Source organism: Patiria miniata, unplaced genomic scaffold (assembly GCF_015706575.1).
Source record: "Patiria miniata isolate m_02_andy unplaced genomic scaffold, ASM1570657v1 HiC_scaffold_24, whole genome shotgun sequence".
Taxonomy (NCBI): domain Eukaryota; kingdom Metazoa; phylum Echinodermata; class Asteroidea; order Valvatida; family Asterinidae; genus Patiria; species Patiria miniata.
Window position 1 is genome coordinate 9,310,170 of NW_024037063.1, and position 72,089 is coordinate 9,382,258.

The following is a 72,089-nucleotide window of genomic DNA, read 5'->3' on the forward strand; positions in this document are numbered from 1 at the left end:
ATGAATACATTGATGAATTACATTTTAAAGTGAATCACAGTTTATATGCAGTAACTTAAATTTATCTCACAAAATAATAATAATAGGCCAGCCCGACAACACTCACCCAAAACAGGAGAGTTTCAGCCCCTACAAGAATTGTGTCCAACGGTGTAGGCTAGCAGCCACAGCCTGTATTATGTACCCTGTCATGCCTGTATTATGAACCCTGTCATGGCGATATTTAAAGAAATATCGCCCTAACCATGCCGGTAAGTCTTCCCCAAATTCCTTCTAAAAAATATCCTCCTAGCCATGCCGGTTAATCTTCTCCAAATTTCCTTTAAAATAATATCCTCCTAACCGTGCCGGCTAGTCTTCCCCGATTTCCTTCTCAAAAAAAATCCTCTTAGCCATGCGCCATAGCACAGCTATACACCCTATGTTTGTAGCAATACAAAAGTTATGATGGTTAATCCAGATAATAATCTCGTTTTATACGGATACATGCTTGTGTAAGTCTTAACTACTTTTTTTTATAATACCTTTACAATCCATATAATTATTTTTTTAATCTTTGAAGTAACGTTCGTTACTTATTCAAACTTAATCTTCTAATGGAAGTTATACATAATGACTCTGACAATAATATAATACGTTCAACTATATTTCAACTAAAATAAATTATTCAATTCGTCAGCGTTTTCACGGAGAAAAGTGGCCAGTTTCGAAATTCTGTTTTTGGTTTAAATTGAATAAGTGAACAACAACGAACGTCCTGGCAAGCTTCTGTTTTGTCAAAATCAGTTTAAATCAATGAAATCACGCTTTTCTCTATTCGTGAAAACGCTAAAATGTGTTTTGCCCTCCCTGCAGTCACTTTTCTCTCTTCGTGAAAACGGTACGCGCTGTACGCGCAGAGGCGTATGGGTAAAGTGCACTTTCGCTCTTTGTGAAAACGGTACGCGCAGTACGCGCAGTACGCGCAGCGGCGTAGTGCGGTAAAATCATATAGCGCTAAGGTAAAATGCACTTTCGCTCTTCGTGAAAACGGTCAAGTCGATCCAGGGCAGTGTTTTTTTCCTACATTCGTGCATTATCCGTGTACACAACTAATGAACAAACGCCCGTTATTTTGCCTCTTAGAAGATTTCTGTTTCCGCAATTATGGTCTCTTTTTTGACAAATCGTGGGCTCTCATTCGTATTCCTGGGCATTTTTTTAATAACAGATGCAGGTCAGTCACAAAGATGATATGCATTATTTATTGTGTGTTACTGTAGTAGCTAAAGGGAGCTTTCGGTTTACTTTGTGTTAAAAGTATCAGGTCGCTTAGACTGAAACTAACTTTTTTTGTTTACATTCGTAGAGTTTTTTTTTTTCAAATGTTTTCAACCAAAGTATTACTAGAGGACCCTTCAGCTTACTGATGGAATATTCATTTTGTCTGATACCATTAACGCAAATATAACAAAAGGAAGTTTTTATGACAATGACCGTAATGCATTGCCATTTACCATTTTTTAATGAACCTTTTTGGGGGGAGGCGTGCGTGAAACGATGGAAAATGTGGCTTTCAATGAAGATGTTTTGAGTAATGAGTTGACCTGCTACACCGTTAAACATGCTATTTTTATGATTTTTATGTCTCATAAGTGCACTCTGAATGAAAACATGCACATTATTACAAAGTGTTTCTATTCATCATTAAACTGCTTGTAACAATGTATACAGAAAACGATGAAGAGAAGTACTCAGAAGATAAAATTTGTCAATAAGCAGCATGCTTATGTGCAGATTTCAATTGCCACTGCAGGAGGACGTTTGGGAAGCTTGCACAAGTGCTTAGATCATTATAATAACTTTTATTAGCGGAATGCCTATCAAACGGGGAAGGGACATCAATAAAAGACGGCTATTCCTTAGAGAAAAAGGCACATTCCGTCGGTGTGAAAGAAGAGAAAATTGTGAAACTATGTTCGTTCACATTGCAAAACAATGTTACCAGGAACAAAATTACTAACAACGAGATTACATTTATAAAATGTTTGCTTCAACTTTTTTTTAAATTTTAATTCCCTTTTTTTTCACTTGAGAGAGACATTCGGCCTCCAGCACACCCCGGCAGTAACCTCTTTGGGTTCGCCCTTAAATTTGACTAGCTGAGCCTATGCAAAGTGACAATTTTTTTTCGCGTGAGGAGCACTATTATATTTTTACAGGCAAGTTTTCCATTTTGAGAGGGGCACAGTTTAATAATGTTGCGAGCAGGGCTTTCGGCGGGCAGTTTTCCATCTGGATGAGTTTTAGGGAGAGGAGCAGTTATGTTTTTGATAGCCAATTTCAAATCTCGAGGTGGGCACATTTTTTTATTATTGCGAGAGGGGTATTTGTGCTTTCGAGGGATAGTTTTCCATTACGAGAAGGTTCACAAAATCTTAAGAAGGTTCACGCGAGGGGTATTGTGAGGGGCAATTTTTCATTACTTAGAGGAGACAATATTTAAGCGCGATAATGATTATGCTTTCATGACTTCGTAGAGGCAGTTTTGTTTTCATATCGAAGGGGCACATCTACGACCGCGAGAAAGGCACTTTTGTTTGCCAGGTTCTGCTGCACCTTGGTGCTAAATTTTACTTCACCCCAATCTTGTAATATTTTAACACGGAAGAGAAAAGTACACTTAAGACATGGATTTTAAATCTCTTCTCCTTTGCCGATTGCCTGCTCATGACGAGAGGTGTTCCATTCGTATGAAAAATTCCGTTAAAAAACCTCTAAGCATCCCTTCCCTTCCCTTCCTCTAATTGGAATAAAACTAAGTCCTTCAGTTCATCATCATACTGATAATATTAGCGGATACAACTACTATTTCATTAGAACTGGCTTGAATTTAAGCAAAATAGGCCTATATCATTATTTATCAAGGTTTCTGGACTAATTTTTAAAACGGTTGCTGTGTTTACAATTCCATATAAACGTGAACATTACATGAATGACTTGATTATTATTCTTGCACTAAAAGAACGCAGATGAATTGTGCTTTCATAATAGATTAAAAAGTGCTACATGCAGAACTTATTTTCCTTTTTTTCACACATGAAAAAAAGCAGTAAAAAAAAAACGGAAAATGGCAATCCAGTGCGGTCACTTTTTTTTAATGAAAACTTCATTTTGATAATTTTGCGTTCATGGCACCAGACAAAATGAAAAGTCTACTATCAGTAAGATTAAAGGTCCTCTTGTAGTTACTTGATCATAAATGTGTGGAAACAAACAAATAAATAGAGCAGTTTGAATGGAAAAAAAAACTGTATAAATGAAAACAAAAAATAACCAGTCCCATTGACCTGAAATTTTCAACACGCAGTACCCGCAAGCACCTTAAAGCTACTGTACTAACGCATAATAAATGGCGTCAGATAATCTTACTGCATCATTTATACGGCCGAATAAGAGACCAATGATTTGTCAAAAACACCATAATTATATTTTACGTGGAAACCAATTTGCTTTGAGTTGCAAAATAATGCGCGTTTTCTCATATACCATAGTTGTGTACACGGATAATGCGCGAATGCAGGGAAAAACAATGCCCTTGATGGACTTGACCGTTTTCACGAAGAGCGAAAGTGCATTTTACCCTAGCGCTAAATGATTTTACTACACTACGCCACTGCGCTTACTGCGCGTACCGTTTTCACAAAGAGCGAAAGTGCGTTTTACCCAATTCTTTTCACGAATATTATCTTTTTTTATGAGAACATCTAATTTCTGACACGTTGATGATAATTTAAAAAATATTAAATATATTCAATACATTTTATGAATGAGATGCCTTTAACTTTTCAAAACAAAATCGTTATTAACCTATAGAAAACTCTGAGCTGCGTTTTACTGATGTCGACCTCGCACTAGACTTGACTCAAGTCGGAATTTCCTTAAGTCGGTATTGCCTTAAGTCGGTATCTTAACAAAAAGTAGCGAAAATCACTTAGTTTACGCCTTTCCAGATGCCCGACAAGGTACAGGTTTCAGCGCGCGTTCCATTTCAGTGCCGTATAACAATGCGCACACACTGTATGTACATCTTACAACACGCGTATTCCACACACGTACATGTACATGTGTGCTGGAATTTACTACCTTACGGAGACATGCACATAATAGAGTTGTTGGCTATTCGTAACAGTGAAACGTTACGTAATCTTCCTTTTAATGATGGCATTCAAATGGCGCGTGATTTCTATCGTGACATTGAGTGGTGATCATTACGGCGGATCGGCCTTCTAAACAGCAACCCCAGCAATCCTGTGGGTCACTCGGCTTGGAAAACCTTGTCAAAAAAGGGAGTATGATTAGATGGAGGATTAAAGTTCTTCAATACTTTAATTAGTTTCATAAGCGGTCATGCCTGTATGAGGCATTCAGCCTTCTTTTTTTTCACCACTAAATTTCCGACGTGAACTGATAGCAATACACTATGTTTTTATTAAAAAAAATATAAATGTGAGTAAAATGATTTCTGTTGTGAAGTGTGAAAAGTGATCAATAAACAGCCCAGAACAATTTTTTTTTTATATGGGTTTTGATACAAATATATAGGCCTACACAATATAGCACGGAAACGCACTCCCTTGTCTCGGTTCATAAAATGTTCCGAACAGAGCACTGGGTGAAATCTGATACAGCCCATGACGTAACAGTGGCACGCTTACCTCAAACATGACAATAGCAAATCACACAGAGCCGATACTGGGCCATTTAACAATTGTTAATCATTGAGCTTAAAGCAAATATATATATATGAATGACGCAGTTATACTGACCTTGCTTTACAAGACAAGCAGACGTATCAAAGTATCTCTCTCGCGGGTGTGAAGATAATTTTGGGGACATTTACAGTGCTCTGTTCATTTTATGAACTGAGATAAGGAAGAGATGTTTTTAATGATTAACTTGAACACCTTCGTCTATTCAAGGGCGGATCCGGGGGGGGAAGGGGTCCATGCCCCCCCCCCAAAAAAGAGACCAATTTCTTTCTTTTTTATGTGACATCGCAATAAAGGCAGGCAATGAGTACACCACCATCTTTTCCTCACAAAAACATTGGTTAAAGTGGTCAGAAATTGCCTCAGATCGCACCACAGAGCATCTAGAATCCAAAAAAATTTCGGGGCCCTTAAGCGGGCCCTGAACACTACGCCGTATTCGTTTTGGCCCACTTTTTGGGGGGTCCAAAATTGTTTGGCCCCCCCTCCCAACTTTGGTTCTGGATCCACCCCTGCGTCTATTGCTTACTTTGACTGGAGTTACCCGTGAAGATTTTCTCACAATATTTGATGATTCAAGGGAAGTTATAATCCCAGGAAGGCGAGGAGAAGCACTTTCCCCAATCAACAATCTGTTGTTATTTCGTCAGTGACACCACGAAGTAACACCCATGTACATGTACATACCAGTACAAACTAGCAATCGGAGAAAACAGCTAAAGTCGAACGCCTTCTAGAATAACACTTTGCGTCAAAACTACATAGTATTTTTAGTTAGGTTTCTCGTTGTGGACAATTGATGTATTGATTTTATTAAATTTGCTGGTTTTCACTCGTTTGTATATTAAATTAACAAGAACTAAGAGAAAAAGGTGAGTGATAGTTTGTAAAACCAAAAAAGTGCGAAACTATATAAGTAGAACACTTCAATGTATCACAAGACTAGGTGAGTGTTACCTCGTGAAAACGGAGGTCAGCGCGCTCAAACTAGGAGAGTGTAACTTCGTGAAAACTTTTTTGCTCGCATTTGAGCCCAGTTCAATGAAGCTCGTGAAGCTTTGAAACTTCGTGCAATGGTATGCCTTGATGAATAATGTTTAAAAATGTATATAAAAAAAATAAAATAAAACCGAAAAAATATGGTTATATTCTTCACATGCTATTCTTTCGTAAATGTTTGGTGAAAATGAAGATTATATGTAATATTATTTCGAGATTGCTACCCTTTTAGCCCCCTTGATTTATCTAAGGCATGTGAGATGGCCGAATGCCCAGGAATGGGCAATGACGAGACCACTACTCCTAGAAGGCAATGCAATGGGGGTAATTGATGGATCGCCTCAGATGACTCAGAGACCTTTTCGTGGCAACTTACAATGACTGTTCTTAAGTGCAATTTGATTGCATTCAACAGTCCGGTCTAACTGTTGTACAACAGTTTCACATAACAGTCGAGGGGTGACTGTATGTCTGTAACTGTCACATGCAAATGAAGTATGGACCTATTGAAGTCAGTCAGCGATGAAGAGGATGATTTCTTTGTAAAAGAAATCGCTCTGTGCGTGCGAGAAGGTCGCCACTTCAATGTCACAATGGAAATCACGCGCCATTTGAATGCCATCATTAAAAGGAGGATTACGTAACGTTTCACCCAACTGTTGGAAGTCGGTAACTGTAACGAATAGCCAACAACTCCACTAGGGAACAAAAGATTGTATACGTCTCCACAAGAACATTTCTATAGATGAATACGTCTCCACAAGAATTTCACGAAATAGATATATGGATTTTACTCAAAAAATAGGAATTTCCAAGGTGGGTTGATCCGTCGCAAATGGAAGAGTTTTAGAAAAGGGATATTTAGTCCAAATTTCAGCCCAGGAAATTAATTTTGGTTAAAATAAGAGCATTTTGAAACTTCAATTTCAAACTCGAAAACTTTACTACACGAGAACAAAGAAATGTGTGTGCATACATGTGGTGCAAAAGTTAGCAATTCCGACTTGATCAATCTGCCATCAGCCCCCCCCCCCCCCGCGTGAACGCGCACGTATTCATCGATGCATATGCAACACCATCTATGCATATGCAGCAACATCGCTTGACCAATCAAAGTAACCAATTTTAAAGACTAGTTTATTATTTTCAAAAGTTATGGAAGGCTGGATAACAATCTGCAAAAGTTTAAAAACGTAATCTTAATTTGTAGATTTAAAACACATTATATTGGGATGCTAATGCTAAGATCAGCTGCTCTTGGATTGAATAAATGAAGAGCACTCCATTCAAATGTTATTCAAAACAAAAGGGAATTTTTTATCGGGGTTAACCTGTAAAAGATGTTGAGATCCATTGATACCGCTTCGTGTTGCGCGTACCCAGAACCGTTTCAAAGCATTCAAACATACGCTGATTGCGTGTTAGTAATAATATCAAAACAATCTGCGCGCGTTCTTAAGAATAAAAACGCTCATTATCTGAAATATTGTAATATGATTGGCTTCTACCGAAATCGGTAGAAGCCAATCACATCGAGAATTAATTTCCATAGACTGTGTGCAAACCATACATATCTTTATCTTTGCTTCCAGCTGCCTTAAGAGCAACACACATTCATCTAATGTTGTAACGCCATATCCTCAACTAAGTGTACCTTTGTACGCGGACGTCTTAACACCATATTATCGACGTATACCGCAAGACTAATTTAAAAGGTAATTTGTACGTTTACACTGGTGCCTTTCCTCTTTCTTTAACATCACGTAAAAGTTCTTAAGGGGTAGGTCGTACAGTCTCGAGAAGAAACCTACCCAAGGTCTAGCGAACTGTACCTGACGAGTCTCACTTTTTCGACAATTATCTGGATTTCTCGGAAAAATTACCAAAATAAGACTGGTAAGAGCTTTTACTTGCCGGTGTCTTTACTACTTATACTTACCTATGAACTCCTCGACTTTTCCGGTGTATATTTTAATGATCTGTTTCTTACAATCTTTGTAAGTTCCTGCGCTGCGTTTTTACGGCCTAACATACACTTCCTTCAAATATTCATGTCTTCGCCAATTGTCCTTCTAAGAATACCCTCCTAGAAATGCCGGTTAGTCTCCCCCTGTTTTCTTTAAAATATCCTCCTAGACATGCCGGTTAGTCTTCCCCAATTTCCTTCTTAAAAAAATATCCTCCTAGCCATGCCCGTTAGTCTTCCCAAGATTCCTTTTAAAGAAATATCGCCCTAACCATGCCGGTAAGTCTTCCCCAACGTCCTTCTAAAAAATATCCTCCTAGCCATGCCGGTTAATCTTCTTCAAATTTCTTTTTTTAAATAATGCCCTCCTAGCCATGCAAGTTAGTCTTCCCCAATTTCCTTCTTAAAAAATCTCCTCCTAGCCATAGCACAGCTATACTCTCTATGTTTGTAGCAATACAAATGCTACGATGATTAATCCAGATTACAATCTCGTTTTATACGGATACATGCTTGTATAAATCTTTACTATATTTTAAAGATTTAATTCATCTTTTCAATTTTAATTTTTATATACACCCTCACAGACTGAGTATTTAACGGTAACTTTATCACGCACATGACTTTTCAAAATGTCCGATAATATGTAAATACCTTTACAATCCATATAATAAATTTATTTGAAGTAACGTTCGTTATTTTATTCAAACTTTATCTTCTAAAGAAAAGTATACTTTATGGCTCTGATATAATATAATACGTTCAACTATATTTCAACTAAAATAAATAATTCAATTCCATGCAAATACAAAGATTTTCGTTCGTCTGTCGTTTCAGTTGTTATCCATCTTTGTCTCTGTAAACATGTGTATCCCCTCATGCCGAGTTTGCAATGATTGGATCTTTATAACTGGTCGTCAAGCTCACTTAAAGGCACTTCCCGCTATAAACCCTATGTTTGTGTTGAAATACAAAAGCATACAAAATAGTAAACTTTGCATAAAAATCCCTTTCACGACACACAGCACATACACCGCAGTGGAGCAGTTCACTAAATGTATTACAAATGTGTGACCGGCCAGACTTAAATTCCTGTATTTATGCTGCCAGGTCCCGTCTGTAAAATATTTCTTTGTCGATGTCTAATATTTTTAGCATAAACAGCGATGCGAAAATTGTCGAAGCATTGCAAGCGCCCTCTTGTGTTTTCCGTCGAATAGAGCATACCGAGTTGCGTAACAATTTGCATATGACATGCAGTGCAAAAAAGCCTTTTATTCCGTGCAGTGTCTCAAAAGCATAGGGCTCCGGACGCACATTCCGTGAATTTTTCGCTAGTTTTCTTGGAGAGTAAGCAAGCATGGGTAGGTCACTTGACTGCTTGTCGTTGCTGCTGCCAGCCACACCTTATTGCTAGCCAGCTTGTCTATATTTTGCTGTGTTTCTCACGTGGTTTTGCCATGGTTAGCACGCCGCATGTGCATACACATATCGTGTACATGCATATCGTGTAGTTTGCCCAAACATCCTGAGGCATAGGTACACAGGCCGCAACTGCTCCGGTAAGTGTTTCAACTTCGTAAATTTTGATGTTATCTGAAATAGCACTTTACGACACATTTTTATGCCATAAATACTCAAGGTTGGAAGCCAAGTCTGTATGAAACATTTTTATGCCATAAAATAAATATCCCAGGTTGCAAGCCAAGTCTATATGAAAATTGTGCATAATATGACTTGAATTTTCGATACCGAACCTTGTAATATTGACTGTATACTTGCACATACTTCGATCCAAAAAACGTTGAATTATAGGGTCAATGCACTTTATTGAACTCAAATTTGGATAGCGTGGATGAAAAGAGAAATAAGAGAATGTTTAAGCCTGAAATGCAAAACATGAGACATAAAGATGGATGTACGATTACAGAATATTGAATACTCTTTTTATGAGCATTGCTGTTTATACAAACAAATGTTAAGAAATAGACGTACTGTATAAAATGCATTGTAAATTCATCAATATAGAATAACTACGGATGTGTACACATGTACTGCGGAGATGAAACTTTTTGATGGCACTGATGATTTATTTGATATTGATACATGGGACAGCCTTGTTTTTTATACGCAGTTAATATCAACAATTCATAATATTATGCCATTGGTGCTTCATATTTTAAAAAAATATAGCTAATATTGGACAAGGCTGTCACAAATGTTATCTTCAAAAGTGGCCTTGCCCCAAGTGGTGCATTGGTATGGATTTGGATGACATGCCCAGTAGTCCCAAAACTGGATATTAAACTGTGAGGTATAAACACTTCAACACTATTTAAATCATGAACATGTAAGTTCTTTTGACCTTACAGTTAATAATTGTTCAGTTACAAATAAGTTTTTCTTAGTATGCGTCCTATTTTGTCATCTTACGAGTACATCACACACAGCATCCCATATGATGCTGTGTGTTTATATGCACATATAAATGAGCTGAATCAGCTTCTTAACCTTGGTTGAACCCAACCCGGGGTGAACCCCAAGACTACCCAATGTTGAGTCTCAATTTTTAAAACCCTTGTTGAACTGTGTGTCGCTTCATATTGAGTTTATCTCACCTTCGGGGAGTTCAACCCAACCTTCGAACATACGTTTTACACTTGTGTATTTGTTGCACGACCCATAATCACTCCATGTACTGTTACGTCTAATCAAATCCCAAATAAGGAAACCTTAAATCCCAAGCGAAGAAGGAATTATCAAGGACAAGTGCAATACAGTGCACAATTTGAGTCGAAGCATCCCCCTAGAAATGATTCCACAAGAAGCTCAACCCAGGGGAAAACTTGGCTCCGTTGGTTTCACACGTCTATTTTTCAACTATGGGTTAGAAATTTTAACCTGTGTCTGGGGTAAAGCAATATCGCTATTGACATGGGGTTGCCAGGGATTAAAAAAAATCAAGTGTTTAAACGCTGCTTGTTTTAATCCGGCATTGACTTGGCGTCAATCCTGAGTTCTTCCAGGTATGAACATGTGTTGCATTACGAATTTCTCCCATTTAAAATTCTCTCAAAATCCCACATCCTTTTCGAAGAGAAGATTAATGGGAACATGTCTCCTCTGGGGATAAGTATCAGTCTAATCACTCAACGCCTCCTAAAACTTGCCAATTGTGATATGTCTACAGTCAACCTAGGTCACCAACAGGTGGTCTGGGGGCATGGTAATGCCCAACTGACCATGCACTGACTCTGGGTCAGCTAAGTTCAAGCTACACAATAATAAGCACTCCTCTGAGAGTTTCCACACCAACTGGAGGGCAAATTATTATAATAAGTGGCCCACACTCTACACAATGTACTAGTCTGCACAGATACAGATAGGATTTGTGCGTATATACACAAATTGTTGGTAGTATTTGATGCAGGTTTCCCTTCATTGTATACATACATAGAGTACTCAATCTAGATTCAGAATATGCACTCTAAAATTTGCTAAGAAAGTTTTAACTTCAGGGTTTTTGAACACAGTGAAATGAATGCTAAAAGAAAAATAGGCCGATTTTGTACAAGTTCAATCATTTACCAGAGTAATACTGCAGAGTCATCAGAATAAACTGAGAATAAACTGTTGGCGCACTTTACATAAAATCAAAGATGTGGCACATTTAATTATACAAGTACTACATACACAAAGCAGTTTTGCTAACATGCACAACCGTACCGAAGAAGTGCTGTAAGGCAATACTACAAATCAAAACTTGCACAATAACTTAAACTTAGGTATTTAAAATAGGGACCCAGGTCACTGATGATGGTTTAAAAAATGTAGCTTCACGTGTTGTTCAGTTTATTTTCAAAACAAGCAAACCCTTACAACAGTTTGTGGAGGTCTAAAACAGTAGAGTAAAATAAAATAAACCAACCTAAAACATGAAGAACCACAACACGTATGCAAATAAAATGGACAATGATGAAGTGGAAACCAACTGTACAAAGATGCTCTTCTATTTTTTTTTCTTTATGTGAAATTTCGAAGAGTATGTTGTTTTAAATTTAATCGAACAAATTAATTTGTTTACATTTGTAATTTCTAAAACCACATAAGTCTAGTTGTGCATTAATTGGAGCTGGAGTTCATGTGCATTGAGCCATGTTAATATCCAAAATGAATTCTATGTTTTTACAAAAAAAGCAACTCGGCAAATTGTTCAAAATTGAATGTTGCAGCATGGAGAAGGATTATAAGTTGCACATAAAGAGTAAAGGAAGAGACACAAGAGCATAATTGAAAAGAATTATTGTAACATAATACATGTACACACAAGACACGCTTGAAATCTCTTAAATCACTTAGGCTATATGACGCTATGATGACTAAGTGTCTGAGCTACATGGGGAAAAGACAATCACCAGATTCTTTGTATATAATGAAAATTAATTGTAAAGATACTCTAAAACAAAGTACATCAATTCAAGAAAAATAAATTGATTCATAAAACTTCCAAGCCGAAGCAATATAAATCACTGACTTAAGAGTCTTGCATTTTTTGAAACACTTCGCTAGAATGAGTACAATCAACGGTACGATTCATAAGGGCCTTTTTTGTAGAACAAGAAGTCTATATATACATGTAAACAATTTACACTTGCACTACCCCAAGCAACAAAATCATAATTATTGCATTATAAATATCCTGCGAATTTCAAACGGAAAATTCCAAATGTTAATTACAATGAAACTATTCGTTGTTCAGAATTTTAAATTAAAGAGTTTTGTATAAATGAGCAACAGCAGAGTTGTTTGCTTTTTCTGTTCGATGCTCAGCCACTTCTTCGCTTTCCACATTTCCAGATATATGTGTTCTTCAATATTAGACAGCCCTGAATACTCTTTGCAGAAATAACTTCGCTTGTTCAGGGAATGAAACCTTGTGAGTACTTAAATGATGTGTTTTTTTTTTTATTTTCGTAAAATAAATTTTTTACATTAAGATTGTAAACCTTACAATCTTAATGTTGAAAAAAGTATTTTATTTTACGCAAATTTAAAACAGTCTAAGACTGTTTTGATTTACATGTACTTTTCTTTGGTTTTTTTTAATGAGACTTATCATACATTGTTTTCTTACAGAAATGTTTGTCACGAAGTGTTGGTTGCTGATTAATTTTTCCTGAGTAGTTTGTTAGGTCCGGCATGTAATCGTTTGCTTTCAATAATGCATCAAGGATGAATTTGTTTTCTGCAACCGAATATCTTACAATATCTGGAAATTTCTTGGAATTGCTTTTTGCTTGCTCATTGACAAGGACATGGTACATTTTTGTTGACTGTCCCTTAGTGTTGCCTTAAAAAACTGTATAACATGTAACAATCATTCAATTAATCATTACCGTTACAGAGCCATTAGTTTACTGTCTCTTGATGCATTACAAAAATTGGTCTGAGTAATCTTTACCTGGCAATGAAATGTTATCAAGGCTTACTGCAGCTCCGTCTTGCAGGAAAATAAGCCTTTTGAAGGGATCCACTGTTTGAATATTGACATTCCTTCAATCATCCTGCCATCAACTGTTTCAACCAGATCGTCTTGCTGGCACTCTCTCAAAAACTGCAAGTGTTTCCTCTTAGTCTTACACTGTCTTCTTTTGGTGGAGGCTTGCCCGCAGCTTTCTGTAATGATGATAATTGACATCAGGATAACATTCACCCAAAAGCAAAATATTCAAACGTAAAGCTGTATGTTCACCGAAAGCAAAATATTCAAACGTATAGGGTGTATGTTTTTTTTTGGTATTTATTGGGGAATATTGGTGTACATGTATTCATGCACTGAGATGTTTGGTTAACCTTGTTCTGCCAGAAAGGTCTAGATGCAAACATAAAATGTCAGATTATTGCTTCAAAATGGCATTTTGTGATATTCATGTACATGATCATAATTGACCAATATGGGACAACCTTCAAATATTTTTCTATTAGGTTTATTGGGGTGTCATAGCCTTTATGTTGTTCTGATAAAGAAAATACATGTAAGAATTCTGTATCACAACAAATTTCACATGAAATATTAATCCATTACATGTATGCAAAATGTTGCTTAGGCCTACTAGTAAATAAATAAAATGATGCCATTTTACTGATCCTATCAAATTGGGGTTTTTCTTTTGGTACGGTACATATAAAATCGTTCATCGTGAACTCTGCATCAGATGTTAATTGTTGGTATTCATAATTTTCAAGTATCCTTTTGTTGATTAGATGTTTATTTTCCAATCAAGTTGATTGAGTATATGAGAAGGGGTGAAATATCCACTCATTTACAGTTTGTTGATATGCCTACAACTAATTAATGTATGGGATGTTATTTTTCAACATGTTACTTACGTCTCTGTTGCTCTTCACAGTGAAGTACTGGATGTCTAATCGAATCCTCATCCACCCAGATATCATCTCAAGGATATATTCCGTAAAACTCACTATAGGCCTAGATGACCCCTATCATTATCATCTCTGACTACATGTAACTTAGCAGCACACCATCTTTCATCAATCGCCTGAACCCGACTTCCAATAGAGAATTTTCCTGCCCGTTTTGTCTTCAAGGTTTTTTAGTCAAATTTTATAATCCTACACATAAAAGTTGGTGGTTTGCTGTAGTGACCACTACCATCAGTGGATGAAACAAATCAGTCAATTACTCGTTACCCACGTGGGCATATGGTGTACCTGTAGAGGTCAATAGGCCATATATACTTGGGCTGACCACCACAAGGGGGTATTAAATGTATGTCCATTGGGGAGAGCTGTCACTTAGGAATGGATGTTTTCTTTCCGAGTTAGAAAGGTCTAACTCGGATTCGTTTAAATGGGAGAAATTCGTAATGTCCTCAAAACCCTAAATTACTGACGAGTTCAGCATCTAAATGACCTTTTTTTTCAATTTAGAATGGAAAGTATTGCAAATCTTGGGATCGACTGAAAGATGAAGGCATATTGGAGGATTTGCTTATCGATCACACGTGGAAAGACATCCTTGAGAACAAAAATGCCCTGGTGGATCTGATGGAAAAGTTTGACCTTCTCTTTGTGCGTGTTGATAAGGTATGTTTTGTTGGCATTCGCAGTTCAAATTTAGAATGTATCAGGCGCAAGGACCATTGATTGCAACTAGTGGATTCAGTTGGCAAGTTTAGGCCAGCAAGTATAACACACGTTTTTTATGCATGGAAGTTTATACTGCCATTATCAGGTCATATGGCCAAGTTATAGCTCTGAGACGCAGATATAGATATAAGTACATAAATAAATTTCATATTCAATTTTACAAGAGGGGCAGTTTTACGGGAAAGGCTGCGCAAAAGATCTAACAGGAATTCAAAAATAAACATCGTTTGAGGGAAAATGTATGGGGGTCTGCGATGTTCCCCAATGCCGATGTTCCACGAATTTTTTAGGATTAGGGTTAGATTGAGGGTAAGGGTTAAGATTAGGATTATAGGGTAGGGATTTCGGGGAACATCGGTATTGGGGAACATCGGTATTGGGAAACATCGGTATGCACCCAAATATATGCACTTCTTTTCAAACAGTTAGTGAGAAAAGTATGACTCGGAGCTTCAACAATTCTTATACTCAAACTTCAATAAAGGTAGGCAGACACCAAGGTTGCGTGTGTGCGTGTACAAACACTGCCTTGTGGAGGACCGGAACAATGGGAGGTACCCCACAAGGAATGCCCACCGACTTGCGGAGTACCGTTTTGGTACCCCACAAGTTTTTCACGAAATAGATATATGGATTTTACTCAAAAACTAGGAATTTCCAAGGTGGGTTGATTTGTTGCAAAAATGGATGAGTTTTAGAAAAGGGATATCAAGTCCGAATTTCAGCCCAGGAAATTAGCTATGGTTAAGATAACAGCATGTTGACATAAGTGTGCGACGTTGCAAAATTTTAGTACACGAGAACAAACGAAGTAACCCACTTCTATGCCTATGTGAGCGTTTGGGTGTGTGTGCTTGTACAAACACTGCCTTTTGGGGTACCGGAACAATGGGATGTACCCCACAAGGAATGCCTACCGACTTGCGGGGTACCGTTTTGGTACCCCACAAGTTTTTTACGAAATAGATATATGGATTTTTTTTAAAACTAGGAATTTGCAAGGTGGGTTGATTTGACGCAAATGGAAGAGTTTTAGAAAAGGGATATTAAGTCTGAATTTCAGCTCAGGAAATTAACTATGGTTAAAATAAGAGCATTTTGACATAAGTGTGCGACGTTGCAAAATCTTAGGACACGAGAACAAAGGAAGTACCCCACTTCTATGCCTATGTAAGCGTGTGTGTATGGGGGGTGTGGGTGTGTGCAGCTTCAAGTTCATTTCAAGAAACTTAACCGGAATACAAAAAGTAGGGTAAACCGGAAACATTAGGCGTACCCATGACCACCGTATATCAACAATGAAAGGTGATACCTCTGGCCACTACATGAACAATGTTTACAGTTAGTTAAACCCGTGACCACAAACCTCCAACGGTCGTCGTTGTATTATAAGTTTACCGGAATACCAAAGAAAGTAGAGCACACCGAAAACATTAGGCGATACTCCTGACCACCATGATAACTCGACAGTGAGCGGTGATAACAATGACCACTGTATACAGTGTGAGTCAAAAAAACTATACACTTTTGAAATTGGCCATAGTTTTATTCTGTAGCAATATAGATAAAATATTTTCATATGTACTTTTAGAGTAACTGTTTCTGCTTCTCTTCATGTCATTTTCATTGGATTGGTTTTCATGCATGACTGCACAGTAGTCAATTCAATGGGTCGGGTGAAATCTGACTTGCGCCCACTGGTCGGCTGGATAAGAAAGAGACAACCATTGTCTAACAAAGAGACAAAAGAGGATTTCATTAGCTTTTAAACTTCCTGTTTAATTAAAACATTTAAATTAGATTAAAAGGCAATTAAATTCCACGGTGTCTTGGTCCTTAACAGGACAGGGGTGTTTGGGGTGTCTGTGGAGTGGTAGTACTTCTGTGACTGTGCGGTCGTGCCTGTTTGTTAAAGATAGGTGACTCAGATACATTGGTCCACACGCAGCACTCAACTTGCACATATGGCTCCAAGCAGTCGCTATGGCACAGCGGCGGCCACTACCCGGGAAACGGTGTTGACCCACAGACGAAACTATGTGCAGGTAGCCAACTGGTGTATTCTGGTTGGTGAAAGGGGAATGCTTTCTCCTACAAACTCCATGTTCCAATAAAAGTCAGTGGTGGCTGAGCAGGTTTTTCCCTCAATGACTTCGGCTCCAGCTCAACCAGAGACAAAGTCCTACGGCGATGGAGGAGTGATGAAGGTGGCAGGCAGAGGATGCTGCTGGGAGCCCTTAGCCACAAATCTACACGTAGGCGGTCTAAGTTTAATGGTCGTCTTTGAATTGGTTTATTGAATTGGTTTATTTCATAAAAATCATATTGCAGCAAAATGCTGAATTACATGACATTTACAGTGTTCAATAAAAAAGACAGCTAACACAAAAATTTATTAAAAAAAAACCCCAAAACTGGATATTACATTTACATTGGATAATAAGAGTTTTAAATTGAAGATAAAACATTAAGTTATATAAAAATACAGTACAACAGATAAATTAATTAACGAATGACGATGGTGGGGCAGTAATTGCACTATTTCTTGTTCAACAACTTAGTCATGTATAGCCCCATAAATGTGGCCTATTTACTGGACTGCCTCCGTAAACATAGGCCACACATCCACATGTACAAAAACGTGTCGCACTTTGCCAAATTTTGATTTTCACATTTAGGCTTAGTTTGAAGGGTTTTTTTGCTTTAGAAGCATACTCACCCTCTTTATAGGCTAATCAGAAAGTGCTGCCTTTTTCAAATGTATATTTTTGTGTGAAATTTCATGTTGAAATTTTGATACGAAAACGTGTTAAAATGAATCTGGAAATTTCACGAAAAATATACATCTGAAAAAGGCAGCACTTTCTGATTAGCCTTTAAAGAGGGTGAGAATGCTTCTTAAGCAAAAAAACCTACAAACTAAGCCTAAATGGGACAATCAAAATTTGGCAAAGTGCGACACGTTTTTGTACATGTGGATGTGTGGCCTATGTTTACGGAGGCAGTCCAGTAAATAGGCCACATTTATGGGGCTAAGTCATGTAAGGCAGGGGCTAGTTCTGAATCTGTTGGTGCTGCACCTATATGGTTTGAATTTAGTTTGGGTTCTGAGGGTCATTTATGATTTGTACTCAGAGGGAGAGAACCACTCAGAGAACTGCGGAGATGTACATGCTTTTGTGGCAAAGTCTCTGCAGATTTGCTGTCGCCTTACATGAAGAGGCTCAAGTTCCAGTTTCATCAAGGAATCTGGTTAGGATGTGAACTGTGTGTCCAGAATGCATTTACAGACACGCTTTTGAATCATCTCAATTTGGTTACTTTGTCTCTGAATGAGACCCGAATGCCATAATGGAACAGCGTACTCAAGTACCGGTCTGATATAACTTTTGTACACACTCAGGAGTTCACAGTCATTGAACCCTGCACCTTTCAATTTACGCAGCATGAACATTTTTCGGTTTGCTTTAGTGTGGATACTTTCTCCTTGGGAATCCCATTTTAAATCATCCTGGATCATAACACCAAGCAGTTTGACTTTAATGACAACCTCAAGGCGTTGATCAGGTCAACATTTGGAATTTCTTTTTTGCCAAAGTATACTTGCATTGCCTGGCATTTGGCAGGATTTAGTTTTAGTTTGTTTTGAACTGACCATTCCTGCAAGGTATTTAAATGCTCTTGCATGTCACTGACTTTATCAACTGTTCTATTTTCACCAATAGTCACGTCGTCAACATATTTCCACACTGACGGTTTGCTTTAATCATTCGGAGATAGGTTTAGTGCATCATTTATCATACCTAGGAATGAAACAGGTCCAATGATGGTACCCTGTGGCACCCCCCCCCCCAGTTAAGCCAATCTAGTAAGAGTATACGTTTTTGTATTTTACTCTTTGTCTCCTGTCGGTAAGGAACTCACTCACCCACTGTACAAGACAGGGAGATACACCTAGCATCAACAATTTCCTGATAACAATGTTGTGATCAATTAAATCAAAGGCTTTTGAGAAATCAGCCAGTACCAAGGTACTAATGTTCCCATATTTTTCAGCTGCAGAAATGGAGTGATGATAAATATCGATGAGACAGTGTGTTGTTGATTTGCCCCTCTGATTACCATATTGTCTATGATCAATATTAGGCTGAATTTCATCATTTATCCATTTGCAAATTCTGCCTTCCGCTACTTTGGCCAGACAACAGGTCAGAGATATTGGTCGCAGCTTGTCAAGGACAGCAAAACCCACCTGTCGACAGGTGGGTTTTGTTTAGGAATGGGAATGACATTCGCCTCCTTCCATTGTGTAGGTACCTTACTCTGACTAATAGAGGCGTTCATAACATCTGTTACTGTCCTACTGCATTCGTATGCAAATTCCTTCAGGAGCTTGGGTGGAACATCATCCGGTCCCCTAGCTTTTGTTGCAGAGATTCTTTTCAAATCATGATAAATTGCCCATGGTTGGACACAGGGTGGTGGGTCAGGGCTAGGATGCTATGCAGGTATAGCATCCAAACTCAATGGTTGATGAGAATTAGAGAAACTAGCCGAGTGAGAATTAATTGCATTGGCAATTCTGGCATGGTCAGAGGGAGCCACATCCTGTACATGAATTGTAGGCTCCACTTTTTTCATGTTAGCCAAATTTCTGATTTCCCTGTGCCACCGTCCCGGGTCCAACCCCTGCAGTTTGCGAACTTTGTTTGCATTATACCTTTGTTTAGCTTTCTTGATCTCCCTGATAATTTTGTTTCGTAGTTTGGTTCTCATTGGATGATCTTTCTCGGCAAAAGCTTTCTGTCTTTGATCAATGAGCTTTTTAATTTGATCAGTCATCCATAGTTTGTCTTTTGGATGCATCAGAACATGTTTGGTTGTGAAAAATGATGTAATACCCTCATTCAGAATTTGATAGAAAGCATCTGCTTTAGATTGAACATCAACCTCCCTCAATACTTCAGTCCAAGTTTGGTCCTGTCGACATCCACGCCAAGTTGTTCTAGCAATGCCAAGGGATTTTAGTCTGCCCCACAGGTCCGTTGATAATGGATTGTAGTGTCTTCCGTCACGACGATGATCATTTATAGATGTTAACTGGTTTGGGGTATACTGAATGCATACCATGGTATTTGTGCACAGTCAACAATGGTTCCGTACAATGTTATCAAAAGTGCCAGAAATCCACCATGCATTCAGTAAAATTACCAACAAATTAACAGAAGAGGCACATATACCACATGAAAGGTTGATAGACACTAAAGAAACAAACATGTGGGTACAACTCACCAAGATGACAGACGATTTAAAATTAAGAAACACTGAGCATAAAAATAACATGGCAGCTGCTATAGAACGCCCTCTGTCACTGATTTGGAGCAACTGTGACCCCGTATCCTGCTTGGACGGCGGAGCAGCCCTATTTAGGGGTAGCACTGCTCTCTTCACAAGGAGAAGGGGATATAAACTTAAGGTTCCCTAAAAAAAAAAAAGGAAAGATTGCTCCACCCAGGCTCACCTGCTTACCGCGGCTATTAGCCACCCACCTCTGCGGTCGAAAACAAATGAGAATTTGTCGTAAGAAACACAAGACATTATAACTTTGGTGCCTGGAATGTGCGCACCTTACAGGACAGTGATAGTCGTTTAGAACACCGCACAGCCATATTAGTCACAAACTGGCCCGTTGTGGGATTGACAGTTGCAGCACTCAGCGAGACCCGACTACCAGGCTCATCCCACATTGAAGAGCGCGGCTCAGGTTACGTGTTCTACTGGAGCAGCAAGCCGGAGAAGGAGGCTCGCGTCGCAGGTGTCGGCTTCGCCATCAAGGCTGAACTCATGAACCTTCTTGATGCCTTTCCAACCAGCATCAGTGAACGCCTCATGACCCTACGGATCAAACTCGACAGTCAACACCACGTCACTGTTATAATTACATTATGCTCCTACTATGACCAATCCAGAGGAGCACAATGAACAGCTCTACGACGATCTAACAGCAATCATACAGTCCACACCCCACATAACAAGCTCATCTTGTAGGGTGATTTCAACGCTAGAGTTGGACGAGACTAAACCGCATGGAAGAAAGTCATTGGACATCATGGCATTGGTAAGGAGAACTTCAACGGCACCTTGTTACTGACACTGTGCTCAACCAACGACCTTGTTATTACAAACGCCGTTTTTTCAACAGGCTGACAAATACAAAACAACATGGATGCACCTGCGCTCCAAACACTGGCATCTCATTGACTTCGTCATAACTAGACAATGTGACTAGCACGATGTCAAACACACCCATACAATGAGAGGATCTGAGTGCTGGTCTGATCACAGGCTTGTCCGGAGCAAAATCTCTCTGAAGATCAAATCCCCGGTGAAGAGGCATCGTCATATGCTTGCCAAAAAACTGAATCTGCAACTACTTAACTGCCCCAATGTAAGGCGACAAATCAAGTCCCACCTTGACGCTGTCTTAGACCAGCTAGACATACCCACCATTTATGTCGAAGCGGCCTGGGAATGCCTGCGGAAGGGCAACTTTGGGGCTGCTACTGACATCCTTGTTTTTGCCAAACGCAGCCACAGAAATTGTTTTGATGAGAATGAACTGCAGATTAACGGTCTACTTCTCATCTCGGTTATTTCTTGGATATTTCAAAATGGCCGCCATTTCGAACCGAAATTGTATCATAATTACTTCGGACCTGATTGTCGTATGAAGTCCGTTTTGGTGGCAAACCCTATGTTTTCGATACCAAGAAGCCCAAGTAAATCAAATTTGACGGGATAGTCCTAATGGATGGCAGCCATCGTGGATACTTTAAAATAACCGCCATCTTGGATTTCATTTTAATACTAACGTACGTTGCACCTGCATGTCGTATGAAGTCCATTTGGTGGCAAACCCCATAAATTTGATACCGAGAAATCTAAAACATACATTGATGAGGTATCCCCGACGGATGGCAGCCATCTTGGATATTTCAGAATGAGCGTCATTTTGCAGTTCAGTTTTTAAAGGGTCTCTATAGCACGGTGACAAGTGTTGACCATTCGTGGACTGGATTGTTAATTATTGGCAATAGTACAGCGGCATGATGACAGAATTGTGCTGTTTGTGGTTAAACTTGGCATGTCTAGTCTTCATGCCTTGACGAGAATTTTCAGATATGGAAGCATTTTATATCTGACCCCTGGTAACCTTTGTGAAGGGTCAATAAAAAGAATGTAGAATCCAGATGCTACTTCAGCGGTTGTAAACAAAGTCTTTGAAGAGTCAAGCATTTGTTTTCCTAACAAAATTGGAAATGTCTTTTCGACACTTTAGCAATGACTGGCCGTCATTGAGATGATATGTGATAACAAAGTGATGTCAAGATGCAACTATTTTCCCAATGAACTTTGTATACCCAAATGCCGCTATTTATTTTAACTTCCAAATGCCACTTTTCATGATCTACATGTGTGTAAGTCTAGTTAAAAAGAAATGTACTTTAACAATTATTCTAGAGTATGTAATGATTCAAACCAAAAGACAATTGTATCATTACCTCTGATCTTCATTTCCCTGTTTTAAGAATATAAGAGGTACGTCGGACAAGCATCACACTGTAACAGTGGATCTGAATTCAATACATACCTATGGAATAAAGATGATATATATCGACAAATAAGGTATACAAAGTTCATTGACCTCTCCAAGGTATCAGACGTCAGATATGATGTCATCAAATCATGAAAAAGTGGCATTTACCATCAGATTTAATCTTATAAATATCTAAAGATAGGTCATGACTTCTTGAAAGGTCACCAGAAGTTAAATATGAATTGTCCAAAATGTATATATGAATTTTTTTTTTCATAGCATGAACACCCAAAATTTAGACTTAGATCGTGAAAAATTTGGGGTTTAAATAGTAAACCTTACAAATAGCTATAAATAAGGTTTACGAAGTTCATTGCCCTTTCAAAGGTCACTAAAGGTCAGACATGAGTAATTCCCAAATCTGATCATTAATTTCATTGCATGAAGACCTATGACGTAGACTTGGGACAAATGAAAGTGAAGTTTTGAAGAATAATTGTTAAAGGTTATTGACTCTCAAACGTCACCAGAAGTCAAATATGAAATGACTCTTCTATCTAAAATGTATCTTCAAAGGCATAACGAACCAGAATGCAAAGTTTAATTAATAATTTAATCACAGATTGCACATTTGTGTAACTCAGTTGTCGATATCTATCATATTTATTCCATAGGCATGTATTGAATTCGGTTCCATGCACGAACAATTTTTAGGTGACCTCTAAACTCAATTTTCTTTGTATTTAATTAATGGCAGACTCGACATACCGCGATTGGAATATATTAAAAAAATTGGTGCAGTATTCATTATTGTGTTCTTATTACACTCTGCTATCCCAGATGGACTTGGGTAACCACATTTTGAACCTTTTAGACCTGAAGCTTAGAAACTCACCGCCCACTGGTCACTGTTAGAGTGTGATGCTTGTCCGATGCACATTTTATATTCTTAAAACAGGGAAATGGAGATCAGAGGTCATGAAAAAATTGTCTTTGGGTCTGAATCATTTGGGTCGAAACAATTTTGTATAATGTAATTTGGTTTTGATGTCAGCGTATCAGTACAGTGAAATAAAATTTAGACCTGAAGCTTAGAAGCTCCACCAAATAGCCTATATAAGATCGAAGTTTCACTTCTTGTTAACTGTTAGTGATAAAAATGACTTTCTCTCTTTGTCTTTGTTATGTACTTGTCAAATATTCGTTACTCGAATTGATTCGAGGTAAACATTTTACTCCACCCGACTCAAATTAAATTAATGACTCGAATCGACTCACTTCTTTAAAATGACTCGACTCGACTTGACTCGACTCACAAAAATTAGTGATTCGTTACAACTCTGATTCACACCAGTTTCTGTGCTATCAGGTGCCTTGGAAAGACGGTTGAATACAGTGGTTTAGACCAAGTCTCAATGGGTTGCTTCTGATCTGTACAGTCAGGTTACAGTCAGTCCAATCGTTGCGGCTATTTTAAAATATCCAAGATGGCTGCCATCCATTGAGAGTACCATCAACAATGATTTACTTGGTTTCCTTAGTATCAAAAACATAAGGGTTTTCCACCAAAATGGACTTCATTTGACAATCAGGTCCGAAGTTATGATACAATTAGGTCCGAAATGGTGGCCATTTTGAAATCCAAGATGGCCGCCACATGGTAGATGGAAAAAATGTTACCAATGGATTTCTGGCTTAGGTAGGGAAACTCATCCAAATATGACGAAAATTCCTTCTGTACCAAAAAAAAGGGAAAAGTACATAACAGCCTTTACTAGTATACATACATTAACCAATAATAACCTTCTCTATTCCATAGCTTTAATAAATCCTCACACATAGGACTTGCCATCTATCCAAATGCCCGGCATACGCCGGATGCTTTTAACTTAATTCAGACACGCATTAAAACCTACATTTCTCATTCGTAGTTTTCAATCAAGGCAATCCGGACCTTCCCCTTTGGACATCACACCATGCAGGAAGGAACGCAACATTCCACTGTCACGCATCATTGCGGAACGCCACTCCGCACCGTAAACTACATGTATTATTTTGTACATTTGTCTTACGTGCATGCACCCCGTGTACGACAACTATGCCATGGCGGTATATGGTCTCTTGTTATTCCTTGGACTATTTTATTCGGGTTTCTTAAAATGGTCGTGATCATTTCACTCTCTCTGAGGCTAGTCAAATCCTCTTTTCTTGCTCTATGGCTGAATATATTGGTAGCATAACGATTGATTCGGGCGACTTTGTTCCATAATCTAATTTACCAATTACTACTCACATGGATCCTTTCAACGACAGCACTGCTAAAGAAACTGGGTTTCTCCTACCTTATTTTCCATTCCATTGAAAGGGGGAACCTGAAAACAACTTCGGTGTCCACACTGACAGTAACACCAGCATGGCGATAATTATTATCATTGGTCGAGCCTCTCCACAAAATCAACGAATTTGAAATCTGGAAACTGCACTTCGATATCGGCTCGGTTGGGCCATGATTCAGCATACGCTTTTCAGCCCCCCCCCCCTAAAAAAAAAAAAAAAAATATTACATAGACAAAACTTTACCGCAAATTGCTTTGTCTGGTCGATGATCAGAACTGGGCTTTTCAACAATTGTTTTTTTTTAATATTCCCGAAATTAATATTAAATTTAATTTAAAAATCAAACGATTGAGTCATTGTGACTTCACTTCGGATTTTGCATACTAATAACATTATTTTACTTCCCACCAAGTTTTATGACGATCCAACCAACCCGTATTTGTGTCTGAAAAAAAAAGCATTTGTCATGACGTTTCATGACATCACACATTCACAATTTGTTTGTGCAAATATCTATGACCTACGAATCCATTACAAATAGAATTTTGAATATATCATATTGCGTTAGTGTGATATGGCAAAAATCCATTTCAAATCACATGATGACGTCATCACGACGTCAAAAGAACTTTAAATTTATCAAATTGCGTTCGTGCAATATGGCAAAAATCCATATAAAATCACATGATGACGTCATCACGACGTCAACTCTATTTTACCTATAACACATCCCGGTATGCCTACATGAAGTTCAAAACAATATGACTTGTAGTCATCTAGATATAGGATCTTAAAATATGCCCCTTAATGATGACGTCACGTGACGATCCATGATGATGTTATCATGACGTTTCCTGTACTTCTAGCTAAAACACATCCCTGTTTACCTACATACAAAGTTTCAACCCAATCAGACTTGTAGTTCTGTACTGTAGATATATGATCTTAAAATATGCACCTTCAGGACGACGTCACGTGACCCATGATAACGTCATTATGACGTCACTCTTAGGGACACAAGTTCACTATAGGGTCTTAACATAGATTAAGTTTTATGAGAAAACGACTTTGTTTCAGGTCAAAAGTACTGCGAGGAATAAACATGATGTCTGTATCAAATGATGATGCAATGCGAGTTCAGGGTTTCTGTGGATTTAAACTTGCTGACACGCGTATGACGTTTATTTTTCAAGCATAGGCAAGTTGCAGTGTGCATATTGTTTGCAATTATATCTCTCTGCACTGTAATTGCTCTGACCTACAGCATGTAATTATTTCTTGCCAATAGTACGAAGATCGCACTAGCCCTGCCATTTCTTACTACGTGCCCTCGATGCTGCAGAAGCGGGTGTCAGTCAGCAAGGAAAGCGACAGGCAGGACAACGCCAGCGTGTTTTTTGTGGATTTTCAAGGATTACTTCCAGGTATAAAGCAAACAGTGGATCCATGGAATGCTTCCAGGAAATGCGTTTGGTGAAGAACGTTCCATTTCGTTAGTATCTCCTTCTGATTCGTGCCGGAGATAGTCAAATCAACCATCATCTTGGAGCCAGTAATTTCACACTCCCTCCCTGTTATGGTATCTGGCCGCTAAGAATGCACTGAATCCAACTGATTTGCCGATTGTAGCCGCATGAGGCCGCTGTTTGCACGTTGTACAGTGCGTAGCGGGCCATATGGTTGCTAACCGCAAAGCGTCGCCGTTGTTGGTCACAACTAATCCGATCACGTACTTAGACGATATAACGTAAAACCCAAAACATGGCATTTTGAACGTTGTGTTTCTCAGAAAATATGCTCGGTATGACTGAAGTGTTACATTCTATTGAAGAAAACATTCTAAATGCCGAAACCTTTATACTGGTTGCTGTCAAAGCTGGCCTTTAAGTCTGGAAGAAATCGTTCGAAAACCTCCTTAAAGGGAATGTATATCATTGGCTTTTGCTGTAATTTTCAAAAATGAACTGTTTGAGGGGTTAGTATAATAGATCAAATATTGTTTAACCGGCGTATTGTTTTGAAGTTTGTGTTCGAAAATGCTTGAAAAACCAAAAAAAACTAAATTGTTTAAGTAGTCGGGTTCCCTGACCCCACTAAAGATAAAATGGATAAACGTATAGATGTTGGAAAATTGTAAGGTAGGGGAACCAGTCTAGCTGGCCTGCACCCGTTTATGAACATGTAACTAATAGCAAACACAATTTTGACTGGAATTTTTTTGGCAAATTTGGAGCAGTAATTGAAAAAAATAGTTCGGTTTTTCCCAACGGTGGACGGCCGACCACCGTTGAAAATGTATACAAAAATGCCATTTTCTTGAAAATGACTTGACACTAGGTGCCATAATTTTACAGGATGCTTTAGACTGTCATTAACCAACATCTTAGTAAGCTATTTTGTAAAAACTTGGTAGTTTTATTTTTCGATGTTTGCAAATGTTGTATATTCCCTTTAATTGTATGTATTGTCCAATTTCTAGGGATTCATCCAAGTTGTTATTACACAAGTCGTTGAACACTAATATTATCATTATATCAGTTAATTTTCAAAGATGTCACCCGCCACCGTGACCATGTCTGTGTACATGTAGTTTCATTCAAAATAAAGTGTTACGTAACCTTTAGAAATCGCCCTTCGCAACCATATGGCCGTATAGTGTTGGAAAAGCGGCCAGGTGCCATCACGGAGACTATCGACGAAAGCCTTGACCAGGTATAGTTCCGTCACAGCACAAGCAAATCGCAGGTCGACCATTATAAGAAGCTGTCTTCATAAGAAGACATTGTATAAAGCACCACTGATATGCTGTTCATGCACAGACATTCATGGGCTAAACATTTGTCTTTCCCTGTTATAGATGGATTGTTTCATCGGTTAGTTGTACGAGCGTTGCGATGGTCTCAGAAACGGGGAGGAAAAGATCCCAATCTGCAGTATGACCGTGGAAGTTTCTATGTTGATTACGAACATGAGTTTGCCCTCGAACTGGATCGCCAAAACAACCTTGCCTTCATAAAAGTAAATATTGGATTTAGTCCAGTGTGTTTAAAAAAAACCAAAATGTTAATTTATTGTAATGACTAAACAACATTTGTTGCTAAAGGAGCCGGATCATAAACATAAGTTAGTAAAAGTGTCATTGGATCCGGATAGCTTGCCTTTTTTTTTCTTTTTGATTTGGGTATTCTTAGGGCAGTGTGCACTGCTTGGCATGACAGGTGCATTGGGGACCCCCCTCCCCCCAAGCACTGGGTAATCCAACCAACTATGTACACCCCATGCAGATGTAGCCCACCACTACAAAGTTCACCATACCACTGCTTCTTGAAATTGAGGGCAAATATATGTCAAAAGTATACTGCAAAACAGTTTTGTTAAGATCTTTTTGAACCTGAAACCGTTGACGTTTGACAAGATTGACATTGACAAATCGGGCAGTCGCCAACATAGGGCTGAATAGCTCAGTTAGTGAAGCACTCAAACGGCAATACGGAGGTCGTAGGTTCAAATCCCGCTTCATTTATTTTCTATGTTCAGCTTTAATATAAATATTTTTTATCGTATTTTTACATTTACTGATCTGTATCCTTAACGAAAATGTCATTGCCTTTTGTGTGACCTTTTGTTGAAGGTGAGTATCATGCGTGAACAACACATCCCTACAAACCCTTCAAAACGACAAAAGATGACTCCGAAGCAACCACCATCAACAGATATCAACAAAAAGGTGTTGTATTGAAATTATTTAGTTAAATTCCAAAGTTGGTTTATGCATTGGACTTGTTTCTGTTACTGAAGAAAAAATCATACACTCTACCTGGACAATCATCATACGAAATTTAAATTGTGTGTCATTGCTGAATTGGTTTGAAGGTGTGTTGACTTTTAACATATCGGGGTTTTTTTGGGACAAATCTCAGATCTGCCCAAAACTAAAATATTTCAAAGGGGAGTTTAAATAAAGAATAACTACTTAAAGCAATAACTACTACAGTAACTACTACAATAACTGGTTAAAAGTACAACTTTTAAACCAGATAAACTTTAACCAGATAAAACGTTAAACACCACAGTGACACTAAGGCCAAACAAAAAAGTCTCCGGTTTCTGGTATGCGCGCGCGTCGCCGTAGCCATGCGCGTCGGCAAAATGAAAAAGTTTTTTTTTTCAATGAAAGATGATGTCTCACAACCGCCAAACTCACTGGTTTGACTGGAATCCTGCTGCTGCGAAATTTTAACGTATTTTTAGTTGGGGTTATGATCTAGAATAAGCTTTATGTGGCCTCTCTGGACTCACATATATTTGCACTAAACTACAGGGGCTTTAGTTAGTGACTAAAGCCCCTGTAACACTTTCGCGCATCCTAATTCATTATGCGTTCCTTATCAAAAATATTCAATTCATATTTCAATATGTTATACGTCCAATATAGGCGGCTCATATGCTGACGGGGTGCATGCCGGGAGGTCAGCGTATTACTGCGTATGAACCGCTTATCCACCACAAATACATAGTGTACGCGTACCGTGCTCGACCGATGCGGGACCGATGCGCTGCGTATTTATAACTTATGACCTGCGTAACAGCGTACGCAGCGTAGTTTTGTGCATGCCAAAAACTATCCGGCGTACTGGGCCGTACCATGCGTATGCCTGCGTACATAAAACTTACACAAAACGATAGAGATGCATATGAGGTGCGTATTGTGCGTACGACTGCGTATGAAAAAAATGCGCAACTCATAAGGAATTAGGATACGCAGAAGTGTGACAGGGCCCTTAGTCTAGTCGGGCACCATTTGCAGTCATCAGCCTACATTTTGAGGCAAAAAAAATCAGGTAAAAAAAAAGCCGCGTCGCCGCACTAGGGTCGAGCAGTGCGATATTAGCTGAGAATTGCAAATAGGGCTCGTTCAAAAACCACGGGTTGTTATAAAGGCACCCAAGACAATTATTCCCAAGTCATTTAATCATTTAATTGTTCATTGATATTTGCAATAAATCAGTGTGGGTACTTGAGGTTACCGACCATTCAGTTGGCAGTCCTTGTTATCGTGAACAGAGAGTTTAACACTCAATCCCTGCGGCGGTAAATTTCCAGCCAAAACGAGCCTGCATCCCTAAGCCTTTAGATTGCTTTGTGTATCTCTTGTCCGAGGACTAACTTGGTTCGGGAACAGCCCGGAACAAATGGTGACAGAAGTGGGATTGGAATTGATGAAGTTTACTTCTCTGTTAAATAATTAGATTGGACACTTGGTTGTGGATTGTGGACTATGAACGAATTAAGCTCAAAAGGCCTGTTGAACACCGAAAGTGCTGAGGCCGAGGTGCAAAGGTTGCAAATGGAAGACCAATTTCTGGAGTCGGAAAGGGACCTCATGGCAAAGACGTTGGAGATTGCCGTGACATTGCAGTCAGGTGCTTCCTCAAAGGAAGAAAACACGGGCGATGGCCGGCGTGCGCTCCATCAGGTCGATTCTGAGTCTAGGTTGTCTGAAGAGACGTCTGGGTAAGTCTCTGGAGCAACCTGGAGAGTGTCGGGTGCGAGTGTCGCACCTGAATTGGGGAGGGGGAGGGGGTGAGCTTTATTGAAAGTGCACCTCAGAAAGGACAGAGCTCAGGAATATTTCACCGAGTGCAGTCGACGCCTATAAACCAGGGAGGCAGACTTTCCAAATGATGGTCTGGTGTCGTTCCTCCCTGAGGGAGGTGGCGTGGGACGGGGTAAGGCGAGTACCAACCCGTTCGTTGGTGATAGGTGAAAGGGTCCCCCTCAACAGGTACACAGTGATTTGATAAGTTTCGCAACTTGACCAGCCAAGGCGAAGAGCCACAGCTCTCCTGTGGAGGTGGACAACTCGTCAGTGGGCCCGTGGCCACTGAAATGAGAGTCACGTGTCAAAGTTGACTTGGGTCAGAAGGAAAGTTTGGAGCGACAAAATCGCAAGCAAAACATAACTCCTGACCGGTATAGTGGGAAAGTGCTCTAGAGGGAGTATTTTCCGTCATCTTGAGTCATGTCGTGAGGTAAACCAGTAAAGTGAGGAGCAAGCTACAAAGTGGCTCCGGCGCCAAAAGCCGAAGGAAAGCTTGCTTGAATTGGGGCAGGTGTTCCATGAGTTGATGGTGAGAGCATATCCTGAGATACAGGAAGATACTTGGGAGAACTTGGATAAGGATCACTTCATTGACGCCGTCAATATCCATTTGATCCGAAAGGGACTGAATAGGGCCCGTCCGAAAATTTCGGACGAAGCGGTCCAGGCCGCCTTGGAGACAGAAAATGTTGAGACTGTTTAGTAGCACACGCTGCTGGCCCGAGAGCCCGCCAGTTACAAGTTCGTGAGAGCTGTTGACTCTCGAACGGAGCAGAGGCTTGTTGAGGCCTGTGAGAAAAGCATGAAGTCTTTGACCATGCTTGTAAAGTGGTTGTCGACTCAGATCAAGGGTCTGGGTTAGGGCATGTCGTCTCCCTAACCACACAAGCTTAGTCCCTTGAGGTGTTTGAAGTGTCGAGAAAAGGCCCGTCTTGGAGGCGGAAGATGTTCAAGTGAAGCAGGTTGACGGTAGTCTATTAGCTGTGCTGGGCAAAGCCTGGGTAGAGGTGCTTGTTGGTCGGACCACGCACCAAGTCAGGGCAGTCTTCGCTGAAATGTAGCATTTTGTTATCCTGGGCATTGATTTTCTGGTGCCCACAGGTGGAAATTTGGATTTCTATTTGAGAGAATGGAGGCTCAGTGGTGAGCGAATCAAGTGCACGAATGGTGCAGACAAGCCCTTTGGGGTTGCGTTGTAGTTTCTACAACTACAGTGATTTCATCTGGTCATGAGGCCAAGGCCCCGGGAATAATTACCCGGAAGGGTGCCGACCCTGTCGGGCCAGCCATGGTTGAACCGATGGAAGGCGATGGCGATTCAGCCAAGGAAGATTTGGTGTTGGCAAGATCTCTGGTTGTGACTGAATCCGACGTTCCGTTACGGGTCTTCAACCCTGGAAGGGTGGAAAGAGTTGCCCGTGAGGGGACTACATAGGGAGAGACCTCCCAGGTTGAGGCCAGTTCAATTCATGATGAGTTGGATGTGGTGGCAAATATGAGGAAGGAGTTGCCCGAGTATTTGCAAAATGTCTTCGAGAGGGGTACAGCCAATGTTGAGGCTGTGTAGCATGTTGATGTCCAGAAATCTTTTGCAGACCTCCAGGAAGTATCGTCCAAAGTTTGACCATAATAGTGATCACCCGGGCTGTTGAAGGACAGTGGGGTTAACGGGGACAGTGATAAACCTTGATATGTTTTATTATTGAATAAATGACTTTGATAATGTACGTCCTGGATTTTGTTATTTTCAACATGCTGAAAACTGTCAATTGGTCTTATGGTGCATGTGGAACAAGGCTATTTCTGGCATGTCAGCTACATCACTTGGTGCTCAGTCATTTGTGACGGTAAAATGGAGTTCAAGAAAAAGAAGACAGGTTATGTAACAGATGGTGGTTGCCATTTTCCTAAATAATTAGTCATACCAGAGAAATCAACAAAATAACCTCAGTTTCTTCTTTTTAAAGACCCTGTATATCCTTGACCACGGCCATCAGCTTGTTCCCATACGAGCTTTGTTCCCGCTACCGCAAACGCGCGCCGCGACACACTAGTTGTACAATTCCGTTGGCCTTCACGACCCTTGCGTGTGCTTTGTGTGCATGTACGTACGCCCACACACACTTCCGCAAACAGCCGTACAGTAAGTCGAGGCGGAGGATAGCTGTGACGCAACGGTGTATGCTCAATATGATAATTAGTACGCGTTATGGTAAAAAGTCTTCTCTCATTGGATAATGGCTGACAAAAAAATATATATTTATTAAATTGCATAATGCAACCAAAGGTTTATAAACCAGACGGCCTGTGGTAATATTGTAAAACACCCCCTTAAAATGTTAAATGGTAGTATAATAATATTTACAAAGTTATACATAGTTTGGGTCGAAAATTAAATGAATGAAAAGGATGAACAACTAGACCTTCAAAAAACAGCGAACGGCACTAACTGCACGCCGGCAAAAAGATGTCACCGTGCACAGAGACCACGTCGTGGCCGTCAACTGTGAGGCCCCGGCCGGGCTTGCGCTATGCGGTAAGACACGCTGCGCTTGCTCGGTCAACGCCAAAAAAGCGCTCACACTTTTGGGGGGTATTTCTACTAAGCTGTCAATAATAGGGATATGGGAAAAAAATTCCTCTGCTTCACCTAACTTATTCCGTAAGACTGATTTTAACATCGACAGAGTACGACATATATGTCGACAGGGTATGACATATCAAATATATCACATGTTGTCGACAGGTGCCGGTACGACATATATGTCGTGCGTACGATCTTATATGTCGAGCCGACAGTGTATGATATATGTCGCATACGATTTTGTCGTATATACGTACGACTTAATATCTCGTGTGTACAACATATGAATTTTAACTCGTACGTTCGACTTGTTGGTCGATTATGTCGTACAAACGACATATCTTGTGAGTACGACTTGTATCTCGTACGTACGACATATGTATTGTAACTCGTATGGATGACTTGTATATCATACAATATTTAGGTCCGATTTATATGTTATTCCTACGACTTACATGTTGTACGTAAGTTGTAAGTACGACATACAATCCATACGTACGCGTTAAAATGTCGTATGTATGAGATATATGTTGTACATGGTACGAATTCAGGGAGAGTTTTTTTCACCATGTGCCTATATGATAGTTTCGTATATTTCCATTCCAAAGTCAATTAAATGGGTACGATTTGAATTGGATCCGGGTTGAACTGTTTCCTACATTCGCTGTCAGAATGTCACGGGCAGGTACGGGTAGCGGCGTGATAATGTTCGCTGATGCACGACAATAAACGTCAACGGATAGTTCTGTCTAGAACTGTCTAGTTCTGAAATAGTTTTGGAAATACTATCATCATATATGAACAAGTGTTCATTCATATAGCGGCAAATTACATATGTACTTAGAATAAAACTGGAGAAATGGTTTAAAATGGAATTGAAATACCTGGACATTTATTTTTGAGCGAACATACGTGGTGTATAAGGTAATTTGCGGGCTGCATGAACATGTATGTCGCAGGTCAAAAATTACGGGCTTTGATTTGATATCATGTTATATATGTGCATCAGAAATTCTCGGCCGAATTCGGCCGAAAATATAAAGAAACACATACAGAATTCGCCATAGTTGCGTCAAGGCGTCCCCTCGACCTCTTTTACGGCTGTTTGCGGAAGTGTGTGTGGTACGTGCGGAAGTGTGTGATGGGCGTACGTACAAGCACACGACGCACACGCAAGGGTCGTCGAGGCTAACGGAAGAGTACAATAAGTGTGCCGCGGCGTGCGCGGTGTGCGGTAGCGGGAACAAGCTCGTTTGGAAACAAGCTGATAGCCTTGGTCAAGGCTAATAGCTATAGGGTTTGGGCGCTATATGCTACGCGTGGGCGAACTGGCTACCAGTTGTAGCACAGGTCGGACAGTTAAGCCGTACACTTGCGGGTGCATTGTGGTTGGGCCCATGGGCTGGGCCCATGGTTTCGTGGTACTACGTACGAGCAAACATATCTCCACAGTGCCACTGAACTATGCAATGCAATGTTTTTTAAGAAGTGCGACATTGAGTTGTGGAGTGCTAAATATTGGAGTGAGCAGGGCAATATTGGTCAGTGCACTGCTGACTAGGGTTGAGCAGTGCGATAATAGCTGAGTATTGCAAATAGGGCTGGTTCAAAAACCACAGGTTGTACTAGAGGCACTCCAGACAATCATTCCCAAATCATTTAATCATTCTTCGGTTGCAGTACGAACCGGCGTATCTCGATTGTTTGCCAAATGGACCTTTTGTCATTAACGTTATTTTTTCATTAAAGAGTTTATCCTCAGACAGTTTTATTCTGATCTGAGTTCTTACTAACTAAGACCGCTCATTAGACTGTGCGGCGTATCTCTAAGAAATCAAAAATGTTTCACCACAAAGTGGCGTATCCCGATACGCCGCTTCTTGCGCTAATTCCAATAGCGCTGCGACGTAGTTCTAATCAGCGTCATCATGAAAAGTTTGAATTCACCGTTACACGAACCATCGTATCCTCGTATTTTCGACGTGGCCACGTTGTATGAAATTCGTGACGTCACGTTTTACAAAGTGACATGTATCTTGGGAACTAAATATCCTAAAAACTAAGCATCTCAGAAGCAAACGGATAGCATACGATGAAGTTTAAACTAGAATTTTTTAGCTGAAACAAATTAAACCCTGATTGAATTCCTACACAGGGAGTATGAGGAATGAGCCTACTAAAACTGACCACTTTAAATCGTTTTTTCTCAAAAACTCAACAATTGGGATACGTCGGTTTGTGCTGCGACTGACGAGTCGTTGGAATAAATCTCTTGAATAAATCATCGTGGTTACTTGAGATTTCCGATCATTCAGTTGCCAATTGTCGTTGTTATTGTGTAATTGCCCAATTAACAGAGAGTTTAATAATCAATTCCTGCGGCAGTAGATTTCCACCCAAAACGAGCCTGCATCCCTTAGCCTTTAGACTGCTTTGGTCCGAGGAATAATTTGGCTTGGGAACAGCCCGCCACAATAATATCAATAAGGACTTACATTTGACAATGTGATGATGAAAATAGCAAAGTTGATACATTTCATCCAACCTTAGTATATCGCCATGCATACGGCTTTTTGCCCTATATTTCTTTCCTTCTTCAACCAACTTCTGAAGGCTGCTATTATTATTAAAGATCAACCTTTTTGTGAAATAGGTACTTGGTTTTGTAGGACGACATCTTAAAAAAATGACAGACATGTGGATCAAGGGAATCAACTACATTTTCAGCGTTGAATGCCCGTGCCAGCGCAGCTCACTTCACTTTTTGAGTCTGAAAGAGTGCTTGGCTAAATCGAAGGTTTCCTGCAGGATTGATAAGAAACCTCAAATATCGATTGAAACGGACCGATTCCAAGCCATGTTCAACCAGGAAAGCTCTGAGGAAGACCCAACAGCTGTTGGTAAGTACATTGTATGTTGTACAAATAGATAATGTAATATTTGTTTTCAAATTTCAGCAAACTGTTATCTCCTGCACTTTATGTACATCTCTTGAAATATGGTGCTTTGAAAGTGTTGATACTTGTTTAATGTGGGCAAAATCACAATACGAGTGATGCTAATATTTTGTGTTGGCTGTCTTTTGCCATTCGCTATGTACATCAGGCATGAAGGTTTTCCTTGGATCAGCTGATCTCCTCTTTTTAACTTCTGTTGTAATCCATAAACTAAATGCATGTTTGTGTTCAAACATAAGGCTGTTTCGGTAATTTGTTATTGTATTGTTATGTCATATAATAGACTGACAGGACAAACATGTGCAGTAGAGTGATCAGGAGTAATATAGTATTGTTGATATTGGCCGTCCCAATAGGCACAGTAATATGACGTCACATGTCACGTAATGAGGTCATCGTGACGTCAATTCAATGTTAATCTATAACACAGCCCCGCCTTTCAACCCAATAGGACCTGTCGTTCTGTAGATATAGGCCTTCAAAATATGCACTTTTTATACGACATCACATGTCACGTGATGACGTCATCGTGACGTCACTTCAATGTTATCTATGGAGTACCGAAGTGACTACGTCACACGCATAAAATGTGTGTGAAAGAACTAAGCCCGTGATTCATGTCAGTAAACCAACACGCGCGAGCACTCCATTCGTTTGCACTACACTTTCTAGTTCAAAATTACGTCACACTTCTGTACTCCATAACACATCCCGGTTTAGGTACATACCAAGTTTCAACCCAATTAGAGCTGTAGTTCTGTAGATATAGGCCTTCCATGCACTTTTAATATGAAATCACATGTCACGTGATGACGTCATCGTGACGTCATTTCAATTTGTATGTATAACGCATCCCTGTTTAGGTACGTACCAGGTTTCAACCCATTTAGACCTGTAGTTCTGTAGATATTTGCCTTAAAAAATATGCCCTTTTATTATGACGTCACATGTCACGTGATGACGTAATCGTAACGTCACTTCAATTTTCATCTATAACACATCCCGGTTTAGGAACATACCAAGTTTCAACCCAATCGGGCCTGTAGTTCTGGAGATAACGGTCTTCAAAATATGCACCTTATTGTGACGTCTCGTGACTATTGATGACGTCATAATGAAGTCAATGCTCGGCACACATCTTCAGGTGCTGGACTAAGTGTGTGCCGAGTCAGATTGATTTTAGTGCCCAAAGTGCATTCCACTATGAAAACGTGTACAATTGCTACGGGAAATGGCTGCAAAAGAAGAAAAAACTAGAGTTGTATGACTTTTGAGTTAATATGCAATCATATAAATTACATTTTTGTATTCAAAGTTCATTAAAGTTATATTGAGGTTGTATAGCCAACAGATATGCAATATATAAAAAATTAGTTGATGGTGTCATGTTGACGTCACAGGCTCTACGATGACGTCATCTTTATAACACTTGTCAATGCACTTTTTCCATTGTGGTCTTGGCTTGTACTAAGCTTGAAGTCAATCCAGTAATAGGAAGTGTTACATTTTGGAAGCGGAACGAAATTTTAAATATAAAAAATCATAAAAAAATCAACCGATGACGTCATGGTGACGTCATTTCTGATTGTGAATGCTAGTAAATTATCGACCAATCAACCAAGTTTCATGACAATCGGACCTTCCCTAATATTTGTTTTTAAAAATCGCATTTGGATGACGTCATCGTGACGTCACGAATTTTTCAAAATTTTGTGCACATCCCTATTACCTAACAAACCTAATACAAAATAATTTTTAGATTTAGAATGTTGGGTTAGAGAGATATAGTGCTAATCTTCAAAGTGGCGTGTACAAAAATCGTGTACAACGTCTATGGCTAGAGGTCTATGTCTGTTTGCAACAGAGCATAGGGCTTTACCGCATAAGGTTTTTTTTTTAATTGAGGTCATGTTTTTCTGTTTTGTGCAAAACTGTGTGCATTTACGTTTTGTCTAACAAACCTCATTCAAGAGGAAATTTAATTTTGGCATATTGCATTTATGAGATATGGCAAAAGTCTTATATATAATGTATATATATATATATATAATCACAAGATGACGTCATGATGACGTCAGCTCAATATTTTTTTGTAACACATCCCGGCCTTCCCCCGTTCCAATCTTCAACCCAATCTAAATTACTGTTGATGAAATATAGGGGCTTAAAATATACAAACGATGACGTCTAACTATGACGTCATTGTAACAATACTTGGCTGTGCTCATTATTTTATTGTGGTTTTAGTCTATACCAAGTTTGAAAACTATCGGATTAATGAAAGTGTTAAATTTTGTAAGCAGAATCAGATTGGCAATATTAATAAAATCGTTAAAAATCTACCAATGACGTCATCGTGACGTCATTCAAGATTTTGTGTACTAATGTTATTATTTTCCCGCCCACCAAGTCTCATGACGATCGGATATTCCCTTATAAAAAAAAAAATCGCATTTTTGCTTACGTCATCATGACGTTACGCAATTTTCGAAATGTTGTGCCTATATCTATTGCCCAACGAACCTTATACAAAACGAATTTTGAATTTATCATATTGCGTTAGTGAGATATGGCAAAAGTCTTCAAAAATTCAAAATTAAATACAAAATCACATGATGACGTCATGATGACTTCATCTTGATAACGCTTGTCAATGCACATTTTTGCATTGTGGTCTTGGTTTGTACCAAGCTTGAAGTCAATGCAACGAAAAGTAGTGTTTAATCTTGGAATGGGAACGAAATTGTAAATATGATAAACATTCTAAAAAATCATGCGATGGCGTCATGTTGACGTCATTTCGGATTTTGCATACTAGTACCAATATCTAGCTATCAACCAAGTTTCATGACGGCCGGACTTTCCCTTTTATGTGTTTTAAAAATCGCATTTTGATGACGTCATGATGACGTCTTACATTTTTCAAAATTGTGTACATATTCCATGTTACGTAACAAACATAATACGAAAAGTATTTTGAATTTTGCTTGTTGCGTTCGTGAGATATGGCTTAAAGGTCCAAAACTTCAAAAAATCATATAAAATCGCACGATGATGTCATCATGACGTCACCTCAATTTTTACATTTAACACATCCCGGTCTACCTGCATACCGAGTTACAATCGGACTTGCAGTTTTGTAGATATATGACTTCAAAATATGTTCGTTTCTGAAGACGTCACGTGACCCAGGATTACGTCATCATGACGTCACTGTTCGGGGCACATCTCTACAATAAGGACTATGACTATGCTTACTTGAATGATGTATGACAAAGATTAATGCCAAAAGTGGCACTGAGAAAAAACGTGTACAAAGTCTATTGGATTTAGGCGACAAAAAGAAGAAGAGAAATGAACAAACTAGAAATCTATGTCTGTTTGCAATAGCACATAGGGCTTTTCCGCATTATGATTATTTTTTTTATCAATAACGCGTCACAGACTATGCATGTACAACGCTTTAGAGTATACGGTACAAGCATTTTAGAATTTAGCATGTAGCGTCTGTAAGATATATATTATCGTCAAAGGGAAATAAATCCTTATTAAATCCTTATTACGATGACGTCATCTTGATAACACTTGTCAATGCACATTTTTGCATTGTGGTGTTGGTTTGTACTAAGCTTGAAGTTAATGCAATGAAAGGAAGTGTTAAATTTTGGAAGCGAAATGAAATTGTAAATATTAAAAAAATAATAAAAATCATGCAATGACGTCATGGTGACGTCATTTTAGATTTTGCTTACCAGTATCATTATTTAGCTATCCAACAAGTTTTATGAAGATCAGACTTTCCCTTATTTGTGTTTTCAAAAATCGCAATTTTGACGACGTCATCATGACGTCACACGTTTTTCAAAATTGTGTGCGAATACCTATTGCCTTACAAACAAAATACAAAAAGAATTTTAAAATTTGCATTTTGGGTTCGTTCGTTTTCAAGTGAATTCTCCAAATTTAAACCACTGTCTTCATAAAAACCACATATTTATAGCTGGATATATCTCATCTATAAATAAAGACAATTGCGAAACAAAACGTACATAAAAAAGGAATTTAACATGCATGACATGAAAACAAATTAGCATCCTCAAAACAAGCCAATTAACCCCCCTGAAATTATGTGTTCGTGTGCATGGTGACTTGCTGCACACCGTTCTCCGCCCGCGTACATGCTAAAAGACTAGGCAGAAAACCTACAAAAAAGTGGCCACAAAAACTAGCACAAGCTAATTCAACGAAAGCACTTTGCCTTCTTTATCGATGTGTGGTGATCATTTTTTTGTCCTAACCTAGTCAAGCCACGGCGAAGAAACTAAAAATGAAAAAAACAAAATTCATCCTCAAAATCACATTCCAACTTCTGCCAACTATACTGCCAACTATACTGAATCCATTACTGAATCCACAAATCATTCAGGAAAAAAAACGTTCGCTTTCAACTTACCATGCATGCCATCTTGGCGACTCGCTACTTCTCTTGTAAATGTGTAGTTTATAAAAACAGAGCTGTCGAACTCTCGCGGCCGTTCGATTCGTGACGAAGCTCTGTAGGTAAATGTGAGCATTTAACCGCAACATCACATGCGCTGCAGGCTGACTGACAAACGATGTATGTGTATATGTACAACGTACGTGCATGAACATGTACACTGTGGACGTCCTGTGCGTGTTTTAAAGCAGAGGCATTGTCAACCTGAAGTTTTAAGCGTGCACAGGGCAAGTCCAAGTTCGCTTATTGCTTCGAAACTTCAAAATGTTTAAGACCTACCCTTCAATCGACAATTAAAGTAAAAATAATATAAAAAACTGTCGTGGTTGATTTTTCAGGAATTTCTAAAGGAAAAAAGTTTTTTTCATTATAACTTCCGGTCTGACGACGTTATCATTTTTTTTCGCTCACAGGTTTGTCTGCACTTAAAGTCACCATATACACCAATTCTAAAAGCGATTACCGCAAACTTCGTCACAGACATCGACTGAAAATCATTTTACACTTTACTCAACCTGCCCATAGAGGGCGCTCTAACATGTTATGACGTCAACGGTGTTTTTCGTAAAGTACAATCTAGCCACAGACTAACATCGTTTTAAGCAAGTTCACATCTTTTTCCAATTCTAGATCATAAGGCTATTTGAGTTACTTCCGGTTCAGACCGGAAAGAAGGGTCACGTGATTTTGCTCACACGAGATAGAATGAAGATTTTGGATTATTCTATCAATTCCTGCAAACGTCAAGTTTTGGTCTCTCACGGCTGATTTTATACTGATTTCTAAAGATTTAATCTGTTAATCTTTAACGTGACGTCACGTGACCCACGATGACGTCACGATGACGTCACTCCTCGGGACACAACTATGCTGTAAAGTCCATGCCTATGCTGACTTTGAATAATGTACAACAAAGATGTTTCTAATATCGATGTTGATGATAATGATAGTGATAGTGGATGATTTGTGTACTTACTCTTGATCTTATTTGCAGGGATTAAAAAGCCAATTTAAATAAAATTGTGTCAGTTGCGATTAATTGTTAGTGTTATCAATATTCAAAAAACAATTGCTACTGTTATCAACATTCAGAATGCCCAAAGTTGTCAGTGGCTTTAATTTTTTTTAGTGGGACTGTCCACGTTAAATTTGGGTCATACAAATAGAAACGACATTCTTCAAACCACATTTCCCAACTACAAAACAAAAATGCACTAAATTACTGTAAAAAAAAAACCTATTCAAGGGAACGAAATTAAACAAATAATGAATAAAAAAAGCAATGACAGTCCATGGAGTATCCACTAGACTACATCAGTGACTCCTTCCACTGCGTTTTATAATTCATTATATTATACATGTATTGCGCCATACGCTGCAATTATAGGACCGACTTTGTGGTATAAAGCTCGCCTTTGGTCAATGCAGTCTTCGGCACGCTTTTGGGATAGGGCGCCTTCATTCGAGCGGTACTTCACTGGATTACTTTTTTTTTCCACTTTTACCCACTGCCCTTTATACTATAACAGAGTCATGTTTCCCATAAGTGTTGCAATTGCACTCAGTTAGGCAATTGCACTCTATGACGAGATTCCTTCATAGGAAAATTGGATTCCTGGTATCCAAATCTGTCCAAGTCAAATCTTACTTTTATGAGTGAGTGCTTCGTAATACGGCCGCATTTTCACATTGCGGGGTACAATTAATATTTGTCTTCGACATTATCAGCAATGTAGACCTATATGCAAATTAAACAAAATCCTCGGTCGGCCGTTGGACACAATGAGTCGGACATAATCGGCAGTTGGACATAATGGGTCGGACACAATGGGTCGGTTATAATCGGCCCTCGGATACAATGGGTCGGACATAATTGGCCGTCGGACACAATGGGTCGGACAAGATCGCCGTCGGACATAGTCGGCCGTTGGACACAATGGGTCGGACAAGATCGCCGTCGGACATAGTCGACCTTTGGACACAATGTGTCGGACAATATCGTACGTCGGACATAATGGGTCGGAAATAATAGGCCATCGGACACAATGGGTCGGACATAGTCGAACGTCGGACATAATGGGTTGGACATAATCGCTGTCAGACATAATGGATCGGACATAATCGGCTGTCGGACACGTGGGGTTGGACATATTCGGCTGTCGGACATAATTGGTCGGACACAATCAGCCGTCGCTCAACAAAATCTGTTGTCGGACTTAATCTATCAAACGGACATAACGGTTGTGAACACACGTACAGCCGACCGATATGTACCCATGTATCGTAACGGTACCTGTCATGGGCAGAGCCGTATATTAGACGAAAAAAGATATATATGTGGGCTACACAATATTATGTGACCTGCAAAACTTTACGAAATCAAATAAAAATCAGATGATAACATTAACCGAATGCAATTTTGTTTGCACGTATACATTCCAAACAAAAACCCGATCGGACTTTTGGTCCTCTAGATAAAGGACTATAAAGTGTGCAACTTTAAGAGGACGTCAGGTGACCTGTGATGACGTCATACTAAAAGTATGAACAAGGTTCAAACCCAATTGGACCTATGGTTCTTTAGAACTACGTCACATGATCCATGATGACGTCATCATTACGTAACTTCTCACTACTCTTGATCTGTGCCAATCGGACCTATAGTTCTCTAGAAATATGACTTTAAAATATGCAATTTTAAGATGACGTCACGTGACCCATGATGACGTCAACATGACGTCAATCTTTGGGACACGACTTTGCAAGAAGAAGGAGGAGGAGGAGGAGAAGGCGGCGGCAGCGATGCGGAAAAACACAAACAAAACCACCTCAACGAAAACAAAGGTTCTTTTGGCTGGTTGTCGAAACAGCCAACTAGAGGTCCATGACCGTATAATGAACAGAACATAGGGCTTTTACGCATTTCACGTTTTGCAGAAGTTTATGATTTTTTTGTCCATGTGCAATCATGTTCAATAATGTTTAATTCCATGCGCGAACAATGTTATGTGATATACATGCTACTTTAGCAGCCAACAAAATCATGAAATTTCATGGCTAAAATCTTTGTATTTCTATACATGCAAAACGTTACATGACACTCACTATGTATGTACAAAGATTCAATCCAATCTGCATCGTAGTTCCCTATATATATGCTGTTGAAAAAATGCACCTTTACGATTATGTCACATGACACGTGATGACGTCATCATTTCTCACTTTTCGTGCATATATCTGTGACCAAACACCCCCCCCCCCAAAAGAATTTTTTATTTAGCATGTTGCGTTCGTGAGATATGGTGCTTAGCTTCAAAACTTCAAAAATCTATTGATTATCACACGATAACGTGACCATGACGTCAGCTCCATTTTAATCTATAACACATACAGGTATGTGACGTACAACGTTTAAACCAAATTCGCCTTGTAATTCTCCAGATATATCCAGTTAAAAATGTACCTTTCAAATGAAGTCAGATGACACTTGATGACGAAATCATGACGCTACTCGTTCATGCAAGACCTTACTATGGGGGTTACTCAGTGCCAAGATTCATTCAGATTAAAGTTGTATTGAGAAAAGTGACCCCGCAAATGAAGCACGTACAAAGTATTTGGGATTTGGGGTAGCTTTTTCGCTGATAACAAACAAAAACCCAAACATTTGAACAGAAACAAAGGTTTTTCCGCTTTTGAGCGGAAATGCTATAAAACCCCTTGTTGTTCCAAAGTATACCTGTCACACACAGTCAGTTGAGCATGGGTATAACATTGTGTAAGAAGCCAGTAAGGCATTTGCAGGGAGTAAATTGCGGGAATGTTTGCTGCTTACTTATGAAGTACATGTACTTTGCAACAATTTCTGCTCCAGCATGGGGTTCCTTTTATTCATTGTAATTAAAACATTAAGTTAATTAGATTCATTAAAAAAACTAGAATCCTTTCCACAGTCACTTTGTTTCAAAACACAAGAGGGAAAACCCAACAAATTGCAGACTCATCACGACTCAGCACTTTTTAGTGAAATTTTCAATCCATTTTTTGACAAGTTGGGCGCACTGGTTTTGGGGCTTTATATTTTTAAGATCCTTCATCAAAAAAACAATGCGACGTGACCTAACTAGAATGTTGATTATTGTTTCGGGAATTTGAGCTATACATCCATTTATGTGAGTTCCAATATCCTGTGTCTCGCGAGTCACTCGTTCGCAGCATACACTATTTAAGCCGCCATGCAATCTGTCTGTCTGTCTGTCAGGCGGTCTTGCCTGCCTGTCTGTTTGTTTGTTTGCCTTATATTCCTCGCTATGATTTTCAAGATTGCATACTCCGAGAAAGGTCCGTTCTGGTCGCCGGATTTTGCCATAGCTAGTTTGAAACTTTCCAAAAAATCGAAAAGTCAGGTAAAGACGCTAAATTTGTGTGTGTTTGTGCTGGGGTTTGTTTATGTGTATTTCGAGGACACGCATGTGAATCATCGTAGAGTAATTGAGGACAGGAGTCACATCGAGGACGACCTCGATTAGAAAACGTATACAAAATCAATGGGAGCTGTTGCAAAGAAGTAAGAGTATAAACAAAAGATCGATGATGAGGAACAATAGAAAATCGTCCATTAACACCATAAACATGCAATGTGTATGTGTGTTTTGTATGGCACACTTGTATTGTTGTCGGCCCTTAAATTGTTCGAAAGCACCGATTTTTTTGGTTAATTTGAAGTTCACCAATACTGAGGGAGGTTTGGCTCAACTACTTGATAACTGGGGAAAAGGTAATTGCGCGCAACTAAAGGGTACAATGACAGCCATTTTGGACTTTTCATATTTGGACTCTTCATAATTATCCAGTCGCTAATATCGGGACCCTTTAGGCCCGGGGACCATTCAACACTGGTTTGTGAAGGCCCTCCCCCCCCCCCCCCCACCGGTAAACTTGCCCGCGCCAAATGTTCCATACATGCTCCTCAATGCCTTAACTTTCAATTTTTGATAAGAACCAACTGATCTAATGCCATTATTTTCAGGGTCAAGAAATGCAACTGCACCATTTGGGATAGTGTCAAATGGGTAGTTTATAGCTATTTCAGCTATATAGAGTATCGTGTTTGTTTTTGCTTGAGGTTGTTAATGATGTCTCGGGCAATAATTCTTATTCCCGGGCACAAAACCGCTTGACCATTACTTCCGGTGTTACTGGAAGTGCCATACAAATTGAATATAACTGGAAAGCAAATAAATTATGAAAGTGTTTAGAACGGAACACAGTACACAAACAAAATAACATTATGACGTCATCATTTAAAAGGGCGCCTTCTATCGGTACCTCAATAGGGTTTCCTTTTTTTAATTTAAAAACCCTTTGTCGATTGCCCCTTGTTATCTTTTTATCAACTACATAAAACTTTGCAATATTTCAAAATGATGACGTCATCAGACCAAAGTTACTGTGGGGAGAATTTGAAAATGATTCTTTTTTTTTTAATTATATCATTTGATCCCTGTCTTATGATTTTGTTTGTAGCCCAAATAATGATATCCGTTACAATGTTTAACTTTGAATATTTAATGTTGTGACGTCATCAAAACCGAAGGTGTTACTTATACATACACTTATATTTTCCATATTTTCATACGTTATTTTAACTTAATAATGAACATGTGTCCTCTCCTGACTAAATCGGTATTAACTTTCCATTTTTGGACTGGTGACGGCATCAAACCAGAAATAACTTGTACGTGTACATGAAATATTTGCTGAAATTTGATATATTTTTGTTTTAAAGCTACAGTCCATCATTTGTAATTTGTGCATTTTGTTCGTTTGAAGCAACAAAAGAGTTCATAATCTAATGAAGGATACTGAGCAACTAACCCGATGAAGTTTCAGCTGAGCTTCAGCTGTACATTCCGAGAAAAACAGCATTCTAAGATCTCAATTTCAAATCCAAAGTTATTACTACACCTCATACATATTCATGATCGAGAGCCGAACGTTCACTGGTCAATTCACCATCACGTGCCAGATGTTATTCTTGCTGTTTACCAAACGCGCGCGCGAGGATTCACGCACATTGTAAATACGCATGCGTAGTAGACTGTCGCACGGGTTACCCGTGCGACAGTCTACTACGCATGCGCTTTACAGAGCAATCGAGGAACTGACGCACGGGTGCAGTACGCACGCGCGAACATCACCCAGGAGAGATGCATCTACCATGCATCTCATGGTTCGCGTAAAAATGTTAATTTCCAGAGCTCAATGATGCCGTACTATTTCCAGAGCTCAATGATGCCGTACTGGAGAAAATTTGTAGACCGTGTAAAGATGTCTCCTGTACAAAAGAAAGTTGTACACATTGCAAACATTTGTATTTACAACTGTGGTAACTGTATTATATTGCAAACGAACCGAACTAGTAATTGAATTTGAATTTTTTGGTGAGCTGTACAAGTTTCCCCGAACTTTGTTTAAGTTGCATAATAATAAAACAAAATTCGGCAACTGAATATGTATGAGGTATAGTAAAACAAATATAACATGGTTTATTTCGGGTGGACAGTCGATATTAGCTCCCCTCGGTATTGGAAGTTGACAAACTAGTTCCCTCGGCTACGCCTCGGGAACTAGCTGGTCAACTTCCAATACCTCGGGGAGCGAATATCGACTGTCCACCCTCTAACCATGTTATATTTGTATACTGAATCTTGTTTTGAATTGTTTTGAATTGCAGCTATACGTGACGTCGCGCACTGAAACGAATTATAAACAACCGCGCGCGCGTGTGCGTCGTTCCAATACTTGTGCGCGCTGCGCTGAATAACAGAACGAACTACTAATTTAAATTTTCCTACGGTGCTTCTTAAGAATCACCGTTGGGAATGCCTTCTCTGTTGATTACTTGAAAATGACAGCTTCCCAGAAAGAATAATTTCACAGGGAGTTTAGTTCCCTTAATATCTTTCAACCAAATTTGTTTTTCAACAATAATTACGCCAGTTACCTTTCGGATGGCTGCAAATGATGGACTCTAGCTTTAAACAAAATCGTTGGTTGTACTGGATAGATTCGATTTTCGTGATCCTCTGTTCTGACATAACACTATTCAAACTTAACTGGGCTGTGTCTAATAAAATAGTTGGCTGCCCGACTACTCTGCGTTTGTAACTCAACAACGCCTTGACCTGTAGTTTTGATTGCGCGTGTATCCGGTCTACTTCGTTGACCACTCGCGCGCTTCCAAGTACGCAGTTATTCTGCGTACATTTGTTAATTATTACCATAGATATAGAATAAAAAGACTAGATCGGCAGCGCGTCCACACGCACCCATTCACTGTGCGATAAATCTCCGCCATTTTTGTTGTCACTCGTGGACGCGCAACAAATTAACGTCTGTGGAGATCAATGGCTAAATGTATTTTTCCTCCAGCACGTGACCAGGCTCAACGCGCGCGCGCACCAAGTATTGACGCGATGCACCCACGCGTTAGCAATAATGGTGCAGTGTGGGCGTGATCGGCGTTGCGTTCGTCACGTTTTCGCGAATTATTTGTATCTTTCCTCCAGCAAGTGACCCTCCATGAAAGTCTGCGCTTGTGGACGCGCTGCCGATTTAGTCTTTTCATTCTATATCTATATGATTATTACATGTATATTACATGTAGATTATATTTTTAATTACCTCACCTTAGAACGATTTCAGATCTTGAGGTAGTGACACGTATAGTTGTAAGCGATTCATATCGCTGGCTGTTATTCCATCCGTCATATAGATCATCATCACCTCCAGGTCAATTTCACCTCTCCTATTTCATACCATCGCTTAGTGGAACCGACTGTGTCTGCTACCCCACCTTAATAACCCTTCCCGGCCACATTTTAGACATTATAGACTGTGAGTCACTGAACATCGATCATCGCTATACGTCGGTCGACTTAAATAATTATGTTTTTTAAGTCAAGATATGTAAGTCGAATACCCAAAATATACTCTTAAAAAAATTATTAAAAATGTACCAAAATATGGGTACAAATTATATTCGACCGAGGCTGATTGATGTAAATGAGGCACCTCTTCAAAAAATAATAACTGTCTCACTTTTCCCAGCAGCGTGGCCAGGGTTCTCATCCTTGAGGGAGGTGGCGAGTGGGGGGGGGGGGGGGGTGCATGTGACAGTGGGGGCGCCCATTGTTTCCGTGCTCAGGTAGACATGATTTTGGCGCCATCTTCCCATGGGGTCGCTGTTAAAAACCGACAAACAGGGTTTTTGTGACCCAAAAAAAACAGAAAATGAGAAAAAAAACCACTAAATCTATGTTAAACAAATTCAGCCTAGTCACTTAAAGGACTGTGATATTCTCCGGTTCCCATATTTCCAGTAGACGGTTGACTGGGAGGCGACGATTTTTTTGTATGGGGGTAGGGGCGTGCGCCCCCACTCCCGTAGCAACGCCGCTGACTCCTTCTAAATATCTTCTCTGGGGATATAATAATCTATATTCCAAATCTGGTGCTTTGGACCAGTCGGTCACGATTCAACCCATAAGCCACCTGACTTATATGCTTGTCGATTTCTTCCCACAATGCAGATGCCTTGTTTACAGTGGAACCCGACTCTGAAGGTTCCTACGCAGCTTACAAGATGAAGACAACTCAACCCACACAAGATATGCTGAATCCAGAAAACGTAATAGAAGCATACACTTATGTTACTTCGAAACTATGTTTTTTGTTGATCTTATCAAATGTAATTTTGTTCTTTTTTTCTTTAAATTTACAGACTTATCAGCTGGCGTCGAAATGCAAAGGACTTGCGTTCATTCTAAACAACAACAAGCAGCGGGAAGGCTCACAGATCGATATGGCAAACATGATTCATCTCTTTAAAGAACTTGGATATACACCACTTCCCTACGAGAATCTTGAAGGAAAGGTAAAAAAAATGGAATCAGCAGAAAGAGCTAGAGGGGCGCTCTCTAGCCAAAAAAGGAAGGGACCATCTATAAAGTACTTACACACAGAATGCCGACTTTTTATAACCCCCTGCATAATGGCAGACGCAGTAGTTCCAATCCACCTTTCCCTGTAGCTGTACGCATAAGTTTTCCATAATTTCCGTGTACTATGCCATGTACACCCATCCGGTTCGTAAGTGTGACGTCATTTCAACTTAAACCACGCCCACTGGCACTGACTACGGAATATCATTGGAACATAGACTGATTGCCAGTCCCTCCATTGTCCTTCGGACTTCGAATGTAGGGACAGGTGTCTATCAATGAATCCTGAATATTTTAGGAGGTTTTCCTCCTAACGTATGCAAATTATATGCAGGACTGGCCGAAGTCTGGTTCCCGCAGCCTGAATACAAAAATCACAACAACAATGTTAGCGCACATCCCGCTATTGCAAAATGTGCAAGTTGTGCGAATTAGATAGTTTGTCAGGTAACTATCAATTGAGAGAGGGGCATTATTCCCAGTTATTTGAAACCAATGCAGTTGAAAGGCTTGAAATTTGCCTTCGTGGAGACATCGGCGATTTTGCTTACTGTATGACAAAGAGTCGGATAATCATACTGCGCACACGCAGATGTGATTCAATTGATGGCTTAAAATTGAATGAGGACTAGCTACGGGTCCCATATTTTATGGGGGCGGTGACCATCTACATTGGAAGCATTGGCATATTAGTCCGGTCAATTTAGAACAAAACAGGGCCTGAACTAGAACAAATTGCAATAGAATTTATTTTAATGCTTTCACGTAAGGAAATATCACTTTTTAACATAGGTCTACTGAAAATTTAATTTCCTTTTTTTTTCTTTGTGATCTAAGTGTTTTGAGATGTTTCGTTTCATATTTTCATGTGCTAATAATATGCACTGTAAGCTTCACAACCTGAGCCCAGTAATTCCTTAATTTTCTTAACCAAATCCAACACATCATTTTCAGGCGCTCAATCCTTAGTATTTAATTAAAGATTTTTGCTTTATTTTAAAACGGTCAATGCATGCACTGTCCAACCGCTTTCTATATTTCTATGTAACTACAAAATAACTGTATCCGATAATGTATCACCTCGGAACGGATGCTGTATCAACCGATAAAGTATCAAAAATCAACCGATCATGTATCAGTATGGGGAAAAGGTGTACACAAAATAATGTTTGTTTTATGTCCTATTTATCCCGCCCCAATTTTTGACCGGGGATGGGGGTCTGGGCTATTGGATAACCCCCCCCCCCCCAATTATTTCGTACTAAGAGAAAAAACGCAGATTTTGAGGAATTTTTCTAACTTTCCAACCGCCGAAATGTATTAAATAGTAAAGGGAGAAAAGGACAAAAAGCTTGAAATGTGCTGATACATCTGTATCATGAATAGCGCCCCCAGTGTCATGTTCTCCCTCCCCCCCCCCCTTTGAATTTTACGGCCGGGATTTTTTTTTTTTTTTTAACCTATCCCCCAGTCCCCGGCACACATTTACGCCACTGTTGCAAGGGCGGACCCAGGAATTTTCGTCACGTTTGGACTGCAAACTGTATGGGTTCAACAAACTGAAGTCAGTGGGTGGACAAATAACAAATGGCGTCAAATGCGAACGGTGCCCCCTTAATTTAAAACAAATGCTTGGGCATTTGTACGGTACAGTAATATAGTGTACATGATTGTAGGATTTTGTCAGCGCTCCCCGTTTAAAATATGGCACGAGATTTTTTGTAGATAAAGAAACACTCTTTCGTTTGATTACCTGAACATTTGGGAGACTTTCGTAGTTCTCGAAAAAAACCCGGAAATTTCATGACCTAATTTTTAGTCGATTTGTCCGTGAAATAATATCGTCAAAATGCATGGAAATCTCTTCTTTGAGAAAAAAATACCTTGATAGATGTATGAAGTAGGTCTGTAACTATCTAAAACAACTTTGTTTATTTGGATCGGTTATGGTTTGCCATGAAAATTCGGAATTTTCTTAAGCCCTTTTTACGGCCATCGTTCGCTGGCCTAGCGTTGCTATCAGTTGTGTGGACGAGAAAATAGAGGAGCTGCGTGTGACCATAGAGCAAGGACCCAAGGAGTTCGTGCTCCAAGACTTCAAAAGTAAAATGATGGTCGCCGCGCTCGAAAGCTACAATAGAAAGCACCTGGCGCCAGCTTGCTCATTTGCTCACTACGCTAATCTTGACACAATAGAGATCCGCGCTCACTAATGCCAAAAAAGGAGTTTGCGTGGCTTCGTAGACAGTACCATGGTAAATACGCTTGCGCAGTTGTCATACATCGCTAAAAATGAATGATTTTGAAGTGTTTGTTCGGAGTTGGCTAATACTGGCTAACAATGTGGTCAACATCACTGAAACAATCATTTCATGAAGAACAAAATGCTCTGTACCTTTGGTGTGAGAACTTGTGAAATTTTGCCAAAAAAAAAACACATTTCATCAATGATATATTGCCAATTAAAATGTCTGAAAATACATGAAAACTTATCTGAAAGAAATCCAATTTATCTCCAAATTACAGGGACAGATAACGCTTTTAAGCACCAACAACTGCACATTGCTAACTTGAGCTAACAGATAACGCTTTTATGCACCAACAACTGCACATTGCTAACTTGTGTTCATAACTCACATCTAACAACTGCGCGATTGTAAAAACCTATCAGGGACAGATAACGCTTTACAGGGACAGATAACGCTTTTAAGCACCAACAACTGCACATTGCTAACTTGAGCTAACAGATAACGCTTTTAAGCACCAACAACTGCACATTGCTAACTTGAGTTCATAACTCACATCTAACAACTGCACGGGTTGTAAAAACCTATCAGGGACAGATAACGCTTTACAGGGACAGATAACGCTTTTAAGCACCAACAACTGCACATTGCTAACTTGAGCTAACAGATAACGCTTTTAAGCACCAACAACTGCACATTGCTAATTTGAGTTCATAACTCACATCTAACAACTGCGCGATTGTAAAAACCTATCAGGTACAGATAACGCTTTACAAATACGTAAAAAATATTTTTCAAAAAAGAACAGCGACGTGACATGACGTATTATGCAGCATATAGGGAGGTTATTGGTTACCAACTAAAAAGGCGGCGACGATCATCGTGCTCAAAGGCCGCTGGCATTCACGCTTTTAATGATCGAGGCTTGCGGTCACAGTGCTTTAGCTATAGACATTCCCGAGGGATTGGATGTTAATGGTCAAAATGTAAATCGCCCAAGAGTTCTGACTCCTTGGGTCCTTGCTCTATGGTGTGACACGGTAACTGACTGGACCAACACGCTGACGTTGCCTGACGATCATGCGAAGACACTGCGGCTAATAGCCTTGGCACATTCTGGAACTGTTATTGGTGTGGAACTTTGCGCGCGAACCAGTACAGTGCAGTGTCCCGTCCATTGATCTCCATACGGAGACAATGGTCCCGTACGTCCATGGTGCTCTCAAAAGTGGTAAAACGCGCCCTCTTGGTTAGAGCACTGAGCCCATACGGAGGCCAAGTGTTCGGAGAAAAGAACTTGTCCACATGAATTTCGACGCAAGATCTCCAGTTAATGTGACCGTCCGTTGCATGATGAAATCATTTGTGCCAGCGTGGATGGTACCCCCAAGCACATGATTATTTCTTGGCACTCGCGCGTGTGGAAAGGAGCCATGCTGACTTCCTTGGGCCTCGTGCGCCCGGCCCGGGACGAAAGCATTTTTGTCAGTTTATATTTCGGACCCCCAAAACACACTTAGACCAGAAAGTAATACCTATGACGATTTCAGGGTCGTTTCAAAGACAAATGGGATAAATCCTGGAGAAATTGAGAGAAAATGACAAAAACAATTTGCCCCGCCCCTGTACATTTTCTTTGGACCGATTTCGCTTTCAGCCTCACGATCGATCCATCGATGTGCATGCGTGCATGAATTTGAATTTATTAGGAAACTGGTCTTTTATGCAGTAGTTATAAATATTCATTCTTTTATGGTCAGCCCAAATCCAACGAGAGAAGACTGTTTACCATAGCCCGTACTCATTATCAAAGTGAAAATAATTATACCGTTGCGTCAAGGCTGTCTTTCGAGTGTGTATGACGCAATGTGTATGACAAAATCACTGGTTTGCACGTGCGTATGGCATGAAGCGTAATCGTCCAATTTATAGTGTCTTTTGGCGGCAAAAACTGAACGTCCACGTATTTATCCCGCACTATTTTCGTCCGTGTATTAGCAAAATATTTTCAATGATGTGTATTTTACCCTTTCGTTAATATCCTCCACAGGATATCACCGGGAATTTCAAGACGTTCGCCTCTTTGTTTAATCAGAAGGGCGTAAGTTACGACTCAGCCGTGATAGTATTGATGAGCCACGGCGATAAAGATGGAGTCATTCTCGGCACTGATAAAGTGAAAGTGAAACTTCAAGATTTGCATCGGGAGCTGGAACAAGGTGATGGGCTGGCAGGGAAACCCAAGATATACTTCGTGCAGGCGTGCAGGGGGAGTGAGTACAAATTCCTTCCAATTGGCCGTATGATGGCGCTCTCACGATCACATTTTGTGGTTACAAACAGTTGAAATCAGGGGCAAGTTCGCGCAAGAACTATTGTTAAACCATAGTTCGACTAACTTAGCCCGAACTCTTTCAGTCGACGATGGTTGAACTATACGCTAGTCGACTATTTAGTCAGGCAGCTTAGTGAATGAATGGATGTGGACATTCCGGACAAAAGCGCCAAAATTTTCTCAACATGCTCCTCAATACCTTAGCTTTCAATTTTTGATAGGAACCAACTTATTTAATGACATTATGGCGGCCATCTTGGAATTTAAGGTTGGCGGCCATTAACAACCTATATCTACGAAAATCTCATCTTCTAAGCCTCTTAGAATTAAAGTTTTACATTTTCAGGGTCAAGGAATGCAATTGTACTATTTGGGATAGTGTCAAATGGTTAGTTTGTTCAAATACTTAATACGGCGGCCATGTGGTTTGCCGTAACAGGACCAACACTGGCCCGATTCAGGCTATGTAGTAGAAGGAGGGTACCAGACTTTACCCCTTCCCGCCCCCGCCCCCGCCCCAATGATCCCCTCCCCAAAAATAGATCCCTCTCCCAATATCTCAGTCTCGGAATCAGGCCAAAACCGGACCCAATATCTCTCGTCTTGAAGATCTCTCTCTCACCAGCCGGTGAGTCTGATTGCTTATAAATCCAAAAGTTTGACCTCTTAACATTTTTTAAAAAATTATATTGATATATATAAATAATGAATATGATCAGGTCAATCGTTAAGGCATTTTCTAGATGGAATGAAGCCACGCTGCGCGATTACGTCCAGCGATATAATATACCGTACAATCAAAATGTTGCTCTTACGCGTAAAGTCTACATCAACGGGGTAAATATCTTTGAAGCTCGATTTAAAAACTTGAGGAAAAAGACGGTACTTGAGCTCAAACAGATTGTAGACGATTACGATCTAGAATATAACTCGTCGGGTTATAAAGGTCGATTTTTGGAAAAAGATTTACTCTCAGCGATTCAAAACTCTAGGCAACGCGAGGATTTTCAAGAGGCTGAGTTTAGAGCAACGAGGAGATTTAGAAACAACTTTGAAACTGGGAACTGATTCCTAGACTTTTTAACGACGATTTAGTCCGATTTGTTGATACGCATAAAGATCAAATTGTAAATAAAATCAAGTCAGAATTGAGAGAGCTAAGAGGTTTAAAAGTAGAGCTCGCAATCAAAATAAAATCCGAAAAAACCAAACCGGTTGGTACGATCGAAACGATCGAAGCTACACATTTTACCGATCATAGAGTCGTTTGAAATCAAAGTCAAATAAAACAGGTTTTAAAAGAAGACATCGACCAGCTATTTAAAAAGGATGAAAGGTAAACGAATCAAGGATCAGGTTGGGTTTTAAAAAAAGATAATGGCGTTGTATATCAACATTAACAGGTTTAACCCCGTGAGGGGCAGTTCTTATATTGACCTACCAAAATGTACCAAACAGAACACGGCGATGATAAATATTAAAAACAAAGACGACGAGTGTTTGAGATGGTGTTTGAGAGCTGCTCTTGGCTTGTATACGGATAAAGTAAAAAAATAACATAAAAAACGATCCTAAATATAAACTTCATAAAGAAGAACCTGTTGTATACACCAAAGACGACGGACTTAAATTTAAAGGCGTAGACTTTCCAACACCGATCGACCAGATACCAAAGATAGAAAGACAAAATAATTTTACGATAAACGTATACGTTTATGAAAATATATCCGTTACACGTGTCTAAAAACTACAAAGCAGAGTCACGACCTATCGATCTGTTTTTGTTTTCTGAGGGCGACAAGCATCACTATTGCTGGATAAATAATTTTTCGAGATTGATTTACAACGTTACCAAACATAAAAGTAAGAAATATTTTTGTCAAAGGTGCCTGTGTCATTATAGAACGCAAGTAAAATTAGATAGACACATGACCGATTGTAATGGTATAGATACACATCCGTCAAAGACTGTATTTCCTACCGCTAAGCGAAAATATGTAAATAACGAGTGGATAATCGACGAAAACGATGTGCCAATATTAGAATTTAACAACTACAGGTTTAAACAAAAAGCACCGTTTGCAGTTTACTCCGACTTTGAATCGATATTAGAAAAAACTCGGACGATAAAAAGGACAACGGGCAAAAGACAAACATTCACAAAGCAAGCGGTTACTCATTGGTAGTAGTTAGATGCGACGACACCAATGCGTATCAAGAGACAAAATGTTAACAAATACAAAGCGACATAAATTGCATATTTAAAAAACCCCAACCCATGAAATTTAACGAACGAGCTAAAGAACATCATGATAAAACAAACACGTGTCGGATTTGCGAGAAACCAATTTATCCCAATTACTCGAGCAACTTTCAGTGCCAGAACCCCCCCCCCCCAAAAAAAAAAAAAAAAACCAGAAAAACAAATAAAGAAAATCAGTACGAAAACAAAAATGGATTTACCGAGTCTAAATGCCTCGAATGCAAAAAGAAAATCAACAAATTTAGAAAGGTGAGAGATCACTGCCACGTCACGGGTAGATATAGAGGTGCCGCGCACGCCTATTGCAATCTGAAATTACAAGTTAAACCAGGTTTTGCCCCAATACCAGTCGTCTTTCACAATCTGCAAAATTACGACACTCACTTGATAACGCAGAGTATTTCAGAGTACAATGACGAAAAGGAAATACAAGTTATCGCTAGAAATTCGGAAAAGTATATTTCGTTTTTGATCGGAAATATGCGATTTATAGACTCGTTTAATTTTATGGCGTCTTCGTTGGATTGATTATCTAAAGCTTGTCCAAGAGAGTCGTTTAAACTACTCAGAGAAAATTTTAATCGTCAAAACATCGACTCGTTGTTACAAAAAAGAGTTATCCGTATGAATACATGGACTCGTTTGACAGATTTCAAGAGACCAGCCTATCCTCCATCGAACAATTTTACAGCAGCCTAAAAGACGAAAATATATCGCGAGAGGACTACGACAGAGCTAATATGACGTGGAACGAATTTAAAGTTAAAAACATGGGGGAATATCATGATTTGTACGTCACTTCCGATACGTTATTACTGGCTTGCGTATTTGAAAACTTTAGACAAACGTGTATTACAAACTACGCGTTAGATCCAGCTAATTACTACACATCACCAGGATTGTCGTGGGATGCCTTGTTAAAACACTCGGAAGTTAAACTCGAAATATTGCAAGACGTAGACAAACAATTATTTTTTTGAAGAGGCAAAAAGAGGTGGTATCTCGAGCGTGGGTGGTATGAGATACCACAAAGCCAACAACAAATACCTACCCGACCATAATCCAAACGAGCCGTCGAGTTACATCACCTACCTCGATGCAAACAATCTGTACGGCTGGGCCATGAGTTAATACCTGGCGTACAAAGACTTTTAAATGGGCGTCTACACAAACGTTTACCGACTCCAAGATATTATCTCTCAGGAAAACGTCAAACACCGGTTACTGCTTTGAAGTAGACCTCGATTACCCAGGCAATCTCCACGACCTGCACAACGATTATCCGTTAGCGCTGGAAAACATCGTCATACCAAAATAATGGATGTCTGATTATCAAAACGAGTTATTGGATACCAAACCTAGTAGCAACGTGCAAAAAATTAACGTGTACCCTTAATCCTAAACAAAAATATGTTTTGCACTACGTCATGTTACAGTTGTATCTCAAACTCGGCTTGAAACTTAAAGCGGGACTCTAATAACCAGGAAAAAAAATGTTTAGCATGCTGTTATATTAAATTTAATTCTCATTTTAAAATGTGCATATGAAATTAACTTCCTGGGTTTCTTTAAACAAGAGAAAAAAAAGATCAAAAAGAGCTTTAGAACTACGCGCGACGAGCTAAAAACAATGAAATGGCGCTGACGTCATAATCATTATGTAATGACCCCGATGACGTATAGTTTGAAAGTCGCTGCTCGGTCAGCTGTTTTTAGGTATACGGACTTGGCATGTATGGCCATGGCAACGCAACGCTTTTCATTGCGCTGTATTTTTACATTATACTTACCGCTTGGTTTCGTTCAAGTCATCAAAGTCATCGTGTATTTTGGTCATTTTCAAGCATTTTGTGCAATGCCACAATCCTGTGTGGTTGGTGGTTGCACCAGAAATACGAAGAAAAATCCTGGCGTTTGTTTCTTGTCGTTTCCAAAAGCTGAGAGTACGCAAAAAAGTTGGATCCGATTTGTAAACAACACCCGGTCCGACTTCGTCTTGACCGACTGGTCCAAGGTGTGCTCTGCACATTTTGCCGATGATTGTGTCGACGAGTCTTACAAATTAAAAAAAAGTCTCGGCGTGTCAGCAAATTTCAAGTTAGTTGAGGGAGCCGTACCCACCGTCAAGGCCCCTTCAATTGACCCTTCAAACACATGCCCGACGCCGGGCACGAGCGAGAGAGAAAGTGAGCAGGAGCTGCTTAGCAAGCGCCGACGGTAGGGCGGAGCATTCCAAAAGAGGGAAAAGGCCAGGGTAAGTTGGTTCTCGGCAAACACCACTACGTTCTAGCCATTATTAAACTTAAATAGCGAGGAGTCTCAATTACGAATGGCATGGATTTTGTACAGTTTTGGCCAAAAGAAAATTAACTTAAACCCTAATTTTTGTATTTCTCATTTTGTCTTTTTTTTTTTTTTTAATGACCGATGAAAATAAAATAAAAACAATGGCCTGCAAACAAGTTGATTAAACTGATTTTAGTGCCAAACAAAAAGGTGTGTTTCTGGTCATTTTTACTGGCTTAGAAGAAGGGAGACTATGTTTATATTGTGTGAGGATTTGTGTACATAATATTTTGGTAAAACCGTTTTGTTGCAACTTTAGCGGTTGTGTACAAAGTCTTTGGAGAGTCAAGAATTTGTTTTATTTGTTTTCCAACAAATTAGAAATGTTTTTCCGTCCCAGATTCATGTCTTATCATCATTTTTACAATGACTGACATTCATTGAGATGATATATGAAGAAGAAAAAGTGGCGTCAGGTTGCAGCATTCTTTCCACGGTGAGCATTGCATTTCATCTTCGATAGGTTCCTATCTTCCAATGTATTTATCACAAACAAAAATGCAAAATATAGGACTTATAAAAACTCCGTACCCCTTTGTCCATCCGAATTCCGGTTGATAGCTCCATGATCAGGGCGCCATTGGCATTACTAAAAAATTCTTTTTATATTTTTGCCTCATTCAATCTTCATTTAGATTTAGAGTTAGATTTATTTCCGTGCTTTCTGACACATAATAGTAAACCAAATAACTTAATATAAATGAAGTAAACAATTCAAAGGAAATAAATGAACTGAAATAATTAAATGAAAATTCAATTAATATAAAATTTGAAGAAAAAAAACACAAAAGAAACCACGGAGGCATTTTCTTGAAGCGAAGCTTGTACAGAAATGCCTTGTGCAAATAATTTATAATCCGAAAAAAAACAAAGAGATTCACAAGAAACGTACACAATGACAAAAACATGGACTAAAACAATAACGAGACTGCAGCGAACAAACCAAGACAAGAACACACAAACACACACCTATACAAATTGTTGAAAACAATAAACATGGTGAGGAGAGGGGAGAATAAAAAACCTTAGCAAATAGCCAATGAGATCAAAGAAGCTGCGTTACATAATTTGAGATTAAGATCCTCTTATAATTTCGTTTGAATTGGCCAACGGACGACTGACTTCGAATGGATGCACATGGAAAATAAATGCAACTGTTATGAATTGTTTCCAGATTATTCAGGGTATACAGGAACAATATGAGCTGGCAGGTCCACCTCAGATCAGGAGAGTTCAGCAGAAGCATTACCCACGGTGAAAAATAATCACCTTTTTACAAAAGCTGATCACAATCCTTTTTTCAATATATATAATCCATAACAGAACGGAGACTAGTCATCGAGCATGTTTGCAAAATAGACATATATCCCGGCACCGTAAAGCAGCACTTTGTAAGATCCAAACGTTGCCAGACTAACCCCAAGAAATTTTCGGTGAAGGAAAGCATGTTGTCCGGTTTTTTTTCTGTGTGGGAAAAAGTAATTAAATGAGCAAACGGGAGCCAAAATATTTATTTTTAAGAATTTATACCTTAACACATTTTCTGGGATTTAGGCATGCAAACACGTCACCGGGGACATTCAAAATGCGTCCAGTGCCAACTGGTGAAAGCGCCAAGGCTTCAGTTACTGAGTGCTGCACCCCCTCGGTCACTCCAAGATGTCACATATGACGAAGTAGAGGAGAGTGACAGCACAGACAGTGACTCCTCTAGCTCAAGCGACAGCGACAAACCTTCATCAGACTCTGACTTCGATACCAGGTTGGTTTTACAGAAATATCAAAACCTACCGTTTTTTTAAGTTAGCAATCTCGGCATCCTCATACATCATTTCATACATCATTTCAGTACTGACTATAAAGTTTATTAAAACAAACACAAACATGTAGAATGTTTCCAAAGACAGACACATTTTATATACTGTAGTATTTTAATCCACTCTTATAGTGAAGGATAATGTACGTGCATTCAGTGAATACCTTTTAAAAGACAGTCAAATCCCTGCCATATTTCATTAAGTTTGTTTTTGGGAATGCAACAAATTTTCAGAGGAATGAATTGTAAGTGCTTTTATTTTGGTACAGCACCGATGAAGAGGTAGAGGACAACTGCGATGCATTACAGGCAAAGAAGTGGCTTGTTTTCCAAAGCAGTCTGTTGGAGTTGTTCTCTACTCGTCCAATGGTACGATGGTGCAGGTGATACAGTCCTGCAAGATCCGATCATGTGGCCATACCCGACGTTGGCGCAGTCAGCCCATGGTCGGTAATACTCCTGCAGGCAACATCCTAATATCGTCGGCCATATTGATGTCAGGAGCATGCATTCGCAAATTCTTGCAGGCCCTAACATCGATAATGTTGGCATGATATCCTATGCCACATTTTTTTATCCATCAACGAAGGTTAGCTGAAACGTTTTGCTTTTAATCTAAACAAGCTGTTAGCAACTTGAATGATCTTGATCTCCAAGTGATCATTGAAAAAGCATTTATTTTCTAATTTATTTTCTATTGGGGGGGGGTCAGACTCTGTTAAGTAACTTTTTTTATGATTTTACGTATTGTTCAGATTCCTACAACCTGACGTTGTTCACATTTGGAATGAACACCAGAATTCCCTAATAACTACCAATACCACCGCAACAGCCAATAAAGGTGTTTTCCTTGGCATGGACATGATGGCTGACTCCATGGGCCATTCTGCCAAGTTTGGCTGCTACAGTGTGATGGATATTTTTCAAGGAAAAATCCTCCACATTGAACTTGTCCAGGTACAGTAGACTTGTATGTGTAAAATTTATTTTTGCATTTACATACAGCTAGTTGATTTCTTTCAAATTACAATATGCGATCATAGTGGTTGATGAGCGAATGTGTGGTTGAATCTTTTTGAATGTGTGTGTTCCATGATGCTTTAGCAATTTGTTTTTAATTGCAGAAAAATGGAACAAGCATCAAGTCTAACTTGATGGAGAAGGAGGGACTCTACGAGCAAAACAATGGCTGGATCTGAAGAAAGTGAAAGTCGAGACAATTGTGACTGACAGACACCGGCAAATCACCAAATACATCAGAGAGGAGCTAAGCCCACAAGGGATTAAGCATTACTTTGACATCTGGCACGTTGCAAAAGGTGCTTGCTTAAAGCCATGAATGTTATTTCCCCCCCCCCCCAATCAAATTTTTTATTGACTTGCATTCAAGGAATAACTACAAATAAAGGCAATTAGAAAGAGTTGCAAATCATATTTAGTTCACATCCAGGAGATTGTTTAGGACAATGACATGCAAGAAGTGCTCCAACCTTATGACAAATGAGTCATTTCACGTGTACATGGTTTAGCATGAACATATTCCACATGACATGCAGCGTATATGTATCGACGCATACTCTGTATGCTGTGTGACCTGAACATTGTTACTATTGTTTTCCCCATTCATTGTTATTGTTTTCATAGTGAATAATGCTCGTTTTGTTTAAGGTCTGAAGAAAAAACTGATGGCAGCAGCTCGATCCTCTGGCTGTGAGGTCATCAGGGAGTGGATTCCCGGGATAGTGAACAATCTGTATTGGGTTGCCTCATCCACTCCTGATGGCAATGCTGGTCTTATGCTTGCCAAGTTCGACAGCATCAATAATCACATTTTGGGTATTCATGTACACGAGAACCCCCTCTTTCCAAAGTGTGGCCACAACATTTTGGAGGGAAGGAAGTGGTTGCAAAGAGGTAAATGTTTTTTTTTTCTTTCATTGTATTAATGTCCGTCACCCAATTTCCTGCAAATTCATTCTAATCAGAGCCTCACAAATGGAAAGGAAGTTTTTTTTATTATAAGTAGCGTGCACATTGAGCATATCATTTTAACTTCTCATCATCATGGAAACTAAATGTTTCCAAAAAAGTGTGGAACTTTATTCATACCAGGAATTGCATGCTACATTAATCCATGTAGGGTCCAAGCCAGCAGTCAAAATTTAGTATATCCTTGAAAACCGCTGGATCAGGAAAGATGTGAAAATGTTGTCGCCATCTATGCAGACATCGTCGGTGGAGGCCTTTCACTCAGTCATGTACCAGTTTGCCCCCAAGATGTTTGCCTACTCATATGAAGGCATGCTGTGCAGGTAATTTACTTATGCTTTTCTTTCAAACTATCTATATGACAACTATTGGTATCATTGGTCTTTCCTTACACATGCACATACCTCAAACCTTGACTGTGGTTCTTGATATTTTGTTCTATAGAATTTATCTTGCAGCATTGTACTTCAATGAAAATGCAAACAGGAATCAGGCAACTGGTAGAGATGGTAAACCTGCCTTTGTCATCAAATATCCCAGAGCAAAGCAAGACACTGGAGGATATAGTGTGAGGAAGATCAAGGTTGCTTGCACACACGGTAAGTCATTACATGAGCCATGTTTTGTCCAGAACAATGTAAATGTGCAGCCGACTCATATTAAAGAGAAGGGGTTTCTTTTTGTCATTACCAAAGCAAGGCTCTTTGCAAATATTAACACTTCCTATAAATCTTTCATGAAGTGTCTTACATATATGCACATTATACTGCCAATTTAAGCAGATTACAAACAGGATTTCCATTGTGTTAATCAGTCAAAACCATTTAATATTGCATGTAGATGAATGTCACTATTTCGCTTTCACACCAGATTTCAGCAAGCGCATCATTGAACGAGTGTTTGCCCTGTGTGAGTCTGGGGAAGACACACGAGGGAACTACCAGAGGCTCACTGCCAATCCTGGACCCCTGTCCAAATCTGCGAAGCGACCAGACAAAGAAACTGCTGTGGAGACCTTTGTTTCGCGGTTTGGAAAATCGGTTCACCCTGTTGGTAGACCTGATGGGTGTGAAGACCTGGTTGTACCCGACCGAGTGGAAGATAAGAACAAAACAAAAAAAACAAAAAAAAAAAAGAACAAGCAGAGAAAGCAGCAGAAGAAGAGCAAGAAGAAGGATAAAGCAGACAAAAGACCGCCTGAAGAAATGGATGGCGGAGAATGCTCAAACAAGAAAAAAATAATAAATGAACATGTATATGTAATGTATACGCACTTCCAATTCGAATGAGACATTTTCTTTGTAGTACATGTACTGGGAAATCAACTGTTTCCATGATTCATATTTGACCATGTATATAACATCAATTATTAGCAACCTAAGGCCCCAGATCATATTCAAGGTTTTCAATTCTTATCATTCGTGCTGAAAACCATTACATGCATATTTAATACCTGTATATTGACCTTGGTAATGGAGAACTGAGGACTCTTTCCGAATGAGACAGGTAATTTTTTTTTAAATTAGTACTTGTATAAATTATTAATGTGTCTCTCATATTTGAAACGGAAACAATTTTGGAATAGTATTCCGTAAATTTCTTTGGATTATCTAAAATTATGTTAATGTACAATCATTGTTGTATAAAAAAAGGAACAAAAAGTTTTGGATCCCTCAAAAAATGTCAATAAGCAACATTGCAGTGAATGCATTTTTTTTATTTGGATTCAAGATTCGGGAACCCCCAGCACCACCTGACGACCTGGCGATAGGACACGTGTCGGTATTTGCTGTATAAAAACTTATGTATGTAGAAAAAAGTGTGAATAAACAGCTAATGTACATGTATATACATATACATGTATGCTTCTTTGAGTAAAAGTTATTGGCATTGCAATACTAACAGGGATGGTCTTGTACTGCATTTTTCAGTTTACAAGTGCAACATGTACATGGAGTTCCTTTTGAAGGATACGTAAACATGTACTTCAACAAAAAAATCCTTCCAATATGAAAAAAAAAACATGATACATTTTGTTACTTTTTATGAAGTTTATTCTTTTTATTACCAAACGTCATGTAAAAATGTACATGTGCGCAGTCTCTAGTGTTCCTGGATTCAAGCAGGTGGCCTCGTACCATGGATGGTCCATAAAACAACTCAGAGTGTCCAGATCAAATCCTGTGTGTTCAATTTTTTTGCTGGATGACCGGAACCTCCTTGCAGCACAGACAATTCTCCACCGACTCAATAATTGTGCAGTTTCCACAAGAACACCTTTGGTTAAAACAAGGAGATGCAAATGTATCTTGTAATTTGTGGCGTGAAGTTGAGGAGAAAATAGGAAGTGGCGCAAAAATTTGTCACGATGGTTGGATTTCCCTTGAATAATGCCAGGAATACCCAGGCCTAAGTGAACATATTAATTCAAAAAAATTGTGTCTCATTTTAATAATCGACATGCTGGTCCTTTTGTCCTAAATCAACATACACTGACATAACAGGATAACTACATCATAAATAGTTCCAATAGAATTAGAAACTTTCATGGATTTTTATGGGGTACGAGAGTGTAAACCAGAAACTTTTATGGATTTGTAAGTGGTACGGGTGTGTATAAAAAACTCAGATAACGCTCACAATTTCGTTATGTGACACAAGTTGGACCGTTGGAAGACAAAATTTCTCCCACGTGACCAACGAACATGAAAACCTCTTTTACATGTTTTAGCAACAATTTGTTCTAAAAGAGTATGGTAATAAACACTCATGATCAAAATAATAACAGGCCTACCAATCCGTACTCTGAAGACGAACTCACGGATCATCGTCTGCCTGCGCCCCGTCATGCCCGTCAGCTTCGCCGTCATTTGCACCCCGCTCCTGGAGCGGCTCGAACCTGTACGTTTGAGCTCTTCGAACGACGATGTTATCGTCGTTAGATTGGACATAATCACTGTCACTATCATCGCTAGATGAACTGCTTTCCGTGGAATATCCTTCTGAATCGATGCTAAAAAATTTCCCAAGAGCTATTATCGCTGTCGCTTTCTGCCATTTTCTCACGTGTTTGTCGAACTAAACAATGTACATGTACATGTACGTACGTACGAGTACGTTATGAAAACAAACGTACGTACAAAGCGCGTGCGATGATGATTTGCTGTTCAGGTACCCGACATAGTCAGCTGGTCGAGGTCGATCGTCTCCCAAACATGACGATACGCACAGACACTGCGTGTGAAGGCCGTGACCTGTGTCTTCGAGTTTCGCGATAGGAAGAGCTTTTCAGAATTTTTTTTTTTTTTGGGTCGATTTTACAAAAATTTTCATTGTAGTTAAGTGTTGAAGTATTAGTATGGATAAATAACAATCAAAATCAGTAAAAAGTAGGGCTCGAAAAGTTTCATTTGAGTTCCGCTTCAAAAAAGTGCATCGAGTGCTGCAATTTAAACAAGCGCCTTGGATGGTATTTTACATAGACAAAAACACGTAACTCCGAACAAAGCCGATCTCTGATTTTGAGTAAGACTTTTTTTCAAACAGATGAATAACAGCGTGTTTGGTAAGACGATGGAAAACATCAGAAACTGTATTGACGGTTACCTACTCAGAGACAGTAACGATGACGATCGAGATATATACGAAAAAATTATACAGAAACCGAGCTACAAAACGACGACGTCATTTTCAGAATGCAAAGTGTCATTTGTCGAAAAGTACAAGACTAAAACCGTGTTAAACAAACCGACCTGCTGTACTGCAGTGAATCATGGACCACGTACCGTCGCCAAGAACGTCGTCTCAACTCCTTCCACTTCCGGTGCCTTTGTTCCATTCTTGGCATATTCTGGCGTGATCATATCGCAAACGTTTCCATTCTGCAGCTAACCGAACGATGGGTCGGTCATGTGCACAGGCAGGCAGATGGACGAATCCCCAAGGATCTCCTCTACGGAGAAATTACCGACGCTCCTCGCCCCCGCGGTCGACCTAGACTGCGATACAAAGACGTCATGAAACGCGACCTTGCCTCTTTTGGGATACCACTTACTACTTAAGAGTCAACTGCTAGCAACCGTCTCTATTGGCGCTCTGCTGTCTACAACGGTTTATCCTCCTCAAGACAACTTTACATTGATGATTGTGAGAGACGTCGTCTCCATCGTCGTTTGCGAAGGGATGGGCCTTGATGATGATGATGATCTTAGATTTATCTAAGACATTGATGTACGATTTTTTTTTACAACCATTTGAAAGACAAGTCCAGCGACAAAATCAGGTTGATGTACACAGATACAGACAGTTTGGTACTCGTAGTGCACACAGACGACGTATACAAACATATGCAGAAAAACGGGCAACAATATGACCTTTCGAATAATCCGACGGATCATCCTTTGAACGACCCAACCAATAAGAAACTGATCAGTAAATTTAAAGACGAGTTTGGAGGTAAAATAAAAAAGAAGTCGTTTGCATAAGGCCTAAAATGTACTCAATTTTAACCGCTGACATCAACCTGAAAAAGACCAAGGCTGTCACAAAATCGGTCACCTCTAAGAAATTAAAACACCGACACTATTACGACTGCATCTTAAACAAGAAATCTCATTACGAAACCATTACTCACATTAGCTCGGAAAATCATATCCTTTACACCCAGTGGCGAAGCCACCGGGCCCCCCCCCCCCATGAAACCTTGTCGCCCCCCCCCCCCCCTCTCCACTGAGATTTTGAGTTTCTAAAAAAAATATCATTGATCTAAATCTAAATAGTTGCGAATGATCCACATGATGACCACCCACTGCACTGCTCGCTCACACCACGGAACACGTATTACAGACAGGTGGTCCGTGGGTCACACAGTTTCAGTCAGCGATATCACGCGAATCGGCCACGCACAAACTTTTTCCTCCATTCATATAAGCTAAATAATAATACTAGACCAATTAAAATTCCTTGAAATGAGTGGCGTAGCCACGGGGGGGGGGGGGGGGGGGGGGGGGGGGGGGGGGACAACCCCTCCCCCCCCCATGAAACCTTGTCGCCCACCCCCAGTCGCCCCCCCCCCCCACTGAGATTTAGAGTTTCTAAAAAAAATTATCATAAGGGCGGGGGACACAATATTAAATGCACTCGTGTCTCATTTACAGGGCCCTATTATGTACTACAATGTATCTTTTGCTTAGAAAATATTGGTTAAAGTGGTTAGAAATTGCCTCAGATAGCACCACAGAGCATTTAGAATCCAACATTTTTCGGGGCCCTTAAGCGGGCCCCGAACCCCACGCCTATAGCTCAGAATTCTGGTAGGTCATTCAATGACTCCAACCTCGAAAACAATGTTCAAACAATTGTCTTATGCCTTTAGCTGAGAAAACCTCGAAAATTATGTTTAAATTATTGTCTTTTGTGCTATGATAATTATTGGTTAAAGTGGTCAGAAATTGCCTCAGATAGCACCACAGAGCATTTAGAATCCAACATTTTTCGGGGCCCCTTAAGCGGGCCCCGAACCCCACGCCTATAGCTCAGAATTCTGGTAGGTGATTCAATGACTCCAACCTCGAAAGCGATGTTCAAATAATTATCTTTTGCTAAGAAAATATTAGTTAAAGCATAGAGGAAAGTGGTAAGAAATTGCTTCAGGTCACACCACAGAACATCTAGAATCCAATTTTTTCGGAGCCCTTAAGCGGGCCCCGAACCCCCACGCCGTAAGGGCTTCGCGCTCGCATCAGTTCTGATCAAAGTATGTCCCCCCCACTTTTGAGAAGCGATTGACGCCCCTACATGACGCCCCCCATGAAATGTTCCAGCCCCCCCCCCCCTGAAAAATTCCTGGCTACGCCACTCAAAACAAACTAACGTTGAGTCCGTTGAACACAAAGAGGTACATTTTACCGGACGGTATAAACACGCTGGCTTTTTGTCACTACGGTGGTAATTGCGTGTCTTCGGGTACGACTTGAAGCTCTTGTCTCACAAAACTCCTTTTTGGGCCGTCTTGCAGGTAATACAGCGTGGGGCCCGTCGTCACTTTTTTCTGTTAACCATTTTAAATTGACTCGTTCTTTTTTTCAATGTTAGAAATCTGTACACTCCAAGCGGGATCCGTGGCTCTTCTCGAAGTACCCCCCTCTTGCTCGCCCGGATAGTATCAATATCTAACCGTAGCGTCTTGCGGTAAATTCTGCTCTTTTGTTTTAATTGGGTTAGCCGGCGATTGCCGGACCTGTTCTAGTTTAACCGCCTCTGACGGTGCTTTATCTATTAATCTTGTCGTTTCGTCATTTGTAGCTTTGATCACGCTGGGTAATCGCTCGACCCATTGCGTGTTTCTGTTAAAGGGAATATACATCATTTGCTTTTGCTGTAATTTTCAGAAATGGATGTAATTGGGGGGTTGGAAATATATAGCAAATATAGTTACACTGACTTTTTTGAGGTTTTGGGTTCGAAAATGCTATAAAAACCAAGAAAAACAATCATTTTCCTGTAGTCTGGTTCCCTGACTCTATTTAAGAAGAAACACAGCAGTTTACATATATTGGGGAATTGTAAGATCAGGGAAGCAGTCTAGCTGGCTTGTACCCGTTCATATGTGTGTAATCGATTGCAAACAAGTGCGATGGTCAACTGGGGCCAGTATTTGAAAAAAGCCAGTTTTTTCCAATGCTGATCGGCTGATCAGCGTTGGAAATTGATACAAAAATACCACTTTTCTTGAAAATGACAGTATACCAGGTGCCATGATTTTACAGGATGCATTACACTGTCATTCACTAACAGTCCAGCAAGGTATTTCAAAATGATTTGGTAGTTTTATTTTTTGATGTTTGCAAATGTTGTATTTTCCCTTTAAGGAGAATACACGAGAAAGTGTGGATTCGTAATTTAAGAATTCACGAGGCGCGAAGCGCCGAGTGAATTCGTAAATTAAGAATCCACACTTGCGAGTGTATTCTTCGACTTAAACCATTGCGTCAACAGAAGTATTGGAAAGAATGCTGCAACCTGACGCCACTTTTTGCTTCATATATCATCTCAATGAAGGTCATTCGTTGCAAAAATGATGACAATACATGAATCTGGGACTGAGAAATGTTTCAAATTTTGTTAGGAAATACTTGAAATGACTCTCCATAGACTTCGTACACAAGTGCGGAAGTGGCGTCAGGTTGCAACATTTGTCCCTGGCATGTTTAGCATGTGTATCGCCACACCGTACAACCAAGCCATTTTGTGTGTATAGGCTCCTTACGACAAAATGGATAGTTCAGACGACGATTTCTTTCTGATTTAAAGTAGTTTTTGCAGTGACGGCGGCGAATGTGACAGTGAAGACGCATTGGTAATTTTCAGGCTCATTATGGGGAACAATTGTCCGACATGTTCAAAGTGTGGATTCGTAATTCCGAATCCACACTTTACGAAAGGTTCTTCGTTCCGAATCCACACTTTGTGACCAGTGTAAGAGATTCGTAGATCCGAATCCACAGTTTTAACAATAGTGTGACGTCATAGCAATGGTTTAAACTCTTGGGATTTAACATTTCTTTAGCGTATTGATGACCAAACAGTCTCTCGGCTAGCGTTCGATTAAATCTTTCTACGTTACCCTGCGATCGGTGGTTTCCGGGTTCGCCTACCATAATTTCGACGTTTTTTGAGGTCATCCATTTTTTAAATGCGCCTTTAAATTCGGTACCAGCGTCTACTATTAACGTTTTAGGGTAAATCAAGGAGACTTGCGTAAATCTTGACGATAGCATCTCTGGTGGAATCCGCCGTTTTAGAAACCAAAGGTTCTGCTTCGTGGTATCGACTCGCAACGTGGACAACCGTCAAACCGTATTTATAAGTCTTGCGTTTTACTTTATCCCAGGGTAGGTATAGCACATCCATTTGGTGAAAGTCGTTTGGTGTTTCAAACTCTCGCGAAGTACTCGTAGGCCTGGGTACATACGCAGGACCCGGTAGATAATTTTGCCAGATTGCTTGTTTTTTAAGCCAATCTCTGATTACCTTTTTATCGATTTTGGTTTTATCGTGTAAATGGTCGACGGCGCTTTCACCTCTCCAATAACCGCTTGGGCTATAATACAGTTTTTGAAGTTTATACATCATTTAATATAATAATAATTTAAAAGGTTTAATACATTAAATAGATGGCGTCAGCTGTTGTAATGATGGTTGGAGGTGCGATCGTAAACGCCTTAGCTTTTACGGGTTCAAACTTTTATTTTCAAGTCTGAATATGATGGCAGCGAAGAGCGTAAGAGACACGAGATCAGTGGCAACGAGAACGAACGAAATGACTCGATTTTCTCAACGAATGTATCAGAAAGCAAACATTTTACGACATTGACAAAGCGTTGCGTTACTACAACGAAATGACTGGACAGTCTACCGAACTACCCGTAGGACTGCAACGTGAACCCACACTCGAAGATTTTTACGAGCCTAGCGACCAACAAATAGAAAAAGAACTGGTGTTTATCGCGCGGGGAACGCTATTGCTGGGTTACTTGGTTTACAGATACCTTTAAATTTAAAACTCGTTTATATACAATGAATGCGTATGAAATCATGTGTTATCGTCACGCCGACGTGTATCACAACTTTAAAGACAATTGGCTTAACAGCTCGACAACTCGAAACATGGCGTACTCGGGCATAGAAAAAGAAAACGTGTTAAAACTAAGAACGGGGGCTAAATATGCTAACTCGGGTGCCAACAACGGTAAAGATCAAGCTATCGCAGATACCTATGGTAACAGATATTGTATTCCCCTAGACATTGACAAACTGACTTCGCATCACCCTTTTTACCCCAGCGGTATAAAACAACCTCTGACGTACGAGATAAAGTTCAACGATCACGAAAAAGTAGTCAACAGTTCAGATACGGCGGCGATGTATTCTATCTCAGACTTGACTCTCGAATACAAAGTGGTGACCAACAGAGACTTAGCTATCACCATCAGGAATAAACACAAGGGGTTAATGAAATATCTGTTTGATAAAATCCACTCGCTAGAAGTTAGATCCGTCAACAAATCGGACACGCTTTGGAACGTCAGCGTCAATCAACTCATCAGGAGTCTCAAGGGTATTTTGTTTTTGTTTAAAGATCTCTTGGAGAAAAATCTGCAGCGATTTTAGAATCTAAAAATAACCAAAACATCGGTGACTGTAGAAGGTAAACCCAATCAACTCTATAGTCAAGGCATGTTTCAGTATCAACACTGGAACGAAATTATAAAGTTCTTTTGTGACAGCGATACCGAAAGCGGGTGTGGAGTATCCAAAGACTTAAATTTGACGGGTTGTGACCTCGGAGACTACCTAAAAAACAAGTACGGTTTGTGGCTCGATTTAGAAGTAACAACGACAATTCCGCTCACAGATCTGGTAGGAAACTCGGAGACGGAGGAGGCATCAACATCCAATTTAACAGAGAAGCCGAAAGTCAAGGTGACCTCACGATGTACGTATTTTTGGTCATGGATGCTCAATTGAATTTGGAAGACGGGGAATTTTAAATCTCTGTTAAGTTAAAATGACACAACCGCATTGCGCTTTAATCGTCGGCAAAACAAATTCGGGTAAAACCAAATGG

General features: G+C 39.6%; 1 protein-coding gene across 1 annotated transcript; it reads left to right on the forward strand.

The window, feature by feature from the left end:
* Positions 1 to 35,692: 35,692 nt before the first annotated feature.
* Positions 35,693 to 54,059, forward strand: LOC119731900 (cell death protein 3-like). Its single transcript, XM_038205187.1, has 4 exons — positions 35,693 to 35,906; positions 49,056 to 49,153; positions 49,247 to 49,399; positions 53,763 to 54,059. The coding sequence occupies exons 1-4, from the start codon at positions 35,693 to 35,695 to the stop codon at positions 54,057 to 54,059; spliced, it is 762 nt and encodes a 253-aa protein (XP_038061115.1).
* Positions 54,060 to 72,089: the final 18,030 nt, after the last annotated feature.

Excerpts from the sequence above, each read along its gene's own strand:
- LOC119731900 (XM_038205187.1), top strand. The coding sequence starts at position 35,693 with ATGACAGACATGTGGATCAAGGGAATCAACTACATTTTCAGCGTTGAA. Across the intron at positions 35,907-49,055 it reads GGAAGACCCAACAGCTGTTG|ATGCCTTGTTTACAGTGGAA; the intron begins GTAAGTACATTG and ends CCCACAATGCAG. Across the intron at positions 49,400-53,762 it reads ACGAGAATCTTGAAGGAAAG|GATATCACCGGGAATTTCAA; the intron begins GTAAAAAAAATG and ends TATCCTCCACAG.